General features: G+C 41.1%; 4 protein-coding genes and 1 pseudogene across 4 annotated transcripts in view; all 5 read right to left on the bottom strand.

Annotated features, from left to right (window-relative positions):
- LOC142431401 (olfactory receptor 7E178-like) overlaps nt 1-903 on the bottom strand; it is a 999-nt gene extending 96 nt beyond the window's left edge. The window contains exon 1 of the mRNA XM_075536315.1: nt 1-903. This exon is cut by the window's left edge and continues 96 nt beyond it. Coding sequence (XP_075392430.1) covers nt 1-735 — 735 coding nt within the window. The 5' untranslated portion in view covers nt 736-903.
- A 28,570-nt stretch (nt 904-29,473) lies between these two features.
- On the bottom strand, nt 29,474-30,415 carry LOC142431394 (olfactory receptor 7E178-like). Its single transcript, XM_075536305.1, has one exon. It carries the CDS (start codon nt 30,401-30,403, stop codon nt 29,474-29,476), a length of 930 nt encoding a protein of 309 aa, XP_075392420.1. The 5' UTR covers nt 30,404-30,415.
- An 8,268-nt stretch (nt 30,416-38,683) lies between these two features.
- LOC142441641 (olfactory receptor 7E178-like) lies at nt 38,684-39,610 on the bottom strand. Its single transcript, XM_075543485.1, is given in 1 exon segment — nt 38,684-39,610. A coding segment is annotated over 1 exon segment (915 nt). The 5' UTR covers nt 39,599-39,610.
- A 4,625-nt stretch (nt 39,611-44,235) lies between these two features.
- On the bottom strand, nt 44,236-45,177 carry LOC142431386 (olfactory receptor 7E178-like). Its single transcript, XM_075536293.1, has one exon. The coding sequence runs from the start codon at nt 45,163-45,165 to the stop codon at nt 44,236-44,238; it is 930 nt and encodes a 309-aa protein (XP_075392408.1). The 5' UTR covers nt 45,166-45,177.
- Nucleotides 45,178-57,543: 12,366 nt separating this feature from the next.
- Nucleotides 57,544-58,478, bottom strand: LOC142431376 (olfactory receptor 7E178-like; annotated as a pseudogene).
- Between the last annotated feature and the right edge of the window lie 13,611 nt (nt 58,479-72,089).

Below are 72,089 nucleotides of genomic sequence, written 5' to 3'. Positions count from 1 at the left end.
GTACATCACTGAGGCCACTGCAACCTTTCTGGCAGAAGAAGACACAGCTGAAGTGAGGTACACCCCGATACCTGTTCCATAAAATAGGCAAACGACCGACAGGTGGGAGCCACAGGTGGAGAAGGCTTTATACTTCGCACTTGAAGAGGAGACTCTCAGGATGGCAGAAATAATTCTAGTATAAGAGAAAAGGATCCCTGAGACTGGACCACCACCAACAACAGCAACCACACAATTTAACAGTATGGTAGTGAGGGTAGTGTCTGAACAGGCAAATTTAACTAGTTGAGGAGGGTCACAGAAGAAATGAGGGATTTCCACAGTTGTGCAGAAGGTAACCTGTGACACCAACAAACACTCCAGCTGGGAGTCCAAAAGACTGATGAAAAAAGACACCAAAACTAGGAAGCCACAGCGGTGGGCGTTCATGATGACTGGATAGTGCAACGGAGAGCATATAGCCACGAACCTGTCGTAAGCCATCACGGTGAGCAACATACTGTCCCAACATCCAAGGAGATAGAAAAAAGACACTTGTGTCAGGCAGCCCACATAGGTGATGGATTTGTTCTGTGTCTGGATGTTCACCAGCATTTTGGGGACTGTGGTGGAGATGAAACCGATGTCCACCAAGGAGAGGTTAGAGAGGAAGAAGTACATTGGGGTGTGGAGGTGTTTATCAGAGCTGACAGCCAGGATGATGAGCAGGTTTCCAGCCACAGTGATCAAGTACATGGACAGCAACAGCCCAAAGAGGACGGGCTGCAGTGCTGGCTCCCCAGAAAGGCCCAGGAGGAAGAATTCTGGGACACTTGTTAGATTTTGTGACTCCTTGTACCTGAGACAGCATTTGGGAAAAGAAAAAAGTTGTGTTAAAAGAAAATAAGTGAATAGGAAGTCAGCACTGTGTTTGCATTTTGATTGCAAGAAACTGATCAATAAAGCATGCAAATTCACAAATTTCAGATTTGCAGCAATATGCCCCAGTATCTTCAGCAATATTTCTTGGTTGTATCACTACAACCCAACCAGTATATTTACCTGAACTCTTTCTTCACTGTGCTCTGTGCTAGTCACCTGTTTCTCATAACCACTTTAGAGACCCTGGGCTACAGAAGGTGAGACTAGCAAGGGATATCAAGAAAACAGAGCAGAGAATGAGTCAAATATCTGACTCGTTTATGAAGGCAGCATATGCAAGAAGGAGTGTTCTTCATGAAAAATTATTTTGACCAAAAGAAATGAAGAACCAACTGTAATTCATGTGGAAGTTTGTGTTCTCTGATCTCCCTCAAGTTCTCTTTGCTTTTGGCCATCAAGGTTGTAGCCTCTGCATATTCCAAATGGTTAATGAGGATTTACCCCACTTCTGTCCATCAGCATATCAATGCCCTCCCCAAAGATGAAAGTGTTGGGCATAGAAAGTCTAGAACCAAAATACATCATATAAAGACCATAGTAATTGACTGTCACTCAGTATGGTAAAGAAACACTACCCTGAGACACATTCTTCCTCGGTTCATTCCAGTGACTACCTCTTGGTATGGCCGCAGGTTCTTTCTGTGCTCACAGGAGAATTCTGCCTTTCCCATTTCTTGGGAATAAGAAATGAGATCTATAATTTGTTGTGATCTGTAGAGTAGAATGTATTTTCATAATCAATGAAACACACAGGTGAACATTTCCTTTTGTAGTCTCAACTTTCAGCCAACACACATCTGGTATGATTAAAGATCCTATCATTACACATCCTGCCTGATTTAATCTCACCAAGAATCTCCCGTCGGACTAGATCCTAGATATAAAAGAGTGTGAGCAAATCTGTATAAATGGAATTAATACAATGGTCCAAAGCTATAGGTTTTGTGAAGAGCAACACCACAAATGAACAGGAGGGAAGCATGGTTAGATAGTAATGTGTGGACCTAGATGCATTTTTCATGCAATCAGATTTAGTTTCCCCTCGGATGTTCTACTCTATTTTAAAGTTTCATTTTTATAAAAATCTAAACTTTTGAGGATAATTGAAAGCTGTGAATTTGGTAAAGGAAGTCCTAGAGCAAGTCCTCCCCGCTCATCCATCGGTCTTCACTGGGCTCCTTGTTGGTAGCTGTGCTGCTGAAAGCTATGCCCCAGTGTCCTAAACCCCGTCAACGTCACCCATGGCGAAGCGGTCCAGTGCGGCTTCCAAAGCAAACACGGATTAGGAAGTAGAAAGATGTGGCCAACTCCTGAAAATGTAGCCACTGACCATCTGATGAATAGCAGTGGACTATTTTCTGATCTAGTGCCGCAGGATGATCCCCTCAGGTTGGAAGACACTGCAAATGAGATTGAAGAAGAGTTGTCTGCTCAAAATACACTGAACCTTAATGACAAAGCTGAAGGGGCTTATTCTGGCATATGGAGCATGATTCAAAATGAAAAGCAACGCCTATAAACATCTCTGAATAATAAGAAATTGTGCTGTATGACATATAAATCTAAGAAAATTTGAAAGACATCAACAATAAAAACAGAAAGCATACATATTAATATCCTAAGCATTTGGTGAGCTGAAATGGACTAATATTAGTCATGTTGAATCAGATATTTGCATGGTTCCCAGTTGGCAATGCTGTTACAGGTTCAAGAGGAATGGTATTATAGTTCTCATTAAAAAAAGACATTTCAAGATCTATCTTGAAGTACAAGGCTGTCATTATTATATTAATATATAGGCACATACAATGGAGTACATTTAATAGAAATGTGATTCAAAATTACTGGTCACCCATGAAAGCCAATGATGAAGAAATCATAGAATTTTACCAAGAGAGGTCAGTCTGAAATTGAACAAACAATAATTGTCAGTACAGATTGCATGTGAAAAGTAGAAATAAAGAGGAAGGCTTGTTAGTTAGAAAATATCACCTTGGGGATAGAAATGAAGCTGGAGATCAAATGATAGAATTTCTCAAGATTACCTGTTCATTTCAAATACCCCCTATTTTTAACAACAGCTATACATGCGCACTGTGCCAAATGGAATACACAAGAACCAAAAAATGGACCACATTTGTGGGAAACCATGAAGGAAAAGTTCAATATGATCAGTATAAACAAGACCAGGGGCTGATTATGGCACAAATCATCAATTGCTCATATGCAAGTTCAGATCGAAGCTGAAGGAAATTAAAACAAGTTCACAAGAGTCAAAGTGTCACAGTGAATATGTACTGTCAAGGACAGATTCCAGAAATTGAACACTAATGACTGAAACACGGAGAGTTGTGGGATGCCATCAAGGACACTGTGAAGAAAGAAAACGGTCTTTAAAGGGTTAGGAAAGAAAAAGTAATAAGACAATTTTAGGAAAGAAAGAAAAGAGCAAAGTGAATGTCAGAAGAGACGCTGAAAGCTGCTCTTAATTGTAGAGCCGAAGACAAATTGTCAAAGGGCATCTCAAGAAGATAACGTAAAGCGTTATAAATGAAATGTGCAAGCACTTGAGATCAGAAAATCAGAATGGAAGAACACACTCAGTATACCTCAGACTGAGAGAACTGCTGGAAAACTTCAAGGCTTGAGTTGGAATATTGAAGAATTCTATGATCCAAATATTCAAGGAATGGGGAGCATCAAAAGGACATGGAAGACACAGTCGTGATACTAAAAATAATTGGTTCACATACAACCATTTAACACGTGACAACAACGTAGAAAGTATTTCATGTCTCTTGTCTCTGGTCAGCAGTTAGAAGCTACTAGCCACTCCATGAGAGAGAGATGGGGCTTTCTGCTTCTGTAAGGAGTTACAGTCTCAGTCACTCACAGGGGCAGTTCTTCCCTGTCCTATTGGGTCTCTATGTATTGGAACCCACTCAATTACAGTGAGTTTGGGTTTGGGGCTTTTTTTTTAATTCTATGGGACGTATGGGTTTTTGGTGAGGGGGGCGATTGTGAATGCTCAATTTAAGAATTTACGCAGCAAAGAAGTCATTCAACCTTCATTCTGATCCTGTGAACCAAGGGAAATTCTATTCCACGTTTAGCATAGATTGGTCGTTTTTGTGCTGGTAGACTTCATGGTGCCAATTATGGAAGAGATTTTGAGGACCCAGAAGTGGATAAGACTCAATGTTTACTTCCAAACTTTCAATAACTATTTCTATAAGAATGAAAATAAAATGTCTGACAGGTATCTAGACAAAGCTTACATTCAGATCACAGGATACTTATATGTATGGTATGAAACATCATCTAATTTGTATTAATAAAAACATGCAAAATTATTGTACCTGGACTATGGGGAAACTTCATATATTCAATTTGCTATATAATATCCACTACCCTTCAACTTAGATCTCTCCATCAGTTATGTATAAACTAAGATAGGTGAAAGTGATTAAGAATTTGCCTTTTGACACAAATCATAAGTAGGCTGACAGGGCTCAAATAGACTGAGGGTCACTGATGCCCTTGCACTGAGCAACTTCCTTCTATTTCTTTATATTTTAAATTGTTTAAAATGGAAATACAAAGAATTTAACCAAAAATAATATAAATTACACCTTTAAACTCATCCAAATTAGGCTGCTACATCAAGGTCAGCAATCTAAAACACCAACTGATCCCAAGAAGAACGATGAAGCTGGCTGTTCAGACTTAGTCTCAGAAACCCGTAGTGGCAGCTCTACTCTGTCCTGCAGGGTAGATGTGAGTCAGAATCAACCTGATAGCCATTGGTGAGCTTTTCTTGAGATCCAGATGGGTCCAATTTCAAGAATAAAGGAAGAAATGGCAGGTGAGACAAATGCAGGGCCAAAATGAGAAAGTGAGCTGCTCTGAGTTTCATGCAGCAGATTGTTACATGGTTCTCACTGGAAGCTCGGTCATTTATCTTTCATGCAAAAAGGAACACCACTGCTGTCCACTGTGGTCGGCAGCAATTACACCCACCCCTCCACCCCAACACATGAGAACACAGGGAGTAGGTAGTCTATACCTGGAGAGACCAGGGGAGTGAAATGGCAATGCCAGGTGGCAGGAGAGAAAGTAGACAAGATGCCTGTGTCTGGAGTCAGACTTCTGATTTCAAAATTAATGATTAGTACAATTTGCAGGTTTAGTACAGGATGTAGTACAAGTTGCAGATTTAGAACATGATGTACTGCACGTTGCAGGAAAAGGCTGTGCTCCTTCCTGTGAAATTGCAACAAAGTATGCTGCTATTTCCGAGGTGAACTTGTGCAGATAAAAGGAAGAAGTTATGTAGAAAACTTACCTCAGATCCTGGCCCTGGGCAGCCTGCATGTTGTTTATGATTTTGTGGTTGTGATATAATATTTATGATATTGTGATGACTGCCATCATCCTTATTATTGCCATTACCATCAAGATCATTTTGAAGTGTTTAGGGGTCAAGTAAGAGAAGCCCATTTCTTGCGTTGGTTGGGTACTGCACATGGGAAGTAGAGCAGATGCAGTACATACACCAACTCTCAATGAGCATCCTCCCACTTTTACTAGAAGCAGCAGCAGAAACTGTTCAGGTCTCTGAGCTGAAACCTAGCACTCAGGAACTCCTATTGATCCATCCCAACTGTGCCGTTGGTCCTGACAAGAGGTAACACACTTTGCAACCTCTCTAAGTACGCACTACGCTCTCTCTCTCTCTGCCTCTCATTGCACTCATGGGGTTTCGAAGGGTTTCTTCTGGGGAATGACCATGAAGTGCTGTCATGACATCTCTCTTGGTCAGTGAACAAGGGGGGCGGAGGCAACTTTCTCAAGTTTCCTAAGAAGAGAGACTCAGGCTTGGAATGCCTAGAAAAGAGACACAGGTATGGAGACTGCTGGATTGTGATGGACAAACTAAAGTCTGGAAAGTATAAATGTGTTATTTAGAATTTTCTGTCCATGAGAATTAAATGCCAAGAGCATACAATTAGCCAAATTGGTGCATGGCACTCCAATCTCTGGGGACTCGTTAGTATTAATGAAACAGAATGAGAAGAAAGTTCATTTCCTTGGAATCTGGGCCCTTCCAATCTAAGGAGGAACCCTAAAATCTTCACTTCTAATGTCCAAGCTATGTCCAATCTATTTTAACACAAATCAATGTGTGAATTGATATCTCCAAACCCACTGAATTATTTAAGTAATTTTTGGAGTACTGAGTCTTATATCCATCATTCACCTGTCAGTTTGTCATACTGCAGTGGCTTATGAGTTTCTCTGAAGCTAGAACGTGTGCCACCAGCACTTCAAACCCCAGCAGGTAGACCTGGGTGAGCAGGTTTCATCAGAGTTTCCACACTAAGCGCACGTGATGAAGAAGGAAGAGGCTGCTCGTTCTGAGGGGTTAACCACTGGAAACGTTTAAGTAGAACAGTGGGATTTTGTCAGCTACATCTCCAAAAGATGAGCCCCCAGGTTTGAGGAAACTCACGTAGGACTGGAGACGAGATGCCTCCTCAAGGTAGAGCGGACCTTCAATCATGTGAATGAAGTAAAGGGTTTAGTTCCTTCAATGGCTAGTGGAGCGGCCCTCAAAAGGAGAAGAAACCACTGCAAACATCCCTGAATAACTGTGTCATGGAAGGCATAAAGTATGAATTACAGGAAATTTGCACGTTGTCCAAAATGAAATAGAATCCATAAAGATCTCTACATTTGTGAACTTACACACATTGCTATTGGTCACTTAGTCATTTCATGTCAAACAATCATTTGATTTACTATGAAGAGAATGACAAATTGAAGAGGAATGATATCACATTCACCATCAAAAGAAACAATTCACGATCTGTCAGCAATACACTGATATTTGTGATATTATAATATCTATGCATCTACAAGGAAGTCCAGGTAATACAGATAATATTTAAATTTACCAGTAAACTACTAAAACTAATGATAAGGAAGCCAAAGAATGCTATTAATTTCGTTAATGCAAAGTTTATCAACCATGCAATAAGATGCATTGATAATTGAAATGTAAAAATTAAGAAATAATAGTCATAAAATATAGCATTGGTGAGAGAAATGAAGTTAGATTATGGGCTATAGAATTTTGCAAGACTAACCATTTCTTCATTGTACATACTTCTTTTTTTCAACCGCGTAAACAATGGCAATACACGTAGACTTCATCAGATGGAATACACAAGAGATGCCAGAAACTCTGTTTGGATTCAGAAGAAGGCATAGAATGAGGGATATCTTTGCTAATGTCAGAAGCATCTTGGATGAAAGCACAGAATATCTTGTGGTGTTTAATTGTCTTTTATTTTTAAGCAAATATATTTTTTCTGTGTGGATCATAACGAACTATGGAGAATCTTGAGAAGAATGCAAATCCCTGAACTCTTCATTGTGTTCATGAGGAACTTTTACACAGACCAAGAGGCAGTTGGGAAAACAGAACAAGGGAATAGTGTAAAGTTCAAAATCAGAATGGGTATGTGTCAAGATCATATCTGTTCACCATACATATTTAATCAACAAACTGAGAAAATAGTTCAAGAAGCTTAATTATATGAAGAAAAATGAGGCATTAGGATTGGATGATAGCTTATTAAAATCTGATGCAATGGTTTATTGGGAAGGAGGGATAAGGGGAAGGGTAATTAGGCAAAGGATATCAATAATGATTGTACAAGATAAGGAGTAACATCAATGGCATTGGATTATACATGTAGAAGGTGTTGAACTGGACAATGTTTTGTTGTGTGTATCTTTGCGACAAAAAATAATTACATGGAAAAATATGTCATGCTTGCTGAAGTGGAGGGGCAGTGAAAAATAGCAAGACCCTCAATTATTTGGAATGGAACAGTGGTTTCAACAAGGGGCTCAAAAGTAGGAACACTGCATAAAGCATAGGAGCAGCTGTTATCTGGTCTGTTGAATTTTGGGTTGTTTTAAGTTGGAGCCAACTTGATAGCTTTTAACAGTGTCAATAACTATTATTTCACATACTCATTGAGATATTTAAGTGAAAGATTGTTAGACCAAATATGTGCTACCAAATAAATAATTCTTCAAAGTACCAAAATGTATTAACTACACCCCAAATGTAGAAGTAGTGCTATTTTAAATTATCAAAAATACAAATTACCTTTATCACTAGTTTGTCGGTTTGCCATACTCCAGTAACTTGTATGTCGCTGTGATTTTGGAAATTATGATCATAATATTTCAAATACCAGAACATCATTCATCATGGACAGGTATCAGTAAAATTACCGTATTAAGATAGACTGGGAAGAAGAAAGAAGTGGACCATATCTGAAAAATCAGCCACTGGAAAAAACCTTATGAACAGCACTGGAACATTTTCTGAAATACTGCTGGAAGAGGAACCCTTCAGGTTAGAAGACACTCAACACACGACTGGGGATGGGCTGTCTCTTCTATGTTGTATATAAAACAAAATTTTCGGGACTTTCATTGATGGATGTGGCAATGATTCAAATTGAGAAGAAACAGCTGCTAATATACAATTGATTGTAAGAGATCCACATGTGTGCCAATTTGAAAGAAAATTAACCCAACAGAATGAGAATACTATTGAACAAAATTTATGTAACAACAATTTTGAGGATGGTGCAGCACAGGACAATGACTTCTGAGGAGAGTACATCAATGACTCTTGAAGATGGTGTGTGGGACAGGGCAGTGTTTTGTTCTGTTGTATTTGGGGTCTCTTAAGTTGATCCTCAAGGGTGGGTTTACTTCCAAGTTTGGGAGGTGTCTAAGGGCCACCGACTACGGGTTCCACCAAATCAAGTCTGCTCTTTTTAAAAAAAAAATGATTTTAATACATGTTCTACATATTTTTTCTCCCACTCTGTCCAGGACCTTTTTGGTGATACTGAACAAAGCAGTTGGTAATGGTAGCCAGTTCTACTACTCTAAGGTAAGCAAGGTGAGGGTTTGTGTGGCCCATTCATCCTTTGTACTAATTGTCTCCTTGAGACATTACTTCCTTTAAATCTTTTCTCTGGATAAGTAGAGAACAATAGTTGTCTCTTAGTTGTATTTAACAAGTTTTTAAGATCTGAGTCACTACTCATAAATACTATGTAGAATATGGCATTTGTGGAGCATGTTATGCAAATTGACCTAGATTTCTCCTGACTGTTTTCCTAAGTGCCCAAGCACAGTGACTTATTCCCTCATGGCGTTTGGTCATATACATTCACTTTAGCGATACAGAGATGAAATGAGTCATAATAGCAAGGGCATTTTGTGTTAAGAAATACATAAAGAGCAAAATATGAGCATCTTGTGAAAGAAACATATACAATAAAAATTATCCTCACTTTAAGTAAAAAAAATTGCTCACTGCAGGTCTATCTAGATAAGATAGGCAGCATAAGCAATCTGGAGGAGAAGACAACAGGGCTGATGGTTCCAGGGGCACATGGGAGGGGAGGGGGGCGGGGGAAATGAAGTGGGTGTTAACAAACCCAGAGACAAGGGAACAACAAGTGATCCAAAATCGGTAGTGAGAAGGGTCTAGGACGCCTGGTAAGGTTTGATCAAGTGCAATTTAACCTAGAGGAATTACTGAAACCCAAATGAAGGCTGAGCATGATAGTGGAACAAGAGGATAGTAAAAGGAAGGAAGGGAAAGACCTAGGAGGCAAAGGACATTTATAGAGGTCTAAATACAGGCATGTATATATGCACATATATTTATATATGATGGTGGGGAAATATATCTATGTGCATATATTTATAGGTTTAGTATTAAGGTAGCAGATGGACATTGGGCCTCCACTCAAATACTCCCTCAATGCAAGAACACTTTGTTCTATTAAACTGGCAATCCATCATGCTCATCTTCCCGACACTATTGCTGAAGACAACGTTGGTGCATAAGCAAATGTAGTGAAGAAAGCTGATGGTGCTCGGCTATCAAAAGTTAGAGTATCTGGGGTCTTAAAGGCTTGAAGATAAACAAGCATCCATCTAGCTGACAAGCAACAAAGCCCACATGGATATAGCACACCAGCCTGTGTGATCATGAGGTGTCGAAGAGATCAGGTATCAGACATCAAAGAACAGAAAAGCATACCATTGTGTGATCATGAGGTGTCCAAGGGTTCAAGCATCAGGTATCAAAGAAGGTATATCAAATCATTGTGAATGAGGGGGAGTACAGAATGGGGACACAAGACCCATTTGTAGGCAACTGGACATCCTTTACAGAAGGGTCGCAGAGAGGAAATGAGCTAGTCAAGGTGCAGTGCTCCCCTCAACTATCATGATCCCAATTCTACCTTACAAATCTGGCTAGACCAGAGGATGTACACTGGTACAGATAGGAACTAGAAACACAGGGAATCCAGGACAGATGAACCCCTCAGGACCAGTGGTGAAAGTGGCGATACCTGGAGGGTGGAGAGAAGGTGGGATAGAAAAGGGGAACTGATCACAAGGATCTACATATAACTCCCTCCCTGGGGGACAGACAACAGAAAAGTGGGTGAAGGGAGATGTCTATAGGACACTAAGAAGCAGTCAAGTGAGGCATTCATGGTTCAATGGTAGATGCTCGCTTTCCAGGCAGGAGAACTAGATTCGATTTTCATCCAAGGTATCACGTTGGTAGTTACTACCTCGCTGTCCTGTCAGTTTTGTATAATATGGAGGCTTGCATATTGCAGATGCTAGACGGGTATCAGCGGTGCTTCAAAACTAAGACAGACTAGAAATGAAAACTCTATGAGTCACACGGAAACATTGTCTGGTTCACAACAGATTATGGGATGATACATTTGCTTTACTGTGCTTGGAGTTTCCATAAGTTGGAAACCATTCAATGGCAACTAACAGTAAGAGGTAGTTAAATTTAGCTCATTTCGTGGACTTCCGGGAAGATGGCGACGGAGTGACACACACCAGAGGGACTCCGCAGAATCCAGCCCAGGAGAGTTGCTCAGAGTGAAATTCAACGCCACTGGATCGCAGGATGTGCATCATAAAGATAAGTTGGCACAGATCCACGGGGTTTTGAGGGGCTGGGGGCTTTTGGCTTGCCTCAGTGGAAGCTGGCTGGGGCTCGACCCTAGTCCAGTTGCCGGATCTGCACAAGCCGGGACCATTTGGAGCCTGTAGCAGGGCTTGATCTCAGCACAGCCACAGTTTTTCCCTATCTGCCTCAGGGCAGGAACAGGACGCTTGCGGCTCCACCGGCAGGGATCGGGGTTCATCTACATTGTTGCTTCTGTTTGCGTCTCTGCTTTATATTCCCACACAGCCTTGGAGGGCTGCTCAGTGGCTTTTTCAAGGCACAGCCGCAGCCGCAGCCGCGCCGCATGGTCTGAGCAGGGAATAAACCCAAACCCCCACAGCTCCATAGGCAGGGATCAAGCTTCAGCTACACGGCGGTGTCTGTTAACATCTCTGCTCTCTGTCCCCCCATTTCTCTGGGGGCGGCTCAGCAGTTTTCTTGCGACCCTTCTTGGGGCTCAGCTGCGAACTACCGCTGGGGCTTGGGGCAGGGAGTAAGCCCTTGTAGATCCACAGGCAGGGAGTGGGACTCAGCTACATAGTTTCTTTTGCTTCCCTCGCTTCCCTGTACCCCTGCACAGTCTAGTCTCACTTTTTGATTTTTCTCACCCCCCTTGTTCCTGCCCTGCTCTCTCACACTCCATTGCAGACTTACGGGGCACTCCCATTGCCCTAGGGCATTTGCGCCTGGGTCACACCCAGCTAGGTGAGCTCCACCCTGCATAGATAGCCCAAGGCTAGGGTAAGGCCTGCTTGCTCTCCAGGGGATACTCCTCAGACTTCTCACCAGGGAGTTCCTGCCTGTGTACCTGGGGACATAAGGCAGCTCAGCCAACACTTATCAATATTCAAACCAATAGCGGGAACTTCAGCCCAGCCTCTGCAACACTGGTGCAGGCAGTCGATCTGCCATCTGGGGCACTCCCCTGATAGGGAAGCCACAGGAAGATAAAGTGGTAGGTTAATCCCATAGCAAAATCAGCTGTAGGCAGATCGAAGAAGAATTCCTATAAGTCTTCCAGAGAGAGACTAGAAAATGGCACCTGGTCCCTCAAAAAAAATAACTCAACGCAAACAGCCATCACCCCCAACGACCTCAACGAAAAAACAGGAGAAACAAAAGGCAAAGGAAGAAGATGTCCTGAACATAACAACATACATAGAAGAAGCAGACATTGAGATGCCATACAAAGAAGCTCTCAGAATGGTGCTTGGAGCGATGCAGAATATGAGGGAAACACTACAGAAAAAGGATGAAATGATAGAGGAGATAAAAGACATATACCAAAGGAAAATACAGGAGCTTGAGGAGCAGGTAACGAAAAACAATAGCAGAATCATGTTCCTTGAGAATCGATTGGAGGAATCAGAGAACCGCATCAGTGTCGTGGAGGACAGCCAAGCAGACTTTAATAAACGTGAACAAAAATCTAATAAGAGCATCAGAGAAGCCGAAGAAAACCTAAGAGCTATGTCTGATGCTATGAAAAGGAACAACATTAGAATTATTGGCCTACCGGAGGAAGACACAACAAAGAAGTCATCTGCAACAATAGCAAGAGAATTCTTGGAGGAAAACTTCCCCAGCCTAATGAATGAAAACCAAGCAACCATCCAGGAGGCTGAAAGAACACCAGCACGACGGGACCCCAAGAAGAAATCACCAAGGCACATAATAGTTAAACTTTCAAACTTTGAGGAAAAGGAGAAAATCATGAGAGCAGCTAGGGAAAAACAAGCAATCACATATAAAGGTTCCCACGTAAGAATATGCTCAGACCTATCAGCAGAAACTATGAAAAAAAGGAGAGAGTGGAGTAACATATTCCAAAAATTGAAAGAAAACACCGCAAATCCAAGAATACTCTACCCAGCCAAATTATCGATCAAGATCGATGGAGAAGTAAAAGTCTTCCCAGACAAGGAAAAACTCAAAAAATACGTTACAACAAACCCAGCCTTACAAAAGATCCTCGCCGACTCAGTATGGGCAGAAGAACAACACTCACCAAGCACAAATAAGAGACCAGCACATAGAACAACCTCACCCAGAGCACAACAAAGAGAAAACAGACCCCAAGATAGCAATGGCTTAAGGATGGAAAGAAGTCAAGAATGGTACACACACAAAACACACACTGATGAGAAAGGAAAGTAGGAAAACTCCCAACACAAAAAGTAGAAAATGGCATCACAGAGTCCGCACATGGAGATAATCACCCTGAATATCAATGGCCTGAACTCAGGCATTAAAAGACTGAGACTAGCAGAATGGCTTAGAAAACACAACCCATCAATTTGCTGCCTACAGGAGACACATTTCAAGGCTACAGACAAAAATAGGCTGAGAATCAAAGGCTGGAGAAGGACCTACCAAGCAAACAGCAATACAAAAAAAGCAGGGGTTGCAATCCTTATCTCGGATAAAATTGACCTCAAAGTGCAAACCATAAAAAGAGATAAGGAGGGACACTATATAATGCTCAAGGGAATGATAGACAATGAACCACTAAGCATTGTAAACATATATTCCCCAAATGAGAGACCAGCTCAATACGTGAACCAAACACTCCAAAAGATTAAGAAAGAATTCACAGACTCGACAATTATAGTGGGCGACTTCAACACACCACACACTGAGAAAGATAGATCACAGGGAAAGAAACTCAACAAGGAGACTAGAGAGCTAAACTCCACAACTAGACAATTTGACCTAATAGATATTTACAGAGCTTTTCATCCAAATACAAAAAATTTCACATTCTTTTCAAGTCCCCATGGCACATATTCGAAGATAGACCACATGCTGGGGCATAAGGCAAATCTACATAAATTTAAGCACATTGAAATAATACAGACCTCTCTCTCTGACCACTGTGCCATAAGAGTGGAAATCAACAAAAGGAAGACAAAGAAAATAAGAGCAAATAATTGGAGGATGAATAACTCTCTACTGCAAAAGGAGTGCATACTGGTGCAGATCCGCGACGAAATCAGGAAATTTCTCGAAACCAACGAAAATGAGCACATGACGTACCAAAACTTATGGGACACAGCAAAGGCAGTCATCCGAGGAAGGTTCATAGCAATACAAGCACACCTGAGAAAGGAAGAGAGACGCATGATGGATACGCTGACACAAAATTTACAAAAACTAGAGCTGAGTCAGCAGGACAACCCTACTAATAGAAAAAGAAAAGAAATTATAAAAATCAGGGCTGAGATTCAGGAGAGGGAAAATAAAAAAACTATGGAAAAAATTAATATCGCTAAAAGTTGGTTCTTTGAAAAGATAAACAGGATCGATAGACCATTGGCAAACCTAACCAAAGAAAGGAGGGAACAAAACTCAATAGCAAGAATAAGGGATGAAAGAGGGGTCATTACAACAGACCCTAATGAAATCAAAAGGATAGTTACACAGTACTATGAAGGATTGTACTCCAATGAATTCAACAATTTGGAAGACATGGACAAATTCCTGGAAAAATAATCCCTCCATAGACTATCCTCGGTGGACATCAAGAATCTCAACAGACCCATCGCAATAGAAGAAATAGAAAAGGTTATCAATGGATTACCAACAAAATAATCCCCTGGACCAGATGGATATACTGGAGAATTCTACCAAGCATTCAGGGAAGAACTAATACCAATCCTACACAAACTTTTCCAGAACACAGAAAAAGATGGCAAACTCCCAAACTCCTTCTATGAAGCTAGTATAACTCTGATATCCAAACCGGGCAAGGATCCCACAAGAATCAAGAACTACAGACCGATATCCCTAATGAACATTGATGCAAAAATCCTTAACAAAATACTAGCCAACAGAATACAAAAGTATATAAAACAAATAATTCACCATGACCAAGTGGGATTCATACCAGGGATGCAGGGATGGTTCAACATACGAAAGACCATTAGTATTATTCATCACATTGACATGAAAAAGTATAAGAATCACATGATAATATCAATAGACGCAGAAAAAGCATTCGACAACATCCAACACCAATTCCTGTTTAAGACACTAGCGAAAATAGGAATGGAAGGAAAGTTCCTCTAGACAATACAAGCTATATATGAAAAACCAACAGCCAAAGTCATAGTCAATTGAGAAAAGACTAACACAATCCCACTGAAAAAGGTAACCAGACAAGGATGCCCCTTGTCTCCACTCCTATTTAATATCGTGCTGGAGGTTTTAGCTAACAGCATAAGGCAAAGAAGTGACATCAAAGGTATTTGTCTGGGGAAGGAAGAGGTGAAACTATCGTTATTTGCAGATGATATGATTTTATATATGGAAAATCCCAAAAGTTCCACAAGGGGAGTACTGGAAGCAATAGAGGAGTTTGGCAGAGTGGCAGGATACAAGATCAACAAACAGAAGTCCATCGGACTGTTATACACATCAGATAAGACCACAGAAGAAGAGATCAAAAAGGTGGTACCCTTCACAATAGCCAAACACAAACTGAAATATCTAGGGATACACTTGACTGAAAAAACAAAAGATCTATATAGGGAAAACTATAGAACACTATTACAAGAAACCAAGAGCGACCTCAACAAATGGAAGAATATTCCATGCTCTTGGATTGGGAGACTTAATATAGTTAAGATGTCAGTTCTGCCAAAGGCACTATATAAGTTTAATGCTATCCCGATACAATTACCATCATCTTTCTTCAAAGAAATGGAAAAACTGATTACCAACTTCATATGGAGAGGGAAGAAGCCCAGAATTAGCAGAGAACTCCTCAAGAAGAAGGACACCGTGGGAGGGCTTGCTTTACCTGACTTTGGCACATACTATGCAGCCACAGTTCTCAAAACTGCATGGTATTGGTACAATGACAGATACTCAGACCAATGGAAGAGAACTGAAAACCCAGAAATAAAAGCATCAGCATACACACAGCTGATCTTTGACAAGGGCCCCAAAAATATCAAATGGGAAGCAGATGCCCTCTTTAACAAGTGGTGCTGGAAAAAATGGATATCAACATGCAGAAAAATGAAGCAAGACCCTTATCTCACTCCATGCACAAGAATAAACTCAAGGTGCATCACAGACCTTGAAGTTAAACCCCAAACTATTAGGGCCATCAATGAGGGAATTAGGACCAACTTGAGAACTTTGGCGCAGGGAATACACAGGCTATCAGAAATAGGGAAGGACACAAACACAGAGGAGGCACAAATCGACAAATGGGATATACTGAAGATAAAACACTTGTGTACATCTAAAGAATTCACCAAGAGAGTAATAAGAGAGTCCACAGACTGGGAAAACATCTTTAGCAATGACACATCAGACAAAGGCCTTATTACTAAAATCTACAGTACTCTGCTAGCTTCCAAAAAGAAAAAAACCAATAGCCCACTTGAAAGGTGGGCAAAGGACTTGAACAGAAGTTTCACAGGGGCAGAAATCCGAATGGCCAACAAATATATGAGAAAATGTTCCCGATCTTTAGCCATAAGAGAAATGCAAATTAAAACAACAATGAGGTACCACCTGACACCCTCAAAGGTAGCCCAATTCAAAAAATCAGAAAGCAACAAGTGTTGGAGGGGCTGTGGGGAGACAGGAACTCTCATCCACTGCTGGTGGGAGTGTAAGTACGTACAGCCACTATGGAAATCAATCTGGCGATACCTAAAACAGATGGAAATAGAGTTACCATATGACCCAGCAATCCCCCTACTGGGCATATACCCAGATGAGGCAAGAAACAAACCAAGACCAGACATCTGTGCTCCAATGTTCATTGCGGCACAGTTCACAATTGCAAGGAGTTGGAAGCAACCCAAATTTCCATCAACTGACGATTGGATTAAAAAACTGTGGTATATACATACAATGGAATACTACGCATCACTAAAAAGCAGTGATGAACGTATGAGGCACATAGCGGCATGGGAAGAACTGGAGGAAATCATGCTAAGCGAAGTAAGTCAGGCACAAAAGGACAAGTACAACATGAGTCCGCTGAGGTAAGAATTAAAAAAAATTTTTTTTAAAAAGCAAAAGTGGCATAGGGAAAAAAGCTACTGTATACAAACATTTTAGGGGTGAAGACGGTGTAGTATGGAAGAGACCAGACCAAAACCAGGGATGTACATGGTAGACAATGGTGGAGGAGGTGGGGAAAGGAAAACAAAAGGATGAATATAAGGAAGAAAAGGGTAGTGGGGTCATGGGGCATTAATCCACCCAAGGGGAGGGTATTGTTTATATGTCAACAGGGAAAGTGGGACCAGACTTCAACCCAGTGTCGCAAGGTATGAATGCAATATTCCGGCGTGGAGGAGGGAACCAGTGGAGAGGTCTGGGAGGCTGGCCCCAGCACCATAAATTAAGTGGATTCCTGCCCCTCCCCCGTAAAGAATTTGTTCCAAAGGACGACATTGACTCTGCAGCTCCGGGAGATGGACATATCTGATCAGAGCACAAGGGAGCCGACGAAGGGGCAGGAGGAGAGAGTGGAGCACAGCCTGGCCCACCAGGACGTGATGATGATGTTCCTGAGTAGAGCAGCCAGTCCACAGAGAGAACAACATGGCTGGCCCTACTATGAGACATGATGCCCCTCAGTGACTAAGGGCGATACAGGGGACAGCACCGGAGACACAGTGTGGGAATTGCACCTGACCTGATCCCACCACACCGAGGCAAATCACTCGGGGAGTGCAGCGGAACAGCAAGGGAATGGAGTGGCAAGGTCCCCAGGGAATGCTGAAAGTGGACTTTGGGGCCAGGGCGTGGTGCCCCAACAGACTGGACTGGAAAACGCTCCTAAGGGCCAGCAAACGATCCCTGAACTAACTACAAGCTTTTCTCTTGTGAACTGTTTTGTTCTGTTCTTTGTCAGTGGTTTATTTTTGTTGTTTTGTTGTCTGGTTGTATACTGTTGCTTTGTTTTCCTCTGTCTTGTTTTTCGTGCATGTTAGTGACTCCACAGGTCTGTCTGAATAGGACAGGCTGGATGAACTATCTGGAGGAAAAACAACGGGACCGACAATTCGGGGGGACTTGGGGTGGGGGAGGGGTAGGGGGGGTAAGGAAGTGGTGTTAACAAACCCAGGGACAAGGGAAAAACATGGGACCCCAAATGGTAGAGAAGGGGGAGTGGCAGGCATGGTGGGAAATGATCAAGGGTAAGGTTGCTTAGAGAAGAGATATACTCTAGCCCAGGTGGCGATGAAGCATGGTAGTAGGGCAGGAGGAAAGTCAAGGGAGATGGAGGAAAGAGCTAGGAGTCAAAGGGCATTCATGGAGGTCTAGACAAAGACATGTACATGCAAATATATATAGGAGGATGGGGAATAGATCTATGTGTCTATATTTATAGGTCAAGTATTAAGGTGGCGAAAGGACCTTGGGCCTCTACTCAAACACTCCCTCAATGCATGAATACCTTCTTTTATTAAATTGGAACTCTATGATGCTCACTCTCCCGACACAACGGCTGGAGCCAAAGTGGGTGAACAAGTAAATGTGGTGAAGAAAGCTGATGGTGCTCGGCTATCAAAAGAGATAGTGACTGGGGTCTTAAAGGCTTGAAGATAAACAAGCGGCCATCTAGCTCAGAAGCAACAAAGTCCACATGGAAGAACACACCAGCCTGTGTGATCAAGTGGTCCCAAAGGGATCAGTTACCAGGCATCAAAGAACAAAAAATCATATCATTGACTGCACACCTCCATGATAGGATCGCTGAAGACAAATGGGTGCATAAGCAAATGTGGTGAAGAAAGCTGATGGTGCCCGGCTATCAAAAGAGATAGTGTCTGGGGTCTTAAAGGCTTGAAGGTGAACATGTGGCCATCTAGCTCAGAAGCAAAAAAGCCCACATGGAAGAAGCACACCGGCCAGTGCGATCACGAGGTGCCAAGGGACCAGGTATAAGGCATCATGCAAAAAAAAACAAACAAACAACGATATAAGTGTGTTATGTATGTGTATATATGTGTATATGTATATGTATATATATACCATATTAAATGAAGGGGGAAGTGTAGAGTGGAGACCCAAGGCCCAAGTGTCGGCCAATGGAGATCCCCTCATAGAGGCGTTTAGGAGAGGAGATGGGTTAATTAGGGTGCGAGGTAGTACCGATGAAGAACACAGCTTTCCCCCAGATCCTGGATGCTTCCTCCCCCCAACTACCATGATCCGAATTCTGCCTTGCAGACCCGAATGGGACAGAGGCTGTACACTGGTACATGTGAGGGCTGGAGGTACAGGGAATCCAGGGTGGATGATACCTTCGGGACCAAGGGTGTGGGGGACGATGCTGGGAGAGTGGAGGGTGAGTGGGTTGGAAAGGGAGAACTGATTACAAGGATCCACATGTGACCTCTTCCCTGGGAGAGGGACAGCAGAGAAGGGGGGAAGGGAGACCCCGGATAGGGCAAGATATGACAAAATAACGAGGTATAAATTGCCAAGGGCACATGGGGGAGGGAGGAAAGGGGAGGGAGGGGAAAAAAAGAGGACCTGATGCAAGGGGCTTAAGTGGAGAGCAAATGCCTTGAGAATGATTGGGGCAGGGAATGTGCGGATGTGCTTTATACAATTGATGTATGTATATGTATGGATGGTGATAAGTGTTGTATGAGTCCCTAATAAAATGTAAAAAAAGAAAAGAGGAGGAAAAAATGATTAGGGCAAAGACTGTACAGATGTGCTTTATACAATTGATGTATGTATATGTATGAACTGTGATAAGAATTGTTAGAGCCCCTAATAAATTGTTAAAATTAAAAAAAAATTTAGCTTATTTCATTCAAATGCAATACAGTCAATAGCTTTACTTATAAATACTATAAACTTGGGCAAGGAATAGATCCACATTTATAGATTGCCGTGAGTCAATTCCAACTCATAGGGACATTGTAAGAGCAGAGCTACCCCCACAGGTTTTCCAGTCTTTACAGAAACAGAATGCCACATTTTTGTCCTGCAGTGGTTGATTAATTTGAATCGCTGATCTTTCGGTTAGTAACTATGCATTTTAACCATTAGGCTACCGGGAATCCTAAAATCCCATTAGCTGAATATTGAATTATGATGAAATTTTCATTATCAGAGAGTGCTATTCTTTATTTCAGGTGGGAAATACACTTCCCATTCCCCTGATCCTACCTGTTCAGCCTGTATGTCTATCCATGAGTAGCTCCACACTGTTGCAGGATTTTTAACATAACAATATTTGCTTCTTTTGCCTCTAACTCTAGTTTCCTCTTAACTCCATCACTGTTTCCTAGCTTCCTTTTCTTCTTCTTGTGCATTGCCTTCCCCTTCACCCAGAGAGTGTTTTTATATGTCAATTATTGTCATGGGTTTTCATCAGTCTATGTCTTTCTGGCATCTCTCTTCAAAGGAGATATGAGCTCCCTCAGAGAGATGGATTATCTTTTAAAGATATTTTCAAATATCAGTCCTAACCTTTGACTTTTATGAATGTCAGATTTTTATAAATTCATTGGTAAATACACAAAATCAGACAGCATTGTTGATTCAAAAGATTGCATTGGTGTCATCAAGTGCATCGATTATTAGTCACTGATTTATTCTTTTTCCTCCTTTTCCTTTCCCCCCAGCTCCCCCTCTCCCATGTACCCCTGTCAGTCCTGTTGTTTTCTCCTCCAGGTTGCTCATCCAGCCAAGGAATATTTGTTGGCCTTTAGGACAGGGAAAGAGGGACCATACTTCAACCCGGTGCTCCAAGAAGTGAATGCAATATACCAGCGTGAAGTAGGAAACCAGCGGAGAGGTCTGAGGAGCCTACCCTAATCCCAACTGCGTGGACACTTGCCCCTCCCCCTAGAAAAATCTATTTCAGAGGACAGCACTGAAGCTGCAACTCAGGGAGAGGGACATGCGTGATCAGAGCAAATTGGAGCAAATGAAGGGGGAAGAAGAGAGAGTGGAGCACATCCTGGCCCACCAAGCTTTGAGGATGATATTCCTGCTCAGAGCAACCAATGCACAGAGAGGACCATATGGTCGGCCCCACTGTGAGACACGACATCCCTCCCTGACCCATAGCCCTACAGGGGACAACACTGGAGACACAGTGTGGGAATTGCACCCGATCTGATCCCAACACACTGAGGCAAAACACTAAAGGGGTGCAACAGAACACCAAGGGGAACAGAGCAACGATGTCTCTAGGGAATACCAAACGTAGAGTGATTTAGTTTTAAGACGCGCTGTTCCTGTTCTTTTGCTGTATGCCTTATTTGCATAAAGAAAATGCCATCTCAGGGAATCTTCTGATGGGCAATTCAGTATTTCCTTATTTTGATTCCATTCTTTAGTGCTTTCCTGGAAGCATTTAAGTGTGTTTATAATTCTAAACCTTTGGGTTTTTTTGTTGACCCTTGTCCCCCTAATTAAGCCAATACTTTTACAGTTCAGGAACTCAGGGCCAGTGAGATGCCAAAGAGAGTCCCTGAGTGAGCTAAAATGTTAAGCACTTAAATCCTAACTGCAAGTCTGGAAGTTCAAAAGAAAGTCCTGGAGTTCTGCTTCAGGAAAGTCTCAGTCATGAAAAGTCCATGAAAGACAATACTAATCTGAGATGAATGGAGGCATCATAATTTAACTTGTATTGTGTTGAGGAATTTTCCTTCCAATCCTATTTTCTCAAGTGTCTAAAGCAGGAATTGATGTTGGATGTTGTCGTATGTTTTTTCTCCATCTATCGTTATTATCATGTCGTTCATATAGTTTTTCATGTCAATGTGATGAATGATATTAGTGGTCTTTCATATGTTGAACCATCCTTGCATCCCTGGTATGAATCCCACTTGGTCAGGGTGAATTATTTGTTCTATATACTTTTGTATTCCATTGGCCAGTATTTTTCAACGAAATTTTGCATCGATATTCATTAGGGATATTGGTCTGTAGCTCTTGATTCTTGTGGGATTCTTGCCTGGTTTTCATATCAGAGTTACACTAGATTCACAGAAGGAGTTCAGGAGTTTGCCATCTTTTTCTAGGATCTGGAAGAGTTTGTGTAGGATTGGTGTTAGTTCTTCCCTAAATGCTTGGTAGAATTCTCCAGTGAAGCCATCTGGTCCAGGGGATTTTTTGGTTGGTAATCCCTTGATAACCTGTCCATTTCTTCTATTGCTATGGGTCTGTTGAGATTCTTGAAGTCCATCAAGGATAGTCTAGGTAGGGATTGTTTTTCTAAGAATTTTTCCATGGCTTCCAAGTTGTTGAATATATTGGAGTACAATCCTTCATAGTACTGTGTAATTATCCTTTTGATTTCATTAGGGTATGTTGTAATGTCCCCTCTTTCATCCTTTTCTTGCTATTGAAATTTGTTCCCTCCTTTCTTTGGTCATGTTTGCCAGTGGTCTGTCAATTCTGTTTTATCCTGTTAATGAACCAAATTTTAGCAGCATTAATTTTTTTACATAGTTTTCTTATTTTCCCTCTTCTGAATCTGAGCCCTGAGTTTAATTATTTCTTTTCTTTTGCTATTAGTAGGATTGTCCTGCTGACTTTGCTCTAGTTGTTGTAAATTTTGTGCCAGCATATCAATCATGAGTCTGTCTTCCTTTCTCAGGTGTGCATGTATTGCTATGAAACTTCCTACAATAACTGCTTTGTTGTGTCCCATAAGTTTTGGTACGTCGTGTTCTCATTCTCGTTGGTTTCTAGAAATTTCCTAATTTTATATCCGATCTGTGCCAGTATGCACTTCTTTTGCAGTAGAGAGTTATTCATCCTACAATTGTTTGCTCTTGTTCTCTTTGTCTTCCTTATGTTGATTTCCAGCCTTATTGTAAGGTGCTCAGAGAGAGAGGTCTGTCTGTATATCAATGTGCTTAAATTTATGTAGATTCTCCTTATGCCCCAGCTTGTGATCTACCTTCAAATATGTGCCATGCGAACTTGAAAAGAATCTGATTTTTTTTTGTATTTGGATGAAAATCTCTGTAAATGCCTACAGGTTAAATTGTCTAATTGTGTTTAGATCTTTAGCCTCCTTTTGGAGCTTCTTTCCCTGTGATCTATCTTTCTCAGAGAGCAGTGTATTGAAGTCACCCTTTATAATTGTTGAAGCTGTGATTGCTTTTTTCATCTTTTGGAGTGTTTCATTGACCTATTCAATGGGTCTCTCATTCAGAGAATATATGTTTACAATGCTTAGTGGTTTTTCATCTACCATTCCCTTGAGCAATATGTAGTGTCCCTCCTTATCTCATTTTATGGTTTTCATTTTGAAGTCTATTTTATCCAAGATTAGGATTGCAACCCCTGCTTTTTTTTTGAATTGCTGTTTGCTTGGTATACCTTTTTCCAGCCTTTGATTCTCAGCCTATTTTTGTCTATAGCCTTGAGACGTGTCTCCTGTAGGCAGCAGATTGATGGGTTGTGTTTTCTAAGCTAATCTGCTAGTCTGAGTCTTTTAATGCCTGAGTTCAGGCCATTGATAATCAGGGTTATTATCTCCATCTGCAGACTGTGATGTCATCTTATATCTTTTGTGTTGGGTGTTTTCCTACCTTCCTTTCTCATTAGTGTGTTGTGTGTGTGTGTGTGTGTGTGTGTGTGTGTGTATCATTCTTGACTTTTTTCCATCCCTAAACCAATGCTATCTTGGGGTCTGGTTTCTCTTTGTTGCTTTCTGGGTGAGGTTGTTCTATGTGGCGGTCTCTTATTTATGCTTGGTGAGTATTGTTCTTCTGCCAATACTGGGTCGACAAGGAGCATGTAGGGCTCGGTTTCTTCTAATGTATTCTTTGAGTTTTGACTTGTCTGGGAAAACTCTTAATTCTCCATCTATCTTGATAGATAATTTGGCTGGGTAGACTATTCTTGGGTTTGCTTTATTTTCCTTCAATTTTTGGAATATGTTACTCCACTCTCTCCTCTTCTTCATAGTTTCTGCTGATAGGTGTGAGCATATTCTTATTTGGGAACTTTTGTATATGATTATTTGTTTTATCCTAGCTGCTCTCATGGTTTTCTCCTTTTCCTCAAAGTTGGATAGCTTTACTCTTATGTGCCTTGGTGCCTTCTTCTTGGGATTCAGTCTAGCTGGTGTTCTTTCAGCCTCCTGATGCCTGCTTTTAATTCATTAAGCTCGGGAAGTTTTCTTCCAAGAATTCTCTCACTATTGTTGCAGGTGACTTCTTTGTTGTGTCTTCCCCCGGTAAGTCAAAAATTCTAATGCTGTTCCTCTACATAGCATTAGACATAGCTGTTAGGTTTTCTTCAGCTTCTCTGATGATCTTATTAGATTTTTGTTCGCGTTTGTGAAAGTCTGCTTGGCTGTCCTCCAAGTCACTGATGCGGTTCTCTGCTTCCTCCAGCCATTTTTACGGTCCATGTGTCTGCTACTGTTTTTTGTTATCTGCTCCCTAAGCTCTTGTATTTCCCTTTGGTGTATGGACTTTATCCCCTCTATCATTTCATCATTTTCTGCATTGTTTCCTTCATATCCTGTATGCCTCCAAGCAGCAATCTGAAATTTCTTTCTGTGGCAGCTCAATATCTGCTTCTTCTGTGCATGTCATTATGTTCATGACATCTTTTGCCATTGCCTTTTGTTTCTACTGTTTTGTTATTGCGGTCATTGGGGCTAATGTCTGTTTGTGTTGTGTTGTTTTAGAGGAGCCAGGTGCAATTTTCCAGGGAATCTAAGAGCAGTGGCTCTCCCTGGGAAACTTGTAGGAATGCTTTTCAAATTGCCTACAGTTAACTTCACTATGGAATTAACCTACCACTTTATCCTCCTGTAGCTTCCCTCTCAGGAGAGTGCACCAGAAGACTGGTGATTGCCCACTATGGTGTTGCGGAGGTTGGGCAGAGGTTCCTGCAGAAGCTTGAGATGTAGACGAGTGTTGGCCCAGCTGCTTTAGAGTCCCAGGAACACAGGCAGGAATTCCCTGGTAAGAAGTTGGGTGGAGTACCCCCTGGTGGATGTCGACAGGGCTTTCCCCAGCCTTAGACTAGCTGCACAGGGAGGAGCTCACCTAGCTGGTATGGTGCAGGTGTAAATACGCTAGGCTAAGAGGAGTGGTCTGGAAGTCAGCAGTGGAGTGTGAAAGAACAGGAAAGAGACAGGAGAAAAAAATTAAGCCCACGGAGACTGTGGGGGGATATAAAGCAGAGAGGGAAACAAAAGTAGCAATGCAACTGAACCCCAATCCCTACCCGTGGGACTGCAAGGGTTTGTCACTGCCCTAAGTTGGCAGCGGCAATCTGTGGCTGTGTTGAGAAAAAGCCCCTGTGCAGCACCCTGAGACTGTGTGGGATAGAGAGAAGAGAGGGAAATAAAAGTAACAATGTAGCTGAACCCCAATCTCTGCCCATGGAGCTACAAGGGTTTAGTCCCTGCCCCGAGGCAGGTGGCAGCAAACTGTGGCTGTGTTGATATTAAGCCCCTCCGCGGGCTCCAAATGATCCTGGCTCAGGCAGAGATGGTGGCAGGGCTAAGGTCATACCTTAGCTTGCCTCCACTGTGGTAAGCCAAAAGCCCCAGCCCCTCAAAACCTGTGGGTCTGTGTCTACTAATCTTTATGATGCTCCTCTGGCGATCCAGCAGTGTTGAATTTCCCTCTAAGCAACTCTCCTGGGCTGATTTCTGCGGAGTCACTCTGGTATGTGTTGTTCCGTCTCCATCTTCCCCGAAGTCAAAAATTCTCTCTTATACATATGAGTTTTTGTGGATTTGTTTTCCTAGTTTACCCAGATTGACACAGCCAGGGAGAAAATTTATGTCTTGGAACAGGTGAGACATACTTTAACTTAGAGCTAATTCAAGTTGGCTCTAGAGGGATGTCAACTGATCAGGTGTCATCATACTGTAGTTCCATGCACCATAATCAGGTTTACAATAATCTATGTCTGATAGCAAAACTGTTATCATCCCTTGACCATGACCAGAGGGGATCTGCCAGAGGTTTAAGCTGACCAGAGAGTCTGCAGATGGATTTGGGTCTCCCACTGTCCTCCACAGCCTTCTACAAATTAGGTGTTCACAAATAAGCTCTGATAATATCAGCATACTTGGATTTTGTTATCTGTCATCTTTGAATCACATAGGATTTTGTGCTTCATTTATGTGGATTTAGCGGAATTCTTACTTAGATGGCTGTTTGTTTGAATATAAGATTTAAGATCCCAGACACTCTTCCAATTGATAGCAACATCTGTGTATGTCACCAAACTTGATGTAGCATCCTTATCTTCAGTGATCACTTCCTGAAGGTGAGTATCAAGCAGATGAGCCCTCCCATTCTTAGGAATAAACTCACCTGTATTCCTCGCGTCTAACGTCCAAGTTGAAGGATCTCAACAGGAAAACCAGACACATTTTCTTTTGACTTTTCCACTTACAAATGAGTGCAATTATCTATTCACAACCCCATTGATTCATAATTTCATTTAGGGAAGATTGGGTCTTTTTTTTTCTTAACATTTTCTCCCCAAAACTATTCTAGTGGGAGTTAATACAGGTCATTCTATAGCTCAAGAACATCAAGCAGTATTTTGGAATTGCAACCACAATCAGTTTCTTTAAAAAATCATTTTATTGGGGGCTCATACAGCTCTTGTCACAATCCATACATACATCCATTGTGCCAAGTACATTTGTACATTTATTACCATCGTTTTAAAAACATTTTCTTTTCTACTTGAGCCCTTTGTATTGGCTCCTAATTTTTCCCTCCCTCTCTCATAAACCCTTGATAGTTTATAAATTATTGTTAGTTACATGTCTTACACTGAATGATGTCTCCCTTCACCCACTTTGGGTCGTTTTAGGAGTTCCTGGGTGGTGCACATACTTAAGTGCCCAGCCACTAGCTGAAAGGTTGGTCATCTGAATCCACAGAGAGGTGCCATAGATGACAGGCCTGGCAAATGGCTTTTATCCCTTTGTTAAATATATAACCAGTTGGTATCCTAAACTCATGAAAAATAGGATAAGTTTTCACCTGAATTTTAGTGTACTGATTAAGAGCATTAATTAAGACACAACTAATGGAAATATGATATTATTACTTTAATGAATACAACCTTGATCAAGACATCATGTGAAATCATGTTTCCCCCCTGAGTATGCTGTTTAATATAACAAGATGAGACATTTCACAAATACCCTAGGAAGAATTATGAGGATGGCATAGGACCGGGTAAGGTTTTCTTCTCTTGTGCACAAGGTCACTACGGGTCAGATACCCCTGATGGCACCTAGCAACAACAGCAACACAAAGACCTTTATTCCCCGTGTAGAATTCATCAGTCAGAATTCAGCATATAAAGGTGAAAACAACATGAACGACATTGAATGCAGGAAACTTAACACAGGTACAGCAGTTGTTCGAGTACTGACAAGCAAAAAAGAACCAGTGCAACAATACAGACATAGTCCTGTGGAACTAAGTTACCACGCCCAGAGTTAAGGAAACGGGTATAAGGGAAATGACTAGTTGAATAAGATATGCTTATCTCTAGTGAAGAATGTAACAATAAAGCCAGAAGGAAACAGTGGTTTAAAAATCCTCCTCTCTTTGACCTCATCATCACAGAGTAGAATATAAAAAGGTGACTTTGGAGTGATGAGACAATAAATTATCAACAAGCACATATGATCAACTTATAGACTGCGTGGCAGAAGCAGTGGTGGTTCATGGAGTGAGTTCCCCTATTCCGTGTTGAAGGGAAGTTTGGATCACAACTCATGTACCTCATGTGCAACCTGTCAGGAGAGGCATAGGTGCTGCTAAAATATCAAACAAGTGGCAAGAGAAATGACAAACTAAGACAGTCTAGGAAGAAAATCCTGGTTAACTCCTTGCAAAAAAATTCAGTCAATGACCATGATGAACAAATATAGGCTCCTAATGAAGTAATCATTAATCATTACTGTGCAGGTGTAATATTAGATTTTGAGATAGGCAGTTTAGACCGACCAGTATAAGTAGAATATTGAAGATCAAAAACTATCTTTCTCATAAAATCAAAGATTGATTTTGAGTTTTTATATTTGATTTAATGTAGATAAGCACTTTGTAAAAATTGTCCCTCACAAAATTGCCAGATTAATTCTGGTTATATATAGATCTGGCTTAGAACAAGGTGGAATGAGAAGATGAACAAAGAGATGGTGCAAATAATTACTGCAATCCAAACCCAATCTACTGCCATGAAATTGATTCTGGAATCTTGCGAGCCTCTATAGGGTTTCTGATGCTGCGGATGTTTACAAGAGCAGACAGCCTCATCTTTCTCCTGTGGAGTGATTGGTGGTTTTGAACTACTGACTTCCACGTTGTCCATTGCAATGCAATGAATCACTTATATGACTTTCCAAGCTATAAACCTTGTTACTCCGATAAAATGATCTTTGTTTTCTTGATGAGTCTGAATAAGGAGGTGGAGCAGCATTCTAGCTGATACATGATCCATACAATGTCACCATATATCTTCAGTACATCTTCTATGTTTCTACAATGGTGAGTAGATTTCAGAAGAGTTTAAAGACTAAGATACAGTATAAAGAACATGCTAGTGATCTACTTCTGAGTATAAGGCAATAACTTGATGGTCACAATGGTCTCTTTGGTAAGGAATATGGCAAAACACAAGTGGGTGATGTTTTCTTGGTTGCCCATGGGATTGCCATGAGTTGGAGTGAAAGCAAGTAGAGGGAATTCAGCAACAGTGATGTCCGTAAATAAAGGATGTGAGAAGAAATATTACCAGGCAAACTCTGGTAAATCCGTTGCCTGATGTAGACAAATTCTTTCACAGTTTTCCTCTTGTGAGTTTTAAAATACTCACCTTGTGCTCATAAGGAATGCAAGACTCAAAGAAACTAGTTATTTTTAAAGGAAAAATACATAAAGATCAGTGGTTTCACTATTGGTTGCACATTGAAACCATGGATGTTGCCTAAAATATCTGATACTCAAGTCACAGGCTGGTCCAGGTGAATTAAAATTTGTATTGGTGGGAAGAGACATCAATGTTGTTTCTGTTGTTGTCGTTGCTTTTCATTTTCCAGAGAGTGCCGATACAAAAGTTGAGATTGGGGACCAGTGACATTCATTCACACACATAAGCTGCATATACTGCTCCATTAAACACAAAAAGGAATCTGGGGAATAGATTGGAATTCTATAGACTGAAGATTCTTCAATAGAATGAAGATTCTAGGTGTGTAGAAATAGAGATGTGCATTTTATCAGGAAACCTGAATCATAGCTCTAATAGAATTTTATTAGCTCATTCATGTTACCCATATAGTTGCATCAATTCTAGGAAAGAAAAGGAGAGGAAATTAAAACTTGATATAGGACGCTATGAAAGCAAAATACTATGTAATCAAAGAGAAAAGATCTCTGATTACAGATGCTTGGGTGGCCATCTTTCCCAACCCACAGACACAAAGAAATGACACGGTTGTTGACCTTAAGTTGTTATGCTAAGTAGCTTCTGCAGAGCTTTCTTTATGTCCCTGTTCCTCAGGCTGTAGATGAAGGGGTTCAGCATGGGGGCAACCACGGTGTACATCACAGTGGCCATAGTTCCCTTCTTTGAAGAAGATAAAACAGCTGAACTGAGATATACTCCCACACTTGTTCCGTAAAATAAGCAAACGACTGACAGGTGAGAGCCACAGGTAGAAAAGGCTTTATACTTCCCACCTGATGATGGGACTCTCAGAATGGAGGAAATAATTCGTATATATGAGAAAATGATCCCTGAGACCGGGACGCCACCAAAGAAGGCACCAATAAAATAGAGTAACACGGTACTGGAGAAAGTGTCCGAGCAGGCAATATTGATGAGTTGAGGAGGATCACAGAAGAATTGATAAATTTCCAAATTCATGCAAAAGGTAAGTTGTGATAACATTAAAATATGTAGCAGGAAGTCCAAACAGCTGATAAAAATAGACACCAAAATCAGTAAGCCACAGAGGCGGGGGGTTATGATGACTGTGTAGTGCAGGGGGTGACAGATGGCCACAAACCTATCATAAGCCATCGAAGTCAAGAGAAGACTGTCCATACATCCAAAAAAGGAATAGAAAGACACCTGTGACAGGCAGCCAGCATAGGTGATGGCTTTGCTCTGTGTCTGGATGTTCACAAGCATCTTGGGGACTGTGGTGGAGGTAAAGCCAATGTCAGCCAAGGACAGGTTGGAGAGGAAGAAGTACATGGGGGTGTGGAGGCGGGAGTCATGGGAAACTGACAACATAATGATTAGATTCCCAAATACGGTGACCAGGTACATGGTGAGAAACAGCCCAAAGAGGAGGGGCTGCAGTTCCGGATCCTCGGAGAGACCCAGGAGGAGAAATGCTGAGACACTTGTTATATTCTGAGACTCCATGTTCCTGAGACAGGTTTGAAAAAACAGTTGAAAGGAAAAAGACATCAGCCATTTGTATCTTCACTTAAGAAATACAAAGTAAAGTGTCCATACTTATAGAACGAATACCTCAGTACCTTGAGTTATAATGCTCAGTTATAGAAACTCCATTCTCTCCAAATTCTTTCCGCATGGTGTCTATGATATGTTCGTGTTTTTGTACATGCTCCCTATTTCTTCACTCTTTAACTCTTTAGTGTTACTTGGACAAAATTAGTTTCCATTCAACAACTAGTGCATATTTGTCTTGTGACATTAGTTACAATCTGCTGTGTGTGACATCACCCTTCCTACTTCCTCTCTGGGGTCTGTCTTTCTCTTTCATTCCAATTCCTACCTTCTCTGCTTTGTTCTCAGACAAATGTTCTGATTTTTGCTTCCTGTGGTTGACCATGCTGAGGGGTAAACACCTATATAATGTTATTATTCTCTCTATAGGCTTGTCTATTGCTTTTCTGACAGTTGATCTTTGGAGGTGGCTTTCCTCTGGTCAATACAGGTAGTGGGGTGTCTTCCAGGTCTATGGGAAACATTGTGTTTCCCAGTAATCACTTCTACTAATTTTTTCCCACCCGTCTTTATTGTCCTCAACTTGTCTTTGCTCTGGATGAGGAAAGACCAATATGTGCATCATTGATGGCTGTTAAGATTTTAACATCCTAGTCAGTACACACTAAATTAGGATGAGGAATTGTGGACTTTACTGTGTCAGTTGTCCTAATGTGTCTTAAGTCCGTGGTCCTAAGTCCTCAAGCCCAAAGAGTCATTCTCTCAAGGTGTTTGCTGGTACACACACATTGTAGAGACACAGGGCTGTGTAATGGTAGAAGCAAGGACATTTTAGGATGAAAAATACACTGAAAGTAAAATGTTAAACCCCACCTCCATAAAGGAAACAGACACAATAAGAAATGTCCTTCTCATTAAAGGCAACAGAGGTAAACACATTTATTGTATATACAATCCTGCAACAACAGTGATCTCTAAATATTTAATAGATATGCAGTCTGAATCATTGTGAGATTAGAATTATCCCCACAAATATGTATACATGTGTATTTAAATATAATACATGTATATATTTGAACCAGAATTCACTACCATCAAGTCAAAGGCAACTCATCACGACCATATAGGACAGGGGAGACCTGTCCCCTTGGGTTTCTGAGACTGTCACTCTTTATAGGAGTAGAAAGCCTCATCTTTCTCCCAGAAATATATATTTGATAGAGGAGACTTAACCCCACATATTTAGGATGGAAATGTTATGAAGAAAGATTATCTCCTGGGAAAGGATGTTATGCTCATTAAACACAGGGTTGGAGAGAAAGAGGAAGGCCCTTGATGAGTCGGGTTGACACAGTGGCAACAACCACGGCTCAAGCAGAATAGTTGTGAGGTTGAAGCCAGACCAGGGTTGTGTCCTTCTGTGGATACAGGAGCTCCTCAGTGAGTCTGACAGCACCTCACAACAGCTGCAACATTGTCCCTTTAATGCTTTCTTAATAACATTGAATCATTTTTATCTGTAAACATTTTTCTTGGAAAGGTGACTAACTAGTATAATATTAAAAATATACTCTGATGTTCTCATTCACTACAGCACTGTGTTTTAACTTGAGATGCAGTACGAACTTTTGCTTCAAACACCTTAATGATGCGTAGTATTACTGGGAAAGGTGCCATATTATTTGTCAACGTCTTATACGAACTCTCCTATGAAACTTAGGGTCCCTCTATTCATAGGGCATAATGGTGAATTTTTATATGATGTCATGCACGCAGGACAGGGAAGTGATTCATTATGTTCTTCATGGGGGGGTGGGGGTGGACGTTGGATCAGGTCTGACTCAACAACAACATGCACACACAGCATAGTTTGGATGAGATGTAAGAAAATAAATGGATGTCCTAATTTGCTAATGACATGAATATTTTTCCCAATAAAAAATGTCACCTAATACTGCATGGTTTATTGTGAAGTTATGAAAATATAAGCACATATGAAAATTCTGTGGGAATAGTCATTCCATCATAGATACACATAAAAATTGCCATCTTCTATAAGTAATAAAATACATACTAATCATAGAAAGCTCTACTACAATCCACAGTCTGTGCCATGAAGTCCCCAGTAAGCCAATAACCAAATTCTCTCTTCCTCTCTGTCTCCCTTCCCATTCCTCCTATCATCTGTCTGTCTATCTATCTACCTACCTACCTACTTACCTACCTACCTACCTACCTACCTACCTACCTACCTACCTACCTACCTACCTATCTATATATTTCTCTCAGCTTTTCCCTGTGAAATACATGAGGCTTTATGGAGTGGATCATGATCTTTGTATTCAACAGCTTATCAATGTTCCCAGTGGCTTCCTGTTCGCATCATTTCTGCCTGTCTGCCCCTAGTTGGATATTATTAGACCAATTCTCTTATTCACAGAGCAGGTCACTGAACTGCAAGAAGGAAAATGAAAAGTTCTGCCTCTGTTTGCTGATGTGAAACTAAAGCAGGGTTGAAACAGAACACACACCATCAGCTCTGATGGGGAGACAGAGGCCTGGAACTAAAATTCAGGAGGATGGAGTTTATAGACCAATCTTTGAACATTAAGCTTGAGGTGCATGTTCATCTCTCAACTGCATTCAGTTGGTGCTTTTAGCTGAAAATGAGGATAATTACTTTATCTCTAAGATGTGGGTGGAGAGTAATAAAAGTGTGACAGAGCAAATATTTGATCGTTGGTTTTCCATCAGAATTTTAGTCACTATGGATATATATCATTGACAAGATGTAATGTCACAAGGTATTTAATGTCCTTCATTTGATTACACTCATATGCAAAATATAGAATCATATCATATTGCAGAAAATTTGAGTGTACGATGTGCTGAGATTATGATGTGGAGAAATCTTAAATACTATGTGATTATTTCCCCTTTCTTTTTTCTTTTAGTTGAGTTTTCTTTAATTTCTATGAAAATATCCACAATTTTCCAGACTACTTGGAGATGGTGCATGGTGCATCATATTAAATGGACAGAAATAGATTCCATAAAGAATCCACATATTCAGGCTCTAGTTGATCTTGTCCCTAAGAGTTAAGTATTTGACTGCAAATTCATCAGCAGTTGAAACTTCTCAGCTGCTCTGTTTCCATAAAGGGTTTCTGGAGCCTCCTAAGTCCTGCATGAAGTCAATGCCAACTATAGTGACCTATAGGACAGAGTAGAACTTTCCCTATAGTTTTCTGAGTTCTTTGGGGACTAGAAAGCCCCAAACTTCTCCCCAAAGCTGGCTGGTGGTTTCAAAGTGCTGACTTTGCCCAACTCCTAACTACTCCACTACCGAGATCAGTGGGTTTCAATTGGCTAGTCCTAAAGGACATCCTTGTATGAAAGAAAGTAATCAGCATGTAGAAGCCATGCAACCTACCCTGTGTTCCTGTGACTCAAAGAACAAAGGTCTGTTTTTGTTTAACGTAGACTTGCTGCTGTCTGTGTGATTGCAGTCTAGTCTCTGACAAACAAAGGAGAGGTTCTGGGGAATCAGAGACGAGGGAGTCTTGGTTGTTTCCTTGCAAACATTCACTCTCTGCTCACATAAGAATGACAGGGGAATGTCCTTTCAGGAATCCAGATAAAAAGAAAATCTTTGGCTCCAATTACATCTAGAATTTTTGCTTTACTATACATATCCATCACATATTTAATAATTTCAGTCACCATATTCAGTAATGTGTGTGATATATAATACCTGTTCAATCCTTACAGCAACACAGATCTTTGCTATCATTTATATATCAACTGAGATGACAAAGGGGAGATTCATCAATGTTTGCCTATGCCACAAAGGTAATGATGAGAACAAACTGGATTCAAATTAAAGTAGAGTTCTCGGAGGACCATGCATTAAACAGCTTCACTTGGTTTTCTCCTATTTCCAAATGCATAAAACAGAGATGCAGAGAACCTAACCACATGTTCATCAACATTACAACTTCAAACGGATTTCAGCCTCCCGACTCGAAACTGGACTTGAGAGCCTGCCTAGACCTATCCCTTTTACATTATAAGGGACCAGTGTGCAATCATGAAGCAGAAAGAGGACAGCTGAGATAAAATGCAGGAGTTAGGACAAGATAAAGATCTGTCCTGATTTATAACTTGCCAGAACTTTCTGTGAATCCCTGGATTTCAGACATACTTTCAATCACTAATGCTCCAAGAAGCTCCACTGCTGTGCCTTGCAGTGAACCCAACCAAAGAGCACAGTGAGCAGGGATGTTTGCCTGCAGAGATTAGGGAAATGAGATGCCAGCTTATGTTGGCCAGAGAGACAATGGCCAGTAATTCTCTCTCTCTCTCTCTCTCTCTCTCTCTCTCTCTCTCTCTCTCTCTCTCTCTCTCTCTCTCTCTCTCTCTCTCTCTCACACACACACACACACACACAAAAACCTTACTATAATCAAGTTTGTTCTGAGTAATGGTGACCATACAGGACAGGGTGGGCCAGGCCCTGTGAATTTCTGAGATGTAATTCTTCACGGGAGTATAAAGCCTCCTCTTTATCCGAAGGAGTGGCTGCTTGTTTCTAACTGCTGACCTTGTCATTAGCAGCCCAATGCTTAGCAACTATGCCAGCAGGCCACATCAAAAGGATTTTCCTCTACTTTAAAATCACAATATTTATATTGTTCTTTTGTCTCTGTGTTTGTCTGTAAAGGGAAACAAGGTGCATAAGAAACTTAGTGCAAATCCTGTCACTGGGAATCTTTTAATGAGCATTTGTGATACTGTCATTGCCATCAGTATTGTCAGCACCTACAGTGATGATGGTCTTAAGTCAGAAGGGCCTATTTCCTCCTCCTGGAGAAATGTCTACAAGGGACAACAGAAGAACTCAATTCCAAATGAACTTCCTCAAATATCATCCAGAATAGAAATTTCACAGGCTTTGAGCTGAAGCTTGGCACTTCATGGCCACCTACCTGACCATCCAACATGTGCTGCTTGTCCTGAAGAAGAGAAAAAAGTGCTGCCCAGTCCCTCTGTCCACTGTCTCCCATGGAACTCACTGGACTGCCCTAGATGTGTGCTGGGGCATGACCAAGGAGACTGCTCTACCAACCTTCCCCTACTTGGTGTGAAATGTTGGATGAGGCTCCTTCTGCAGGATTATCAGGAAAAGAACTCAGTCAGGGACTTTCTGAGGCAGGCAACCATTTGAGAGAAGAGGTATGATTATGGAACTTGCTGGATTGATATGGGAAAATTGAAGACCTGGACTGCATAGGCAGTTTATTTACAATTGCAAGGTCATGCGACCCAAATACCAAGAGCTCACACTTAGCCAAATTGGTGCCCATTACTGTAATCTCGGAGGACTTGTTAATATTAATGACAGAGGCAGAGGAGAAAGCCATTGTCTTTGGAATCTGAGTCCTGCTCTTCTAAGGCCAAAATTCACGTGTTCCTCATTTCTACATTGTAGGGGTGTTAACATGAAAAGTCAGACACTTTTAATTTTCCAATTTGAAAAAATCAGAGCATGATTTGCTATCTCAAAGTCATGAACTTCAAAATCTAATTTAAGGAATATCCCGTCTGTATCCTTGGGTGTCGCAAAAGGTTAAGAACTCTGCTACTAGTGGAAAGATTAGCAAATTGAACCCACCTATTGGTTCCAGCACTCTGGTCTGGTAGTGGGTACACCTGGGCTACTAACAGAAAGGTCAGCAGTTCAAAACCACTTGCCACTCAACAGCAGAAGATGAGGCTTTCTACTACTTTACATAGTTAAAATCTGAAACTCACAGGGGCAGTTCTCCTCTGTCCTGGGTCACCGTGAGGCAGCATTGACTCAAGGACAGTGGGTTTTGGGTTTGGAGAGAGGTTCCTTAGAGGACAGGCTTGATGATCCTCTTCCAAAAGGTCACAGCCTTAGAAATCTGTTGGAGGGGAATATTACTCTGCACATAGGAGCCAAGAGTCGGATGCAACTCTATTTTTAAATTAGTATTTCTGTCACTAAGGACAACTTTCAGTAGCTCTTGAATGTGGGTTTTGGTTTGATGCTTGGGGGATTTTAATTTTTGCTAATTTAAAAGACATAATCAATTCTGGTTTTTCTGTGTAGCTAATGAATGCTGGAACATTAGAAAACTATTTGTTTTGTGATACTTATTTGATAGCTTGATTCCTCACTTAAATAGTTCTGTTGTCCTCACCGAAGACTGCACTCAAAATGTTGCCCAGGGGTGTAATCATTTTAAGGCTTGACTGGAAGAAATTAATTTTGGTGATGTTGCACAAGTCCTCTTAAAATGATGTAATATTAAACTAATTTTAACTATTTTAAAAATGTAGTCTCTTCTTTCAATTGAAAATATAATCTAAAATTTGGTATCTGTAAATTCATTGTTTTAAACTTCATGTAATCCATTGAGATTTAGGTCTTTGGTTCTAAGAATCTGATACTATTCCATTGTTTTAAAGTTTTCTTAATCATTTTATTGGGGGCTCATACAATTCTTTTCACAATCCATACAAACATCCATTGTGTCAAACACATTTGTACATTAGTTGTCATCATCATTCTCAAAACATTTGTCCGCACCTTGAGTACTTAATATCAGCTGCTCATTTTCCATTCCCTCCCCACTCCCTCTACCTAAAGATCCCTTCATAATTTATAAATTATTATTATTTTGTCATATGTTACACTTTCCAACATCTCCCCCTGCCTTCTTTTCTGCTCCATCCCCTAGGGAGGAAACTATATGTAGATTTTTGTAATCAGTTCCCCCTTTGTACCCCACATTCCCTCCACCCTCCAGGCATCACTACTCTCATCACTGATCCTGAAGGAGTCCTCTGTCCTGGATTCTCTGTGTTTCCATTTGCTATCTGTACCAATGTAAATCCTCTGGTCTAGCCAGATTTGTAAGGTAGGATTGGGATCATGAGTGGGGTGGGATGTGGAGGAAGCGTTTAAGAACTAGAGGAAAGTTATATGTTTCATTGTTGCTATCCTGTACCCTGACTGGCTCATCTCCTCCCCACAACCCTTCAGGAAGGGGGTGTCCAGTTGCCTACTGATGGGCTTTGAGTCTCCACTCTGCACTCACCCACATTTACAATGAAATGGTTTTTTGTTATTTGATGCTTGATCCCATTGACAGCTTGTGGTCACACAGGCTGGTGCGCTTCTTCCATGTGTGCTTTGTTGCTTCTGAAGTAGATGGCCACTTGTTTATGTTCAAGCTTTGAAGACCCCAGATGCTATATCTTTTGTTAGCCAGGCACCATCAGCTTTCTTCACCACATTTGCTTATGCACACATTTTCCTTAAGCAATTGTGTCGGGAAGGTGTGCATCCTGGAATGCCAATTTAATAGAACAACATGTTTTTGCATTGAGTAAGTGCTTGAGTGGAGGTCCAATGTCCATCTGCTGCCTTAATACTAAACTTATAAATATATGCACATAGATCTGTTTCCACACACTCTTGTATAAATATATTTGCATATGTACATTCCAGTCTTTAGACCTCTCTAAATATCCTTTGTCACCTAGTTCTTTACTCTATTTTCCTTTTACTTTCCTCTTGTCCCACTATCATGCTCAGCCTTCATTTGGGTTTCAGTAATTTCTCTCGGTTACATTGCCCTTGCTGAATACCTACCAGGCCTCTCACAGCCTCCTTGCCACTGATTTTGGATCACTTGTTGCCCCTCTGTCCCTCCTTTGGTCAGCACCACTTCCTTACCCCCGTGTCCCCCTCTCCTGTGCCCCTTGGAACCATTTGTCCGACTGATTGTTTTCTCCTCCAGAAAACTATTCATCCAATCTATCTTTTCTAGATAGATCTGTAGAGATAATAATATGCAACTAAAATCAAGCCATAGCAAGATAGGTGATGAGTGAGAACACAGCGATGACAACAAAAAAGGAAACCAATTTCCCATAGAAGAACAGATTAATTAAAAGGAAAAAATTAAAAAGAAAGAAAAACCTGTAAATAGATCAAGGTCTGATTTTGGATCTGTAGGTGTGTCCTTCAGTTAGGTCCAACGGGGTACCATGCTCTGGCCCCAGAGTCTGTCCTTTGTCCTCCCTCAGGGGCTCCCTGCTCTGCCCCCACGGTTCCTCTGCCGCACACTTTTAGTGGTTTGCCTAGGTGTCACAGTGTCAGTCTGGGCCAGTTCAGACACTGATTTCCAGGCAAAGGGATTACCTTGCTCTAGTGAAAAGGCTCCACAGGGCTCTCTTGATGTCCCTGTTCCTCAGGTTGTAGATGAAGGGATTTAGCATAGGGGTGACCACCGTGTACATCACTGAGGCCATGGCATCTTTCCTGGGGGAAGATGAGACAGCTGAACTGAGGTACACTCCAAGACCTGTTCCATAGAATGAAGAAACAACTTACAGGTGAGAGCCACAGGTGGAAAAGGCTTTATACTTCCCACTCAGAATAGAGGAAACTATTCTATAATAAAAGAAAAGAATCCCTGCAATTGGAAGAAAGCCAGACAGGGCACCGACAACATACATCACTATGTTATCAGTGAATGCGTCAGAACAGGCAAGATTGAGAAGTTGAGATGGGTCACAGAAGAAATGAGCAATTTCCACTTCCTTGAAATAAGTAACTTGCAACACTACCGAATTGTGCAACTGGGAGACCAAAAGGCTGATGAAAATGGACACCCAAACCAGTAAGCCACATAGGCGGGGATTCATGATAACCCGGTAGTGCAATGGGTGACAGATGGCCACAAATCGGTCATAGGCCATCACAGCCAGGAGCAGACTGTCCAAACATCCCAAAAGCATGAAAAACGACATCTGGGTCAGGCATCCTGCATAGGAAATGACTCTGCTGTGAGTTTGGATGTCTGCCATCAACTTTGGGACTGTGGTGGATGTGAAACCAATGTCAGTCAAAGACAGGTTGGAGAGAAAGAAGTACATGGGGGTGTGCAGCTGGGCATCATAGCTGACAGCCAGGATGATGATCAGGTTCCCAAGCACAGTAACCAGGTATGCGAACAGAAACATCCCAAAGAGAAGTGGCTGGAGGTCCGAATCCTCAGAGAGCCCCAGCAGGACGAATTCTGAGACATATGTAAGGTTCTGTGGTTCCATGTGGCTGAAGCATCTTTTGGAAAATAAAAGAGTTAAGGGAACAACTAATTGGCACTATGTCCTCATTTGGAATTGAAAAAATCCATATGTGTTCATACTTTACCGCAATATCTTTAGCAAGGTTGCTGAGTCATTGTAAACCTGTTCTCCTTAGAACTCTGTCCTTTTGGTGTCTATGTGAATCCCCCACATTAGATACACAGAGCTGAAGAATGTCAGAAGAACAAGCACATTTAGAGAATACAAATCTATGATCCAAGTAAGTTACCACCCTCCCCTTCTAAATGAAGCAAATGAATTAAGAATCATCCTTTTAGGAAAAAATCTGTAGTAAATAAAGGAATTTTGGTTTTTGCTGTTATATTTAGGTGCAACTGAGTGAGTTCCAACTCATTTCAAGTGGTTTTCCATCAATTGCTAGAACTTTGTTCTGACCAATTCCCTCAGTGCAACTTCCTTCAATGCCACTGCTTGGTCTTATGCTTCCACTTGAAATGTTTGCAAGTCAGCTCATTTTTTTTTTGGTACAAGAACTGTGCAGTCTCTTCATATTCTTTTGATGTTGCCTGCATTGTTCAATATTTTTCCCTTAGAGTCCTTCAATGTTATTTCTCAAGGCTTGAATTATTAATTCCAGATTTTTTATTTTTCAGCTTGATAAATACAGAATGTATTCTTCCCTTTTGATTTTCTAACTCTAAGTCTTTGTACATGTCACTGTCATAGTTTACTCCACCTACTTGAGTCACCCATTGAAATCTTTCACTTATTTTACTTTGCTATTTCTTCCATTCATTTTCAATACTCTACATTCAAGAGCAGGTTAGAGTCTCTTAAGACATCCATTTTAGTCCTTTTCCCCCCTTGTCTTTATAATGACCTTTAACTTTCTTCATGTAATGGCCTCCTTGATGTCGTCCCACAACTCATCTGGTCAGGTAATCAGCATTCAGTTTGTCAGATCTATTGGAGATGGTCTCTAAATTTAGGTGGGATATGCTAAAGATTCTACTTTGGCTTTCAGGACTTGTTTTTTCTTCATTTTCAACTTGAGTTTGTATAGGACTGCAAGGTGGCTGTGTGTTTGAATACAAGCCTTTAAGATCGAACGCACCATTCTAATTGATAGCACTATCTTCTTACTTCACTACTCTTTGATGTAGCACCGTTATCTTCAATGATCACTTCCTGAAGGTGAGTATCGACCAGGTGAGTGCTCCCATTCTGGGAAAGAAGCTCACCTATATTCCTTGCTTCTGAATTCCAAGTTGAAGGATCTTACCATGAAAAGCAGACACTTTTCCTTTTGGCTTTTCCATTTAAAAATGAGTGTAATTTTCTATTCACAAGCCCATTGACTTCATAATTGAATTTAGGGACGATTTGGTCTCCTTTTTCCTTAATTTTTTCAAAACCATTTTAGTGGGAGTTAATACAGATATATGAATCTATGGCTCAATAACATCAAGCAGTATTGTACACTTGCTACCACAATCAATTTTTTTCTTTTTAAATCAGTTTATTGGGGGCTCTTCTCACAACATATATATCCATCCATTGTGTCAAGCACATTTGAACGTTTGTTGTCATCATCATTTTCAGAATGTTTTCTTTCTACTTGAGCCCTTGGTATTGGCTCGTCATTAATATCCCTCGCTCCGCCAGTTTCCCTCCCTCATGAACCCTTGTTTATAAATTATTATTAATTTTTCATGTCTTACAATGATCAATGTCTCACTTCACCCACTTTGGGTCTTTATAGAAGTGCATTGGGGGGGGGAAATATTTAAGAGCTCAGCCAGTAGCTGAAAGGTTGGTCATCTGGAGCCACACAGAGGTGCCATAGGTGACAGGTCTGGCAACTGGCTTTTATCTTTTGTTAAGTATATAACCAGTTGGTATCCTGAACTAATGAAAACCAAGATAGTGTTTTACCTTATTTGTAGTTTCCTGAAAATCTAAGAGAACTATTTAAGACACAAATAGCAGAAATATGATATTACTACTTTAACAATGTACAACCTTGATCAAGACATCATGTAAAATCATCTTTTGTCCCCTGAGTATGCTCAGTAATATAACAAGATTAGACATTTCACAAATACCCTAGGAACAATTGCGAGGATGGCACAGGACTGGGTAATGTTTCCTTCTGCTGTGCATAAGGTCACTACAGGTCAGCTCCCCGTGATGTCACCTAACAACCGCAGCAGCACAAAGACCTTTATTCCCCCTGTAGAGTTCATCAGTCAGAATTCAGCACATAGAGTTGAAAACACCCCGAACAGCACTGAATACAGGAAACTTAACACAGGTAACACGGTTGTTCAAGTACTGACAAGCCAAAAAAGACCAGTGCACCCATACAGACAGAGACGTGTGGAACTATGTTGCCACACCCTGAGATAAGGAAACAGGTATAAGGTAAATGTCCAGTTGAATAAGGTGTGCTTATCTCTAGTGAAGAATATAAAAATAAAGCCAGAAGGAAACGTGGTGGTTTAAAAATCCTCCTCTTTTTGACCCCACCATCACAGAGTAGATTATAGAAGGGTGAATTTGGAGTAAGGAGACAATACTTTATCAACAAGCACAGATGACCAATTTACAGCATATGTGGCAGAAGCAGTGGTGGTTCATGGACCGAGTTCCCCTCTTCCATGTGGGAGAGCAATCTGAATCCCAACTCATGTACCTCATGTGCAACCTGTCAGGAGAGGCCTAGGTGCTGCTAAAATATCAAACAGGTGGCAAGAGAGATGTGACACTAAAATGGTCTAGGAAGAAAATCCTGGTGAACTCCTTGCAAAAAATCAGGCATTGTAATAATAATTTGTAAATTATCAGGGGCTCATAGGGGAGGGGAGACTGGGGAGGGAGGGGAAAATTTTCGGAGCTGATACCAAGGGCTCTAGTAGAAATCAAATGTTTTGAAATGATGATGGCAATATATGTACAAATGTGCTTGACACAATGGATGTAAGTATGGATTGTGATAAGAGTTGTATGAGCTTCTGATAAAATGATTTAAAAAATCAGGCAAGGACAATGATGAAAAATATAGGCTCCTAAAGAAATAGTAATTTATCATTACTGTGCAGGTGAAATATTATGTGGTAAGATAGACAGTTTAGACTGACCGGTATATGTAGAATATTGAAGATCAAAAACTATCTTTCTTTGTCATAAATGCAAAGATTAATTTTGAGTTTCTGTATTTAATTTAAAGTAGCTAAGCGCTTTGTAAATATTGTCCCTCACAGAATAGCCAGGTTAATTGTGGTTAGATATGGATCTGGCCTAGAACAAGGTGGAATGAGTAGATGGGCAAAGAGATGGTGCAAATAATTACTGCAACCCAAACCCAATGTACTGCCATGAAACCGATTCCAGTTTCTTGTGAGCTGATATAGCATTTCTGACCCTGCGGATTATAATGAGAGCAGTTAGCCTCATCTTTTTCCTGTAGAGTGATTGGTGGTTTTGAACTGCTGACCTCAAAGTTGTCCATTGTAATCCAATTAATCACTTATATGGCTTTCCTGCCCATAACCTTTGTTACTCCCATAAAATGATCTTTGTTTACCTGAGGAGTCTGAATAAGGAGGTGGAGCAGTATACTAGCTGGTTTATGATCCATACAAAGTCACCATATATTTTCAGTACATCTTGCATAATTCTATAATGGTGAATAGATTTCTGAAGAGTTCCAAGACTAAGCTACTGTATAAAGAACGTTCTAGTGATCTACTTCCAAATATTAGCCAATGATAACTTGTGGGTCACAATGGTGCAAGTGGTAATGGATATGGCAGAAAACAAGTGGGCAGTGTTTTCTCTGTTGCCCGAGGGATTGCCATGAATTTGAGGGACAGCAAGTAGAGGGAAGTCAGCAACAATGATGTGTGTGAATAAAGCATGTGAGAAGAAATAGTATCAGGCACACTGGGGAAATCCCTTGCCTGTTGTAGATAAGTTCTTTCACATTTTCCCTCTTGTGAGTTTTAAAATACTCAGCTGTGCTCATAAGGAGTGAAAGACTTTAAGCAAACTATTCATTTTTGAAGGAAAGGCCCATAAAGGTGAATGATTTTTCCCTTGGCTGCACATTCAAACCTTATGGGTGGTGTTTTAAAAATCTGATGTTCAAGTCAAAGGCTGGTCTGGGTGAATCAAAACGTTTATTGGTGGGAGGAGACAACAATGTTTTTTGTTTTTCATTTCCAGATAATGCCAATACAAAGTTGAGATTGGGGACCAGTGATATTCATTCACACACATAGGTAGCATGCACTGCTCCATTAAACATAAAAAGGAATCTGGGGAATAGATTGGAATTCTATAGAATGAAGATTCTTCAATAGAATGAAGATACTAGGTGTGTAGAAATAGAGTTGGGCATTCTATCAGTAAACCTGAATCATAGCTGTAATGAAATTTTATTAAGCTCATTCATGCTACCCATGTATTTCCAACAATTCTATGAAAGAAATGATAGAGGAAATTAAAACACCAGATAACACGCTATGAAAGCTACAAAATTATGTAACCCAAGAGGAAAGATTTCTGATTGCAGATGCTTGGGTTGGCCTTCTTTGCCAACCCACAGACACAAAGAGATGACATGAGTGTTGAACTTAAGTTGTTCTGCCGAGGAGCTTCTGCAGACCGTTCTTAATGTCCCTGTTCCTCAGGCTGTAGATGAAAGGGTTCAGCATGGGGGTGACCACAGTGTACATCACAGTGGCCAAAGCACCCTTCTTTGAAGGAGATAAAACAGCTGAACTGAGATAAACTCCAGTCACTGTTCCATAAAATAAGCAAACGACGGACAGGTGAGAGCCACAGGTGGAAAAGGCTTTATACTTCCCACCTGATGATGGGACTCTCAGAATGGAGGAAATAATTCGTATATATGAGAAAATGATCCCTGAGACCGGGACACCACCAAAGAAGGCACCAATAAAATAGAGTAACACGGTACTGGTGGAAGTGTCCGAGCAGGCAATATTGATGAGTTGGGGAGGATCACAGAAGAATTGATAAATTTCCAAATTCATGCAGAAGGTAAGCTGTGACACCATTAAAATATGTAGCAGGAAGTCCAAAAAGCTGACAAAAATAGACACCAAAATCAGTAAGCCACAGAGGCGGGGGGTTATGATGACTGTGTAGTGCAGGGGGTGACAGATGGCCACAAACCTATCATAAGCCATCGAAGTCAAGAGAAGACTGTCCATACATCCGAAAAAGGCATAAAACGACACCTGGGTCAGGCAGCCAGCATAGGTGATGGATTTGCTCTTTGTCTGGATGTTCACAAGCATCTTGGGGACTGTGGTGGAGGTAAAGCCAATGTCAGCCAAGGACAGGTTGGAGAGGAAGAAGTACATGGGGGTGTGGAGGCGGGGGTCAGAGGCAACTGCCAGCATAATGAGTAGATTCCCAAATACGGTGACCAGGTACATGGTGAGAAACAGCCCAAAGAGGAGGGGCTGCAGTTCCGGATCCTCAGAGAGACCCAGGAGGAGAAATGCTGAGACCCTCGTTACATTCTGAGACTCCATGTTCCTGAGACAGCTTTCAAAAACATGTCGAAAGGAAAAGGACATCAGCCGTTTGTCTGTATCTTCACTTAAGAAATTCACAGTAAAGTGTTCATTCTTATGGAACGAATACCTCATTACATTAAGTTACAAACTCAGTTATAGAAACACCATTCTCTCCAAAGTCTTTCTGCTTGGGGTTTGTGATATGCTCGTGTTTCTGCGCATGCTCCCCATGTCTTTACCCTTCTATTGTTTACTGTTACTTGGACAAAATTAGTTTCTATTCACCAACTTGTGCATAATTTGTCTTGTGACATTAGCTACAATCCCCTGAGTGTGACAGCACCCTTCCTACTTCCTCTCTGGGGTCTCTTTCTCTTTCTTGCCCATTCTTACCATCTCTCCTTTGTTCTCAGTTTTGCTTCCTGTGGTTGACCATGCTGAGGGGTCAACTCAGTGGTGTTATTATTCTCTCTATAGACTTGTCTATTGCTTGTCTGACAGTTGATCTTCGGAGGTGGCTTTCCTTCCAGGCTTGAAAAGTGTCTAAGATTCATAGCATAAGTTGCTCCCCCGATCTCTATCTGACCAACACACGTGGCCTTTTTCACGATTCTGAATTTTGTTCTACATTTGTTTCTCCCTCTCTGTTCAGAACCTTCAGTTTTGACTGATTAGAATGACCGGTAAAGGTTGTGGTATTTCTTCCAGGTCTATGTGAAATATGGTTTGTGTTTCCCATTAATCATTTCTACTAATTTTTCCCGTAAGTCTTTAATTTCCTTAACTGTCTTTGTTCTGGATGAGGAAAGATCAATATTTGAATCATTGATGGCTGTCACAGATTTTAAGATCCCAGTCAGTACACATGAAATTAGGATGTGGAATTGGGGACTTTACCGTATCAGTTGTCCTAATGTGTCCTATGTCTGTGGTCCTAAGTCCTCAAGCCCAAAGACTCATTCCCTCAAGGTGTTTGCTGGTACACACACATTGTAGAGACACAGGGCTGTATAATCGTAGAAGCAAGGACATTTTAGGATGATAAATACACAAAAAAGTAAAATGTCAAACCCCACCCCAATAAAGGAAACAGACGCAATAAGAAATTTCCTTCTCATTAAAAGCAACAGAGGTAAACACATTTATTTTATATACAATCCTCTAACAACAGTGATCTCTAAGTATTTTAATGTATATGCAGTCTGAATCATTGTGAGATTAGAATTATCCCCACAAGTATGTATACATGTGTATTTAAATATATGTGTATATTTGAACCAGAACTCACTACCATCAAGTCGATGCCAACTCATCACGGCCATATAGGACAGGGGAGACCTGTCCCCTTGGGTGTCTGAGACTGTCACTCTTTATAGGAGTAGAAAGCCTCATCCTTCTCCCAGAAATATAAATATATATTTGATAGAGGAGACGTAACCCCACATATTTTGGATGGACATGTTATGAAGAAAGACTATTCCGTGGGAAAGAAATTATGCTTAGTAAAATGCAGGGTCGGAGAGAAAGAGGAAGGCCCTTGATGAGGCGGGTGGACATAGTGGCAGCAACAAGGCTCAAGCAGAACAGTTATGAGGTTGAAGACAGATTAGGGATCGTGTCCTTCTGTGGATACAGAATATCCCCAGTGAGTCTGGCAGCACCTCACAACAACTGCAACGTTGTCCCTTCAATGCTTTCATAATAACATTGAACCAGATTTATCTGTAAACATTTTTCTTGGAAAGGTTGACTAACTAGCATAATATTAAAAAGATACTCTGATGTTCTCATTCACTACAGCACTGTGTTTTAACTTGAGATAAGGTACGAACATCTGCTTCAAACGCTTTAATGATGTTTAGTATTACTGGGAAAGGTGCCATTTTATTTGTCAACGTCTTATACTAACTCTCCTATGAAACTTAAGTGTCCCTCTATTTGTAGGGCGCAGTTGTGAGTTTCTATCTGATGTTGTACATGCAGGACAGGGAAGTGATTCATTCTGTTCTTCACAGCGGGGGGCGCTGGGTCAGGACTGACTCAACAACAACAAGCACACACAGTGTAGTTTGGATAAGATGTAAAAAATAAATGGATGTCCAAATTTGCTAATGACGTGAACATTTTTCCCAATAAAAATGTCACCTAACACTCCATGCTTTATTGTGTAGTTATGAAAATATAAATACCTATGAAAATTCTGTGGGAATAGTCATTCCATCATAGATCCACATAAAAATTGCCATCTTCTATAGGTAATAAAATACATACTAATCATAGAAAATTCTAATACAATCCACAGCTTGTGCTGTGAAGTCTCCAGTAAGCCATTAACCCAGTTCTGTCTCCCTCTCCATCTCCTTTCCTATTCCTCCTATCATCTGTCTATCTATCTATCTATCTACCTACCTACCTACCTACCTACCTACCTACCTACCTACCTACCTATATATTTCTCTCAGCTTTTCCCTGTGAAATACATGAGGCTTTATAGAGTGGAGCATGATCTTTGTAGTCAACAGCTTATCAATGTTCCCAGTGGCTTCCTGTTCGCATCATTTCTGCCTGTCTGCCCCTAGTTGGATATTATTAGACCAATTCTCTTATTCACAGAGCAGCTCACCGAACTGCAAGAAGGAGAATGAAAAGTTCTGCCTCTGTTGGCTGATGTGAAACTAAAGCAGGGTTGAAACAGAGCACACACCATCAGCTCTGATGGGGAGACAGAGGCCTGGAACTAAAATTCAGGAGGATGGAGTTTATAGACCAATCTTTGAACATTAAGCTTGAGGTGTATGTTCATCGCTCAATTGCATTCAGTTGGTGCCTTTAGCTTAAAATGAGGATAATTACTTTATCTCTAAGATGTGGGTGGAGAGTAATAAAAGTGTGACAGAGCAAATATTTGATCGTTGGTTTTCCATCAGAATTTTAGTCACTATGGATATTTATCATTGACAAGATGTAATGTCACAAGGTATTTAATGTCCTTCATTTGATTCTATATATGGAAAATATAAAATCTTATTCTATAACAGAAAATCTGAGTATACGATGTGCTGAGAGTATGATGTGGAGAAATCTTAAATACTATATGATTAATTCCCCCTTTTTTCTGTTCTTACTTCTTGGAGTTTAATTTTCTTTTAATTTCTATGAAAATATTCACAATTTTCAAGACCACTTGAACATGGTGCATCGTATTAAATGAACACAAATAGATTTCATAAAGACTCCACATATACAGATGCTAGTTGATTTTGCCTCTAAGAGTTAAATATTTCGCTGCAAATTCATCAGCTGTTGATACTTATCAGCAGCTCTGTTGCCATAAAAGGTTCCTAGAGCCTCTAAATTCTATGGCTCAGTTCTACTCTGTCCTTCAGAAGAGCTGGGAATTGGAGTCGATTCAAGAGCTCAAAAACTCATTGCCATCAAGTCAATGCCAACAATACATAGTGACCTATAGGACAGAGTAGAACTTCCCCTGCAAGTTTCTGGGACCTTCGGGGACTAGAAAGCCCCCAAATTCTCCCTCAAAACAGGCTGGTGGTATCAAACTGCTGACTTTGCCCAACTCCTAACCAATTCACTACTGAGCTTGGTGGGTTTCAACTGGCTAGTCCTACAGGACATCCTCATATGAAAGAAATTACTCAGCGTGTGGAGGCCATGCATCCTACCCTGTGTTCCTGTGACGCAAAGAACAAAGGTCTATTTTTGTTTAATGTAGACTTGCTGCTGTCTGTGTGATTGCAGTCTAGTCTCTGACAAATGTAGGAGAGGTTCTGGGCAATCAGAGACGAGGGAGTCTTGTTGTTTCCTTGCAAGCATTCACTCTCTGCTCACATAAGAATGACAAGGGAATGGCCCTTCAGCAATCCAGAGAAAAATCAAAATCTTTGGCTCTAATTACATCTAGAATTTTTGCTTTACTATACATATCCATCACATATTTAATCATTTCAGGCACCATATTCAGTAATGTGTGTAATACATTTTACCTGTTCAATCCTTACAGCAATGCAGATCCTTTGCTGTCATGCATGGATCAACTGAGATGACAAAGGGGAGATTCATCAATATTTGCCTATGCCACAAAGGTAATGAGAACAAACTGAATTCAAATTAGAGTACAGTTCTCCGAGGCCCATGCACTAAATAGCTTCACTTTTTTTCCTCCTATTTCAAAATGTATAAAGTGGATGTCCAGAGAACCTAACCACACGATCATCAGCATTACAACATCAAACGGATTCCAGTCTCCTGACTCGAAACTGGACCCAAGAGCCTGGCTAGACCTCTCCCTTTTACATTATAAGGGACCAGTGTGCAATCATGAAGCAGAAAGAGGACAGCTGAGATAAAATGCAGGAGTTAGGACAAGATAAAGATCTGTCCTGATTTATAACTTGCCAGAACTTTCTGTGAGTCCCTTGATTTCAGACATAGTTTCAATTGCTAATGCCCCAAGAAGCTCCACTGCTGTGCCTTGTAGTGATCCTTGAATCCACCAAATAGAGAGCACAGTGAGCAGGGATGTTTGCCTGCAGAGATTAGGGAAATAAGATGCCAGCTTGTTGGCAAGAGAGACAATGGCCAGAGTTTCTATACCCAGCAATTCTCTCTCTCTCTCTCTCTCATACATACATACATACATAGATACACACACACACACACACACACACAAACCCCTTAATACGATCAAGTCAGTCCTGACTAATGGTTACCCTGTAGGACAGGGTGGACCTGCCCCAGTTAAGTTCTAAGATGTAATTCTTCACGCAGTCGAAAGCCTCCTCTTTCTCCCAAGGCGTGGCTGCTTGTTTCTGACTTCTGACCTTGCCATTAGCAGCCTAATGCTTAGTAACTATGCCAGCAGGCCACATCAAAAGGCGGTAGCCTTTCCCTCTTCTGTAAAATTACAATAATATATACTGTTCTTTGTGTATGTTGATTGTCTGTAAAGGGAAACAAGGTACATGAAAAACCTTAGTGCAAATCCTGTCACTGGGAATCTTTTAATGAGCATTTGTGGTACTGTCGTTACCATTAGTATCGTCAGCACCTACAACTCAGTGGTAACGCTCTCAAGCCAGAAGGACCTATTTCCTCTTCCTGGAGAAATGTCTACAAGGGACAACAAACAGAAGAACTCAATTCCAAATGAACTTCCTCAAACCTCAACCAGAATAGAAATTTCACATGCTTTGAGCTGAAGCTTGGCACTTCATGGCCACCTACCTGACCATCCAACATGTGCTGCTTGTCCTGAAGAAGAGAAAACAGTGCTTCCCAGTCCCTCTGTCCACTTTCTCCCATGGAACTCACTGTACTGCCCTAGATGTGTGCTGGGGCATGACCAAGGAGGCTGCTCTACCAACCTTCCCCTACTTGGTGGGCAATGGTGGTTGAGGCTCCTTCTGCAGGATTATCAGGAAAACAACTCAGTCAGGGACTTTCTGAGGCAGGCAAGTATTTGAGAGAAGTGGTATGATTATGGAACTTGCTGGATTGATATGGGAAAATTGAAGACCTGGATGGCATAGGCAGTTTATTTACAATTGCAAGGTCATGCGACCCAAATACCAGGAGCTCACACTTAGCCAAATTGGTGCCCATTACTGTAATCTCGGAGGACTTGTTAATATTAATGACAGAGGCAGAGGAGAAAGCCATTGTCCTTGGAATCTGGGTTCTGCTCTTCTAAGGCCCAAACTCATCGTGTTCCTCATTTCTACATTGTAGGGGTGTTAACATGAAAAATCAGACACTTTATTTTCCAATTAAAAAAATCAGAGCATGATTTGCTATCTCAAACTCATGAACTTCAAAATCTTATTTAAGAACATTCAGTCTTTATCCGTGGGTATTGCAAAAGGGGAAGTACTGTGTGCTACTAGCGGAAGATTAGCAAATTGAACCCACCTATAGGTTCCAGCACCCTGGTGAGGTAGTGGGTACACCTGGACTGCTAACAGAAAGTCAGCAGTTCAAAACCACTTGCCACTCAACAGCAGAAAAATGAGGCTTTCTACTTCTGTTCATAGATAAAATATCTGAAGCTCACAGGGGCTGTTCTCCCCTGTCCTGGGTCACCATGAGGCAGCATTGACTCAACGACAGTGGGTTTTGAGTTTGGGGAGAGGTTCCTTGGCGGACAGGCTTGATGATCCTCTTCCAAAAGGTCACAGCCTTAGAAATCTGTTGGAGGGGAATATTACTCTGCACATAGGAGCCAAGAGTCAGACTCAACTCCATTTTTAAATTAGTGTTTCTGTCACTAAGGACAACTTTCAGTAGCTCTTGAATGTGGTTTTTGGTTTGATGTTTGGGGGATTTTAATTTTTGCTAATTTAAATGACATCATCAATTCTCGTTTTTCTGTGTAGTTAATGAATGCTGGAACATTAGAAAACTATTTGTTTTGTGATACTTATTTAATAGCTTGATTCCTCACTTAAATATTTCTGTTGTCCTCACCGAAGACTGCACTCAAAATGTTGCCCAGGGGTGTAATCATTTTAAGGATTGACAGGAAGAAATTGAACTCAAAGGTCACTCAGGTGTCACTTAGCAAGATTAAGTTCCTCAAAGACTGTTGGTAGAGGCCTCCTTCGTCTTCTGTTCATAATATTATTGTGTAAATCCACCCCCTTCCCCCATCATCCCTCTGTCAGTGGATCATGCTGTGGTAGCCTGTGTGTTGCTGTGATGCTGGAAGCGGTGACATCAGTTACTTCAAAGCCCAGCAGGGTCACCCAGTGGAGCTTCAAGACTAAGAGTAGACAACTAAGAAGGATTTGCTGCACACTTCAGAAGAAGTAGTCACTGAGAACATTATGCATAGCTTTGAAACACTGTCAGCTATTGAAGGCCTAACATATGGAAGATGTGTGTTCTCTGAGCTATGCTAGAACACAGGCCCCTTCCTCTTAGGGCACTGGGATTTAACTGTAGGAGAGCTGCTGTCTCATAATCCACCATGGTCACAGGAGTGTTTGGGAGGTTCATTTGTTGATGTGTGTGACACAAGATAGGGAGAAACAGCTGCAAAAATCTGCTGATGGTCAGAACTCAGAATGTGTGAAGTATGAATCTAGGACAACGTGAAATGCTCAAAAATGAAACTGAACATGTAAAGATCAATACACTAGGCATGAGTGGGGAAAAATCATAAGATTAATTATGCCAGGAATAACATGATCAAAAGAAATGCCATGGCATTCATTGTCAAAAAGGGTGTTTCTAGATGAAGGACATTATCAATAGAATTACACTATGCCCCAGAGGGATGATTGATAATATTCTCTATCATCAAATAAAAATGATGTTTCTAAAATGAACCTGAGATATATACAAACCAAAGATATAGGAATAGATTTGGGGGGGGTCACACTTATTTCTAGTCCTAATCTAAGAAAAATAAGATCTTATGACAGCCCCGCGTGACAAAATGATCACTGAAATCATGGGTGCTCTAGCAAAGTGTGGTGCAGAAACCAGTTAGTGCCTGCCTATCAGAAAGAACCGTATCTGGGGTCTTAAAGGTCTGTGTTAACACAAGCAGCTACATGAGTGAGGGTCAACTACGTTCAGAGAAGGAGCACAGCGATGCATGTGATCAAGGACTGGAAACCATGCGATACAAATAGAAGCAGAGAACGGTAGCAGAGCTTACATTGTGAGCACTTGGTTTTCAGAAGGCTATGGGTGACAGTGGAACCCCAAAATCCATTTGCAGAATCCCCACATAGAATAAGCCTCGGGTGAATCCCCTCTGACCAGAATCCATGGATTTGAATAATTTTGTTATCAAATAGAGAGCCTTATAAAATGTATTATGGCAGATGTAGTTAGGCTAAAATGTAATAACATATCACTTCATCTCTCTTTTGATCCAAATTGTTTCAGATTTTAATATTTTCTTTTGAGTTTTTCTTTGTTTTCTTTTTTCATTGTGGTTGGTTTCATTTTGTTGTTTGCTTCCTGTTTGTGGTTTGAATGGTTTTCTGTATATGATATCCAGGAGTGGTAAATCTAGAGATTGGCTTAATCTGTAGTAGCCGGTTTAATAATTATCTAAGAAAATGATAGTGAAGGCTTGGGGGAAATTGGGAACTGGCAACAATAAGTATGAAAACAAAATGTTCTGAAATTTATTATGGTGATGTTGCACAAGTCCTCTTAATATGATGTAATATTAAACTAATTTAAACTATATTTAAAATGTAGTCTCTTCTTTTAATTGAAAATATAACCTATAATTTTGATATCTGTAAACTCATTGTTTTAAACATCATGTACTCTATGGAGATTTAGGTCTTTGATTCCAAGAATCTGATACTATTCCATTTTTTTTTAAAGTTTTTTAAATCATTCTATTGGGGGCTCATACAATTCTTCTCACAATCCATACATACATCCATTGTTTCAAGCACATATGTACATTTGTTGCCATCATCATTCTCAAAACATTTGCCTCCACTTGAGTCCCTAATATCAGCTGCTCATTTTCCCCTCCCTCCCACTTCCCCCTACCTCATGAACCTTTCATAATTCATAAATTATTATTATTTTGTCATATATTACACTTTTGACGTCTCCCCCCCCACCCTCTTCTCTGCTGTCCATGCCCCAGGGAGGAGACTATACATAGATTTTTGTAATCTGTTCCCCCTTTGCACCCCACATTCCCTCCACCCTCCAGACATCACCACTCTCACCACTGGTCCTGAAGGACTCATCTGTCCTGGGTTCTCTGTGTTTCCAGTAGCTATCTGTACCAATGTAAATCCTCTGATCTAGCCAGATTTGTAAGATAGGATTGGGATCATGATAGTGGGGTAGGACAAGAGGAAGCGTTTAAGAACTAGAGGAAAGTTATATGTTTCATAATTGCTACCCTGCATCCTGACTGGCTCATCTCCTCCCCACAACCCTTCAGTAAGGGGGTGTCCAGTTGCCTACCGATGGGCTTTAAGTCTCCACTCTGCACTCACCCACCTTTACAATGATATGATTTTTTGTTCTTTGATGCTTGATCCCTTCGACAGCTCGTGGTCGCAGAGGCTGGTGCACTTCTTCCATGTGGGCTCTGTTGCTTCTGAACTAGATGGCCACTTGTTTATCTTCAAACCTTTAAGACCCCAGATGCTATATCTTTTGGTAGCCGAGCACCATCAGCTTTCTTCACCACATTGGGTGGGGAAGAAATAGGAGAGGCAGGGGGGCAGTTAAATGGGTGGGGGAGAAACAGGAGATGGGGAGGGTGGTGAAATGGGTGGGGAAGAAATAGGAGAGGTGGAGGGCGGGAAATGGGTGGGGCCGGAGCAGAAGGTTGTGATTATGGTGCAACCACCAAGTGAGGGGTGGTGTTATGGTGGTTGTAGAAGAAGGGGGGGCTGGGCATAAGGTGGTGGAGATTGGGAGGAAGGGGGATTAGGGTGAAAGTGAGAAAGGGGTTGAGGGGGAAGTCCAAGGGTTTCTGGATCCTCAGTCAATGCCGCAGATGGGGGGGTGGGGGTGGGGGTTGGGAGGCATGGTAAGAGAGTCTGGAGAGGTTTCAGGCTTTTGTTTTTCTGCCCCGCTCTTTTCAGTAGATTTAGCTAAAAGAAACTGTGAAGGAGAGCACCGGGCACACAGGGAAGGATGAGCATGGAGGTCCCAAAAAACCTGAACAATACGGGACTTCAGATCATTTTTTGGAACGGCTGCAGAAGTTGTCTAAGTCCGTAAGAACACCGAAACCAAAAGTATCCTCAGAGGGCCACCTGGAATGGTTATCCAAAGGGTATTGAAGCCATTCAGTGGTACACAGAAAGACGAGCTGCTTTCTGCTGAGGCTGTGAGAAACCCAATCTGGAAAAATTTTGGAGAGGGCAAACCAAAGGGGTTTTAGGATCAGTCTTGGACTCGGTATTGCCCATGGTGCCCCGATGCTTTGGAGAGTTATCCCTCAAGACAAGGCATCCCCCGTGTTAGAGGAGAGAGCTCTAGGATTAATGGAGGCAGATCCCTGTGAGACGTCTCCCAAGTTACAGCCGTCCCTCGCGTGGCCGCGAGACAGGACAGAGAGGGCTTAGATGGAGAAGCAGATGCAACGGAGGAGGACTTACCCAAGTCCAAAACTGATTGCGCCATATTCGATCGCCAATGCTCGGTTGTAGAAGAGTCCCTTGGGTGGGGGGTGGGGGGGTTATGGCCTCTGGCCGCCAAGGGGTCTTTTTCCTGGTTTTCAGCACCAGTGTAAGGTAGTTGAGAGGTGCCAGAAACCAAATCAGACAAATTTTAAACTAACAGGCTTTATTAGGGGGATAAAAAAAAACAAAACCGCCTGAGCAAAGTCCCAGTGTGCTACATCCGGTCTAGGGGAGTCCCGGCTCCGGGCTATTGGAACAACCCTTTTATTGCCTAGAGACATGCGGTTGGGCTAGCCCTAGGTCCATATCTAGTAAGGTGGACAGAGATTGGTGGGCACCGTGGGTCCCTGGAAGGCTACTGGTGATTGGTGGATGCAGGCGTGTCCATGCCCCTCACCAGATAAGGAAGGCTGCTGGTGATTGGTAGATGCAGGCACGTCCGCACTCCTAGCCAGATAAGGGAGCACTTCCTAGTTCCCGGTTGATCAAGTGCAAGGTCTGGAGAGAGTTGCATCAGCCAACTCTGACCAGCTGCTGCGCATGGTGTGTGGGGAGTTTTATTTATTTGGCCAGACACAAATGTGCTTCACACAATTGATGTATGTATGGATTGTGATAAGAGTTGTATGAGCCCCTGATAAAATGATTTTAAAAAATCAGGCAATGACAATGATGAAAAATATAGGCTCCTAAAGAAATAATAATCATTACTGTGCAGGTGAAATATTATATGGTAAGATAGACAGTTTGGCCAACCGGTATATGCAGAATATTGAAGATCAAAAATCAGATTTCTTTGTCATAAATTCAAAGGTTAATTTTAAGTTTCTGTATTTGATTTAATGTAGCTAAGCGCTTTGTAAAACTTGTCCCTCACAGAATGGCCAGGTTAATTGTGGTTAGATATCGATCTGGCTTAGAACAAGGTGCAATGAGTATATATGAACAAAGAGACAGTGCAAATAATTACTGCAACCCAAACCCAATCTACTGCCATGAAATCGATCCCGGAATCTTGTGAGCCTATGTAGCGTTTCTGACACTGCAAATATTTATGAGAACACATAGCCTCATCTTTATCCTATGGAGTGATTGGTGGTTTTGAACTTCTGACCTCAAAGTTGTCCATTGTAATGCAATTAATCACATATGACTTTTCTACCCATAGCCTTTGTTACTACCATAAAATGATCTTTGTTTTCCTGATGAGTCTGAATAAGGAGGTGGAGCAGCATAGCGGCTGGTTTATGATCCATGCAAAGGCACCATATATCTTCAGTACATCTTGCATGATTCTATAATGGTGAATATATTTCAGAAGTTTCAAGACTAAGACACATTACGAAGAACATTCTAGTGATCTACTTCCAAATATTAGCCAATGAACACTTGTGGGTCAAAATGGTGTGATTGGTAATGGATATGGGAAGAAACAAGTGGGCAGTGTTTGCTCTGTTGCCTGAGGGATTGCCATGAGTTGAAGAGATGGCAAGTAGAGGGAAGTCAGCAATAGTGATGTGTGTGGACAAAGTATGTGAGAAGAAATACTATCAGGCACACTGGGGCAATCCCTTGCCTGTTGTAAATACGTTCTTTCACATTTTCCTTCTTGTGAGCTTTAAAATACTCAGCTGTGCTCATAAGGAGTGCAAGACTCAAAGCAAACTAGTCATTTTTGAAGGAAAAATCTATAAAGATCAATGGGTGTTCTCTTGGCCGCACATTTATACCATGGGCAGTGCTTTAAAAATCTGATGTCCAAGTCACAGGCTGCTCCAGGTGAATCAAAACTTGCTTTGATGGGAAGAGATATCAGTGTTGTTGTTGTTTTTCATTTTCCAGGTAATGCCAATACAAAGTTGAGATTGGGGACCAGTGACATACATTCACACACACAAGTAGCATGTACTGCTCCGTTAAACACAAAAATGAATCTGGACAAAAGATTTGAATTCTATAGAATGAAGATTCTTCAAAAGAATGAAGATTCTAGGTGTGTAGGAATAGAGCTGTGCATTTTATCAGAAAACCTGAATCATAGCTGTAATGGAATTTTATTAAGTTTATTGATGTTACCCATGTATTTCCAACAATTCTATGAAAGAAATGACAGATGAAATTAAGCTTGAGATAGGATGCTATGAAAACTACAAAATTATGTAACCAAAGAGGAAAGATTTCTGATTGAAGATGTTTGTGTTGGCCATCTTTCCCAACCCACAGACACAAAGAGATGACACGATTCTTGCCCTTAAGTTGTAATTCTGAGTAGTTTCTGCAGAGCTTTCTTTATGTCCCTGTTCCTCAGGCTGTAGATGAAGGGGTTCAGCATGGGGGTGACCACGGTGTACATCACAGTGGCCATAGCACCTTCTTTGAAGAAGATAAAACAGCTGAACTGAGATAAACTCCAGTCACTGTTCCATAAAATAAGCAAACAACTGACAGGTGAGAGCCACAAGTAGAAAAGGCTTTATATTTCCCTTCTGACGATGGGACTCTCAGAATGGAGGAAATAATTCGTATATATGAGAAAATGATCCCTGAGAATGGAGCACCACCAAAGAGGGCACCAATACAATAGAGTAATATGGTACTGGTGAAAGTGTCTAAGCAGGCAATATTGAGGATTTGAGGAGGATCACAGAAGAATTGAGAAATTTCCAAATTCATGCAGAAGGTAAGTTGTGACACCATTGCAATGTGCATCTGGGAGTTCAAAAAGCTGAACAAAATAGACATCAGGACAAGTAAGCCACAGAGGCGGGGGTTCATGATGACTGTATAGTGCAGTGGGTGACAGATGGCCACAAACCTATCATAAGCCATCACTGTCAAGAGAAGACTGTCCATACATCCAAAAAAGGAATAGAAAGACACCTGGGTCAGGCAGCCAGCATAGGTGATGGCTTTGCTCTGTGTCTGGATGTTCACAAGCATCTTGGGGACTGTGGTGGAGGTAAAACCAATGTCAGCCAAGGACAGGTTGAAGAGGAAGAAGTACATGGGGGTGTGGAGACGGGGATCAGAGCCAACTGCCAGCATGATGAGTAGATTCCCAAATACGGTGACCAGGTACATGGTGAGAAATAGCCCAAAGAGGAGGGGCTGCAGTTCCAGATCCTCAGAGAGACCCAGGAGGAGAAATTCTGAGACACTTGTTACATTCTGAGACTCCATGTTCCCGAGACAGCTTTGGAAAAAAAAATTTGAAAGGAAAAAGACATCAATTGTTTGTCTATACTTCACTTAAGAAATTCAAAGTGAAGTGTTCACATACTTTTGATACTAATAACTCATAACTTAAGTTATAGTTCTCAATTATAGCAAATCCATTCTCTTGAAATTCTTTCTCTACGGTACCTGTGAAATGTTCATGTTTCTGTATATGCTCATCTAAATCGTCATTATTTTACTGTTTAGTTAGTGTTACTTGGATGAAATTAGTTTCCATTCAACAACGTGTGCATGCTTTGTCTTGTGAGAGCAGTTGCAATTCCCTGAATGTAACAGCACCATTCCTACTTCCTCTCTGGGATCACCTGCTCTTTCTTGCCCATTCTTACCTTCTCTGCTTTGTTTTCAGACAGATGTTCCCATTTTTCCTTCATGTGATTGACCATACTGAGGGGTAAATTCCTATATGGTGTTATTATTCTCTCTATAGGCTTGTCTATTGCTTGTCTGAAAGTTGTTTCCGGAGCTGGCTTTCCTTACAGGCTTGAAATGATCTACGATCCATAGCATATGTTCCTCCATCAATCTCTATCAGACCAATAAATATGCCCTTTTGCATGATTTTTATTTTTGTTCTACATTTATCCCCTCCATTTATGTCCAGAACCTTTCTTCTGACTGATTAGGGTAGTGGCGTGTCATCCAAATCTATGGAAAACATGGTTTGTGTTTCCCAGTAGTCTTTTCTACTAATCCCCCACCCCATAAGCCTTTAATTTCTTTAAATTCTCTTTGCTCTGAATGAGGAAAGACCAAGGGTTGTATCTTAGATGGGTGTTCACAGCTTTTAAGATCCCAGTCCATACACACAAAATTAGGATGAGGAATTGTGGACTTCATTGCGTCAATTGACCTAATGTGTCTAAAATCTGTGGTCGTAAGTCCTCAAGCCCCAAAACTCATTCTCTGAAGGTGTTTGGTGGAGCACACACATTGTAGAGACACTGGGCTGGAAAAGGTTATGATAGCAAGGACATTTTAGGATGAGAAACACACAAAAAGTAAAATGTCAAACCCCCAACCCCCTGAAGGAAACAGATGCAATAAGAAATTTCCTTCTCCTTAAAGGCAACAGTTGTAAACATATTTATTGTATACACAATCCTGTAACAACAGTGATCTCTAAGTATTTTAATAGATATGCAGTCTGAATACTTATGAGGTGAATAGAGCTATACCAACAAATATCTTTACATGTATATTTATATATTTGTATATAGAGTATATATATCTGAACCAAAATCAGAACTCACTGCCATCAAGCCAACGCCAACTCATAGCAACCATATAGGATAGGGAAGACCTGCCCCCGTGGGTTTCTGAGACTTTCTACTCCTCTAAGGAGTGTTTCTCCCAGAAAAACACACACACACACACACACACACACACACACATTTGATAGAAGAGACTTAACCTGACATAATTTGGATGGACACATTTTCCAGAAGACTATCCCCTAGTAAAGGATATTATGTTCATTAAACACAGGATCAGAGAAAGAGGAAGGCCCTGGAGGAGGCGGTGGGCATCGTGGCAACAACCACGGCTCAAGCAGAACAGTTGTGAGGATTAAGCCAGACCAGGGATCGTGTCCTTCTGTGGATCCAGGAGCTCCTCAGTGAGTCTGGCAGCACCTCACAATGGCTGCAACACTGTCCCTTCAATGCTTTCGTCATCGTATTGAAACATTTTTATCTGTAAACATTTTTCTTGAAAATATAAAAAGCTTATTTGATACTAAAAATATGCTCGTGTGCTTATTGACTACAAAACTATGTTTTAACCTGAGAGTTAACTACACACGTCTGTTTCAAACACTTTAACGAAGCATAGTATTACTGGGAAAGGTGCCATTATGTGTCAAAGTCTTAGACTAACTCTCCTATGAAAATCAGTCTGCCACTATTCATTTGGCCCAATTGTGAATTTCTATATGATATTGTGCATGCAGGACAGACGGTGCTTCATTCAGTTCTTCACAAGGAGGCAGTGAGTCAGGACTGACCCAGCTACAACAATGACATGAGCACATTTCATAGTTTGGTTGAGGTGTAAAAATATAAGTGGATGTCCAAATTTGCTAATGATTGTGAACATTTTTCCCAATAAAAAGTCATCGAACATGACATACTTTTGTTGTAAAGGTATGAAATTATATACCCATGAAAATTTTGTGGAAATAGTCATTCCATCATAGATCCACATAAAAATTGCCACCTTGTACAGGAAATAAAATACATATTAATCATAGAAAGTCTACTGCAATTCGCAGTTTGTGCTATGAAGTCCCCTGTAAGCCATTAACTCAATTCTCTCTCCCTGTCTCTGTCCCTCTCCCTCTTGCTTCCCATTTCTCTCTTTCTCTCTCTCTCTCTCTTTCTCTCTCTCTCTTATATTTCCACTGTGAATTAAGTGAGGCTTTATAAAGTGGAGCATGATTTTGGTATTCAACAACTTATCGAAGTTCCCAAATCCTTTCCTGTTCGCATCATTTCTGCCTGTCTGCCCCTAGTTGGATATTATTAGGACAATTCTCTTATTCACAGAAAAGCTCACCAAATTGCAAGAAGGAGAATGAAAAGTTTTGCCTCTGTTTGCTGATGTGAAACTAAAGCAGGCTTAAAAAAGAACACACACAATCAGCTCTGATGGGGAGACAGTGGCCTGGAATTAAAAATCAGGAGGATGAGTTTATAGACTAAATCTTTGGGACATTAAGCTTGAGGTGCATGTAAATCTCTCAACTGCATTCAGTTGGTGTTTTTAACTGAAAATGAGGATAATTACTTTATTCCTAAGATATGTGTGGCAGGTAATAAAGGTTTGACAGAGCAAATATTTGGTCATGGTTTTTCAATCAGAATTTTAATCACTATGGATACATATCATTGATGAAATGTAATGCCCAAAATATGTAATCTTCTTCATTTGATTACACTCATATTCAAAATTTAGAATCTTATCATAGTGCAGAATATCTTAATATATGATGTGGTGAGAATATGATGTGGTGAAATCTTCACTATTATATGATTACTTACCCTTTCTTTTTTTCTCTTAGTTTAATTTTCTTTAATTTCTATGAAAATATCCACAATTTTCAAGACTACTTCAACACGGTGCATCATATTAAATGGACAGAAATATATTTCATAAAGAATCCACATAATCACGCTCTAGTGTATCTTGTCTCTAATAGTTAAATATTTGGCTACAAATTCATCAGCTATTGAAACTTATTAGCTGCTCTGTTCCATAAAGAGTTTCTGGTACCTCATCAACCCTGCAGCACAGTTCTCTGTCCCTTAGAAAAGTTGGGAGTTGGAGTCCATTCAAGAGAGCTCAAAATCTCATTGCCATCGAGTCAATGCCAACAACACATAGTGACCTATAGGACAGAGTAGAACTTCTTCTACACGTTTCTGAGATTTTGGGGACTAGAAAGCCCCAACCTTCCCCACCCCCCGCCCACCCAAGCAGGCTGGTGGTTTCAAACTGCTGACTTTGCCCAACTCATAGCCACTCCACTACCGGGCTCGGTGGGTTTCAACTGGCTAGTCCTACAGGACATCCTTGTATGAAAGAAATCACTCAGCGTGTGGAGGCCATGCATCCTACCCTGTGTTCCTGTGACTCAAAGAACAAAGGTCTGTTTTTGTTTAACGTAGACTTGCTGCTGTCTGTGTGATTGCAGTCTAGTCTCTGACAAACATAGGAGAGGTTCTGGGGAAGCAGAGACGAGGGAGTCTTGGTTGTTTCCTTGCAAGCATTCACTCTCTGCTCACATACCAATGACAAGGCAATGGCCCTTCAGCAATCCAGAGAAAAAGAAAATCTTTGGCTCTGAGAACATCTATAAATTTTGCCTTTACTGTATGTATCCATCACATATTAAATCAGTTCTGTGAGCATATGTAGTAATGTGTGTCAAAGGAGAGATTCAGAAATATTTGCCATATGCCACAAAGATCATAATTAGAACAAAGTGGATTCAAATTAAATTAGAGTTCGCTGAGGCCCGTACACTAAATAGCTTCACTTGGTTTCCTCCTATTTCAAAACGCATAAAGCGGAGTTCCAGAGACCCTAACCACACATTCATCAGCATTACAACATAACACAGATTCCAGTCTGCTGACTCTAAACTGGACCCGAGGGCCTGGCTAGACCTCTCCCTTTTACATTATAAGGGACCAGTGTGCAAGCATGAAGCAGAAAGAGGACAGCTGAGATAAAATGCAGGAGGAAGGACAAGATAAAGATCTGTCCTGATTTATAACTTGCCAGAACTTTCTGTGAATCACTCTCTCTCTCTCTCACACACACACACACACACACAACCCTTACTACCATCAATTCAGTTCTGACTAATGGTGATCATACAGGACAGGATGGACCTGTCCCTGTGATTTTCTGAGATGTAATTCTTCACAGGAGTAGAAAGCCTCCTCTTTCTCCCAAGGAGTGGCTGCTTGTTTTGAACTGCTGACCTTGCCATTAGCAGCCCAATGCTTAGCCACTATGCCAGCAGGCCGCATCAGAATGCTGTAGCCTTTTCCTCTTCTGTAAAATTACAGTAATGTGTATTGTTCTTTTGCCTGTGTGGTTGTGTGTAAAGGGAAACAAGGTACATAAGAGACATTGCACACACTGTCACTGGGAATCTTTTAACGAGCATTGGTGACACTGTTGTTACCGTCAGTAGCTTCATTATCGTCAGCACCTACAACTCAGTGGTGACGGTCTCAAGTCAGAAGGGCCTATTTCCTCCTCCTGGAGAAATGTCTACAAGGGACAACAGAAGAACTCAATTCCAAATGAACTTCCTCAAACCTCTACCAGAATAGACATTTCACAGGCCTTTGAGCTGAAGCTTGGCACACTCCAGGGCCGCCCACCTGACCATCCAACGTGTGCTCCCTGTCCTGATGAAGAGAAACAGCGCTTCCCAAACCCTCTGTTCACTGTCCCCCACGGAACTCCCTGCACTGCTTTCGATGTATGCTGGGGCATGACCAAGGAGTCTGCTCTACCAACCTTCCCCTGCTTGGTGGGCAATGAGGGCTGAGGCTCCTTCCGCAGGATTATCAGGAAAAGAAATTCAGTCACGGACCTTCTGAGGCAGGCAACCATTCCGGAGGAGAGACATGGTTACATAACTCACTGCCTGGATATGGGCAAATTGAAGACCTGGATGGCAGAGGCAGTTTATTTAAAATTGCAAGATAATGAGACCTAAATAACATGAGCTCACAATTAGCCAGATTGGTGCCCATTACTGTAATCTCTGAGGACTTGTTAATATTAATGAGAGAGGGAGTGGAGGAAGCCATTTTCCTTGGAATCTGGGTCTTGTGCTTTTAAGGCCAAAACTCACTCGTGTTCCTCATTTCTACATTGTAGGGGTGTTAATATGAAAAATGAGACACTTTTTAGTTTCCAATTAAAAAAAATCAAAGTGTGATTTGTTATCTCAAACTGGTGAACTTCAAAATGTAATGTAAGGAACATTTAGTCTTTACTTTGGGTGGTGGTGCTAGCTGAAAGATTGGCAAATTTAACCCACCTAAAGTTCCAGCACCCTGGTGAGGTAGGGGTTACATACTGGGCTGATAACCAAAAAGTCAGCTGTTCAAAACTACCAGCCACTCAGCCGGAGAAAGATGCGGCTTTCTACTTCTGTACATAGCTAAAATCTCTGAAACTCACAGAGGCAGTTCTCCCCTGTCCTGGGTCACCGTGAGGCAGCATTGACTCAAGGACAGTGGGTTTGGAGTTTGGGGAGAGGTTCCTTGGAAGACAGGCATGATGACCCTCTTCCCAAAGGTCATAGCCTTAGAAATCTATTGGAGTGGAATATTACTCTTCACATAGGAACCAAGAGTCAGACTCAACTCCATTTTTAAATTAATATTTCTGTCACTAAGGAAAAATTTCTGTAGCTCTTAAATGTGGTTTTTGGTTTCATGATTGGGTGATTTTAATTAAAAGATCATATTATTGGGGGCTTGTACAATTCTTTTACAATCCATACATCCATCCATTGTGTCAAGAACATATGTACATTTGTTGCCATCATCATTCTCTAAACATTTGCCTTCTACTTGAGCCCTCAATATTGGCTGTTCATTTTCCCCTCCCTCCCCAATTCCCCTACATCATGAATCCTTTATAATTCATAAATTATTATTATTTTGTCATATGTTACACTTTCTGCATCTACCCCCACTCTCTTCTCTGTTGTCCATCCCCCAGGGAGGAGGCTATACATAGATTTTTGTAATCGGTTCCCCCTTTTCCACCCCACCTTCCCTCCACCCTCCAGGCATTGTCACTCTCACAACTGATCCTGAAGGAGTCATCTGTCCTGGATTCCCTGTTTTTCCAGTTGCTATCTGTTCCAATGTACATCCTCTGGTCTAGCCAGATTTGTAAGGTAGAATTGTGATCATGATAGTGTAGGGGGGGCGGAGGAAGCATTGAAGAACTAGAGGAAAGTTGTATGTTTCATCGTTGCTACCCCTGCACCCTGACTGGCTCATCTCCTCCCTACAACCCTTCAGTAAGGGGATGTCTGGTTGGCTATCAATGGGCTTTGAGTCTCCACTCTGCACTCACCCACATTTACAATGATATGATTTTTTTGTTCCTTGATACCTGATCCCTTCGAAAACTTGTGGTCACATAGGCTGGTGTGTTTCTTCCATGTGAGCTTTGTTGCTTCTGAACTAGGTGGCCACTTGTTTATCTTCAAGCTTTTAAGACTCCAGATGCTATATCTTTTGATAGTCAGGTACTATCAGCTTTCTTCACCACATTTGCTTATGCAAACATTCTTCATTGATCATATCAGGAAGGTGGGCACCCACTGATATGATTTTTAGTTTTTGATGTTTGATAACTGGTCCCTTTCACACATTGTGGTCAGACAGGCTGGTGTGCTTTTTCCATGTGTGCTTTGATGCTTCTCAGCTAGATGGCCTCTTGTTTATCTTCAAGCCTTTAAGACCCCAGATGCTATATCTTTTGATAGCCGGGCACCATCAGCTTTCTTCACCACATTTGCTTATACACACATTTCTCTTCAGCAATTGTGGCGGAAAGATATGTATCCTGGAATACCAGTTTAATAGAATGTGTTCTTGCATTGAGTAAGTGCTTGAGTGGAGGCCCAACGTCCATTTTCTGCCTTAATAGAAAACCTATAAATATATGCACAGAGATCTGTTTCCTCACTCATATAAATATATTTATATATGTACATTCCAGTATTTAGACCTCTCTAAATACACTTTGTCAACTAGTTGTTTCCTCACTTTCCTTTTACTTTCCTCATGTCCTACTATTATTTTCTGCCTTCATTTGGGTTTCAGTAATTTCTCTCACTTAGTTTGCCCTTGCTGAATCACTACCAGGCCACTCACACCCTCCTTGCCACTGATTCTAGATCAATTGTTGCTCCCCTGTACCTGGGTTGGTCAGCATCACCTCCTTACCCCACCTCCCCCTCTCCTGTGTCCCCCCAGAACCATTGGTACTGTTGTTTTCTCAACCAGACTATTCATCCAGTCTATCTTATCCAGATAGATCTGTAGCGATAATAATATGCACCAAAAATCAAGCCATAGCAAGATCGGTTTTGGGTGAGAGCACAGCGATTACAACAAAAAAAGGAAACTAATTACCCAAAGAAGAATAAATTAATTAAAAGAAAAAAATTTTTAAAGAAAGAAAAATCTTTAAATAGATCAAGGTTCTGATTTTTTGATCTCTAGGCATGTCCTTCACTCAGGTCCAATGGGGTACCGTGCTCTGGCCCCAGAGTCTGTCCTTTGTATTCCCTCAGGGGCTCCCTGCTCTGCTCCCACTGTTGCTGTGTTGCACACTTTTAGTGGTTTGCCTCGGTGTCACAGGGTCAGTCTGGGCCAGTCTCAACACTGAGTTTCCAGTGTTGTCCCCCTTAGGGCCCTGGCCATCAAAGGACCGCGTGTCTCATAGTGGGATCAGTCATATTGTCCACTCTGTCCATTGGCTGTTCACAGTAAGATATTGTCCTCCAGGCCAGATGGGCAGGATGTGCTCCACTTTCTCTTCCTCCTTCATTTGCTCCCATTTTCTCAGATCAGACATGCCCCTATCACCTAGCTGCTGCTTCAGTGCAATCCTCTCAAGTAAATTCTTCTGGGGGAGGGGTAGTTTCCACATAGCTTGTATGGGGGCTGAGCCCTCAAGCCCCTCCACTGGCTCCCCACTCCTTGATGCATTTGTCTGGCACTGACTTTATGTCTGCTCCCTCTTTCCCTGTGGAGACAAAAACAATACCCTACCTTTGGGTGGTTCAGTGCCCTAGTCTCCCATCACACATCTTTTTTCTTTCTTTCGCCTTTCCTCCCTCTGCCCCCTTTTTAGCTGGCTATCATATGTATCCCTGGATTTGGTCTGGTCCCTGCCATACTACCTGGACCGCACCCTTTGAGTATTTGTATACAGTAGTTTTTTCCCTGTGCCCCTTTTACATTTACCTCTCTGTTCTTTCATATATATATATATATATATATATATATATATATATATATATATATATATATATAAACTTACCTCAGCAGACTCATGTTATACTTGTTTTTTTGTGCTTGGCTTACTTCACTTAGCATAATTTCCTCCAGTTCTTCCCATGTGGTGATATGCTTCATGTGTTCATCACTGCTTTTTAGAAATGCATAATACTCCGTTGTATGTATGTACCACAAATTTTTAATCCATTAGTCAGTTGATGGAAATTTGGGTTGTTTCCAACTCCTTGCGATTGTGAACTGTGCTACAATGAACATTGGAGCAGAGATGTCTGACCGTGGCTTGTTTCTTGCCTCTTCTGGGTATATGCCCAGTAGGGGGATTGCTGGGTCCTATGGTAACTCAATTTCCATCTGTTTGTGAAATCACCAAATCGATTTTCATAGTGGCTCTACATACCTACATGTCTACCAGCAGTGGATGAGAGTTCCTATCTCACCACAGTCCCTCCAACACACAATGTAACAGCACCATTCCTACTTCCTCTCTGGGATCTCCTGCTCTTTCTTGCCCATTCTTACCTTCTCTGCTTTGTTTTCAGACAAATGTTCCCATTTTTCCTTCATGTGGTTGACCATACTGAGGGGTAAATTGTTGCTTTCTGATTTGTTTTAATTGGGCTGTCTTTGAGAGTGTCAGGTGGTATCTCATATTTGTTTTTGTTTGCATTTCTCTTATAGCAAATAATCGGGAACATTTTCTCATATGTTTATTAGCCATGGGGATTTCAGACTCTGAAATTTCTGTTCAGGTCCTTTGCCAACCTCCTCAGTGGGCAATTAATTTTTCTCTTATTGGAAGCTTGCAAAATATTGTAGATTTTAGTAATAAAGCCTTTGTCTGATCTGCCATTGCTAAAGATGTTTTCCCAGTCGGCGGACTCTCTTATTACTCTCTTGGAGAATTCTTTCGATGTACACAGGTGTCTTATCTTCAGTATATCCCACTTGTCTATTTGTGATTCCTCTGTATTTGTATCCTTCCCTACTTCTGATAGCCTATGTATTCCCTGTGCCAAAGTTCTCAGGTTTGTCTCAATTCCGTCATTAATGACCCTAATTGTTTGGGGATATTATCTCAATGTCTGTGATCCACCTTGAGTTTACTCTTGTGCATGGAGTGAGGTAAGGGTCTTGCTTCATTTTTCTGCAGGAAGATATCTATTTTTTCCAGGATCATTTATTGAAGATGGCATCTGCTTTCCATTTAATATTTTTTGGCCCTTATCACAGATCAGTTGCCTGTATGCTGATGATTTTATTTCTGGGTCTTCATCTCTTTTCCCTTGGTCTGAATATCTGTCAGTATGCCAGTACCATACTGTTTTGACTACTGTGGCAGTATAGTACATGCTAAAATCAAGTAGAGCAAGCCCTTACACTTTGTCCTTCTTCTTGGGGAGTTCTCTGCTAATTCTGGGCTTCTTCCCCCTCCAGATGAAGTTGGTAATGTTTTTCCAATTCTTTGAAGAAGGATGGTGGTATTCTTTTTTTTGTTGTTGTTGTTCCTGTTTCTCTCTCTCTCTTTTTTTTAAATTTTAACAATTTATTAGGGGCTCATACAATTCTTATCACAGTTCATACATATACATACATCAATTGTATAAAGCACATCTGTACAGTCTTTGCCCTAATCATTTTTTTCTCTTTTCTTCTTTTACATTTTATTAGGGACTCATACAACTCTTACCACAATCCATACATATACATACATCAATTGTATAAAGCACATCCATACATTCCCTGCCCCAATCATTCTCAAGGCATTTGCTCTCCACTTAAGCCCCTTGCATCAGGTCCTCTTTTTTTTCCCCCTCCCTCCCCTTTCCCCCTCCCTCATGTGCCCTTGGTAATTTATACCTCGTTATTTTGTCATATCTTGCCCTATCCGGAGTCTCCCTTCCCCCCTTCTCTGCTGTCCCTCTCCCAGGGAAGAGGTCACATGTGGATCCTTGTAATCAGTTCCCCCTTTCCAACCCACTCACCCTCCACTCTCCCAGCATCGTCCCTCACACCCTTGGTCCTGAAGGTATCATCCACCCTGGATTCCCTGTACCTTCAGCCCTCATATGTACCAGTGTACAGCCTCTGTCCTATCCAGGCCTTCAAGGTAGAATTCGGATCATGGTAGTTGGGGGGAGGATGCATCCAGGATCTGGGGGAAGGATGGTGGTATTCTTATCAGGATAGCACTGAACTTATATAGTGCCTTGGGCAGAACTGACATCTTTACTATATTCAGTCTGCCAATCCATGAGCATGGGATATTCTTCCCTTTGTTGAGGTCACTCTTGATTTCTTGAAGTAGTGTTTTATAATTTTCCTCATACAAATCTATAGGGTTTTTTAGTCAGTTATATCCCTAGGTATTTCAATTTATGCTTGGCTATTGTAAAGGGTACTACCCTTTTAATAGTCTCTTCTGTGATCTTGTCTGTTGTGTAGAGCAGTCCAATAGACTTCTGTTTGCTGATTTTGTTTCTTGCCACTCTGCCATATTCCTCTATTTCTTCCAATACTCCACTTGTGGAGTTTAAGGGATCTTCGATATGTAGAACCATGTCTTCTGCGGATAATGATAATTTCACCTCTCCCTTCCCCAACCTAATACCTTTAATATATTTCCTCTGTCTCATGTTGTTAGCTGGGACTTCCACAATGATGTTAAATAGGAGTGTGGATAAGGGGCATCCTTCTCCCACTTTTTCAGTACAATTGTTTTAGTCTTTTCTCTATTAACTACCACATTAGCTGTTGGTTTTTCATATATGGCTTGTATAATATTGAGGAATTTTTCATCTATTCCTATCTTCTTAAGTGTCTTAAACAGGAATGTGTGTTGGTTGTTGTCGAATGCTTTTGCCGCGTCTATCGATATTATCATGTGGTTCTTATCATTTTTCCAGCCAATGTGGTTTATAATGCTGATGGTATTTCATATGTTGAACCATCCCTGCATCCCTGGTATGAATCCCACTTGGTCATGGTGAATTATTTTTAAAATATACTTTTGTATTCTATTGGCCAATGTTTTGTTAAGGATTTTTAGATCAATTTTCATTAGGGATATTGGTCTATAGTTCTTAATTCTTGTGACATCTAGGCCTCCTTTAGGTATCAAAATTATACTAGGGTCATAGAAAGAGTTTGGGAGATTTCCGTCTTTTTCTATGTTCTGGAAAAGTTTGTATAGGATTGGTGTCAGTTGTTCCCTGAATGCTTGGTAGAATTCTCCTGTGAAGCCATCTGGCCCAGGGGATTTTTTGTTTGTAATCCCTTGATTACGTTGTCTATTTCTTCCATTGCTATGGGTCTGTTGAGGTTGTTGACATCCATCTGGAATAGTCTATGGAGGGATTCTGTTTCCAAATATATGTCCATGTCTTCCAGATGGTTGAATTCATTATAGTATAGACCTTCAGAGTACTGTGTAATTATCCTTTTGATTTCATTAGGGTACGTTTAATGTCCCCCGTTTCATTCCTCATCCTTGCAAATATCATTTGTTCCTTCTTTTTTGTGGTTAGGTTTGCCAAAGGTCTATCAATTCTGTTAATTCTTTCAAAGAACCAACTTTTAGCAGCATTTTATATTTTCCCATAGTTTTCTTGCTTTTCCTCCTGTATCTCGGCTCTGATTTTTATTATATCTATCCTCTTGTTATTAGTAGGGTTGCTATGTTGACTCTGCCCTAATCGATGTAAGTTTTGTGTCAGCATGTCATACACGAGTATCTCTTCTTTTATAATGTGTGCATTTATTGCTATCAACCTTCCTCTGATAAATGCCTTTGCTGTACCCCACAGGTTTTAATATGTCGTATTTTTGTTCTCATTGGTTTCTAGAAACTTCCTGATTTTATATCTGGTCTGGGTCAATACCCACTCCTTTTTCAATGGGTAATTGTTTTTCCTCCAATTGTTTGCCATAGTTTTCTCCACCGTCCTTCTGTTAATATCCAGCTTTATGGCACAATTATCACTGAGAGACATCTGCATAAACCCTCTGTGCTTGAATTCACTGAAGTTCGTCTTGTGTCCCAGGATGTGGTCTATTTTCGAATATGTGCCATGTGAGCTTCAAAAGAATATGAATTTATTTGCATGTGGGTGGAAATCTCTGAAAATATCTATCAAGTCAAGTCATCCAATTGTGCTATTTAGACCTGTAGCCTCCTTGTTGAGTTTCTTTCCCAATGATCTGCATTTTTCAGATAGTGGTATATTAAAGTCACCAACTCTAATTGTTGAGCCTGTGATCACTTTTTACATCTTTTGCAGTGTTTGATTTACAAATTTCGCAGGTTTCTCATTAGGTGCATGTATGTTTATTATGTTGATTGTTTCTTGGTCTATTGTTCCCTTGAGCATTATATAATGCCCCTCCTTGTCTCTTGTTATGGCCTGTATCTTGAGCTCAATTTGGTCAGAAATTAAGATCACAACCCCTGCTTATTTTGCATTACCATTTGCTTGGTATGCTTTTCTCTAGCCCTTAATTCTCAACCTGTTTTTGTCTGTAAGCTTGAGATGAGTCTCCTGCAGGCAGCTGTTCGATGGGTTAAGTTTTCTGAGGCAGTCTATTAACCTCTGCCTTTTAATGCCTGAGTTCAAGCCATTGATATTCAGTGTTATCATATCCATCTGTGAACTCTGTGATGTCATCTTGTTCCTCTTGTGTTGGATAGTTTCCTTTCTACCTATCTTATCCACTTGCGTTTTGTGTGTGGTTTATGTTTGCCTTCTTTCCACTATTGAGCTGATGCTATCCTGGGGCTGTTTTCTCTTTGTCGCCCTATGGGTGGAGTTGTTCTATGTGACGGTCTCTTATTTGCCTTTGGTGAATGTTGATCTTCTTACCATACTGCATCAGCAAGGATCTTTTGTAGGACTAGGTTTCTTTTATGTATTCTTTAAGGTTGTCCTTGTCTGGGAAGACCCTTAATTCTCCATCTACCTTAATAGATAATTTGCCTGGGTAAAGTATT

Source organism: Tenrec ecaudatus, chromosome 1 (assembly GCF_050624435.1).
Source record: "Tenrec ecaudatus isolate mTenEca1 chromosome 1, mTenEca1.hap1, whole genome shotgun sequence".
NCBI lineage: Eukaryota > Metazoa > Chordata > Mammalia > Afrosoricida > Tenrecidae > Tenrec > Tenrec ecaudatus.
The sequence above is the reverse complement of the archived record's forward strand: the minus strand, read 5'-3'. Positions and strand labels throughout refer to the sequence as shown.

Bases quoted from the DNA above. Each gene is read 5' to 3' on its own strand.
- LOC142431386 (XM_075536293.1), bottom strand. From the start codon at position 45,165: ATGGAGTCTCAGAATGTAACGAGGGTCTCAGCATTTCTCCTCCTGGGT.
- LOC142431394 (XM_075536305.1), bottom strand. From the start codon at position 30,403: ATGGAGTCTCAGAATATAACAAGTGTCTCAGCATTTCTCCTCCTGGGT.